Here is a 54,291-nt window from a genome sequence, read left to right as displayed (position 1 = left end):
AAAGCTAAGGGATAAACGATACTACAAATAACATTTCACTAGTTCTGCTAATGATGTTGATGAAATGCTATTTAATTAATATTAATATTCATATTTGTAATAATTACGATGCTAAGATAATAATAATGATCACGATAATACCCTAATTCTACATTGCCTTTAAAAATAAGTACTCAACCTAATCTCGAGCACTGCCCAATCAGTGACTGCATAATATGTAGTATTTACAGTTGCGCCTATCAATAGCTAATAACAACCCACTCTCGCGCCATCCCGACCATCATCGTCGCGACCATCTCAAGTTTCAGCTGTACTATTATATGCTTATGATATAATATAATACTCCCTGTGATCCCCAAGGTGTTGTTCTCCGATTTCCTCAATTACCTAGATGCCGTGTCGCTTATCAGCGGCGCCTTTTCCTGCTTTCGGCCCTATCGCTAAGTCCGACCAAAGTCCGACGTATTTCTTTCATATTGCAATTGGGCATGCACAAATCTTATTCAAGTCGAATGCGTTTGCATTTTTCATAAGTTTTCCCACGTTGTGCGTGCGGCAACAACAACAATAGCAACAAAATCGAATGAAAAATAAAGGAAAATGTGGAAAACTTAAACAGTTTTCATGTCGCTGTCGCTCTTTTCCTCAGTTAACAGCTACGAATGCGATTTGAAAGCCGCTCAACAGCAGAGATGTTGCTGATGTTGTTGTTGTTGCTGTTGCATGTCTCTTGGTTTTTTTTTTTTTTTTTTTGCATGATTTCTGGTTGAAAATGCAAAACTTACATAGTTGCAATAAATAAATATGCATGGCCATGGAGCTGCCCAAACAATGTGGCAAAGCAGCAACCGAAAAATTGACGAGCGGATGCACAAAGCGGCGGCAACAGCAACAGCAACGGCAACATCGGCCCCCAACTTGCAACTGGCAGCCAAGCCAAGTGGCAACAACAACAACAACAGCAACAACAACATCAACATTCATTGCAATTAGCTGCAACAATTTTTATTTGCTTCTCTCCAACATTTTGTTTTTTATTTTTGTGGGTTTATTGGCCAATGGCTGCAACTGCCTCGCCTGTAGCTGCCCCCGCCTCCTGCTACTCCTCCACCCACTTGCTGCCTGTCCATGCAACAAATGAGGCACTGATAAATATTATTAGCGGTTCACTGGCTTTGCTCAGGCCAGCTAGCCTAGCTAGCCGCATGCCACATTTGCAGCCATAATCGCAATTTATTTAAATGCGAGCTGTAGCATGTGGCAGGGGCAAGTTGCCCGTTGCCCGTTGCCCGTTGCAGAGTTGCCATTTACCAGTTGCAATCGTTGGCAGTCAGTCCACAATTAATATCGACATTTTAACACTTAGCGTTGACTTATTGCAGCTCTGGTGTGTCTCTCTCTCTTCTCTTCTCTCTCCTCGCTGCCTCTCTCTCTCGCTCTTAGACTGTTTTTATCAATGGAACGTTTAAGCCGAGCTAGCGATTTGGCCAAATGGCTTTTGGCCAACAGCTTTGGCCATTGGCCATGGCGGCTACTGCTGGTGGTCCACCATCTCCTGCTCTTCATATCATATCAATAAAAAAAAATTACGGCCATGTCAATTGCAGCAGCTTTTTACTTTGTCTTTCTTTCATTTCGTTTTGTTTTACTATTTTTTATATAATTTTCTTCCCAAATCTTTGGCCATTTCCTGCGCTTTTCCCAACGAGTCTAACGGAAAATGTGAGGTTAAAATTTACTTTGATGCTCTAATAAAAATAGGCAAAAAAAAAAAAAAATGAAAATTTGTCAAAATATACAAATTATTTTAAATGTAACAAAAATTTAGTTTGATTAAACGAAAAATAAAAACATTTATTTATGCTCCAAACTTAATTTTTTTTTACAGAGGAAAGGGTAAACTGTAAAAATAAAAGCCACAAAAAAAAAAAAAAAAAAAAAGGTAATTAATTTCCTATTATTATTATCTTCCATATACATATACTATATTATTATGTATTAATTTTCGCATAAAAAAAATACCAATTTAAACAAATCTACAAGTCCCATTAAAAATCTCCGTTTTAGCCTATTTCTGGTTGCTTTGAGGCAAGTCGTCTTAAATACGATATCAATTTCTGTGATCTCTCAATTGGGAGCGCTTAGTTATGAATAATTTGGTGGCATTAAGTTGCAATTACACGTGAGCCAGGCTCTCGCATTGCAAATTGCTCAATTTAAATCAATAAAGCAACGAACGATCTGTAACAGTTTCCAGGTGACCCACATTCAGCAGAGCTAACTATATAGTATATATAACTATAACTGTGTGTGCTCATACACATTTCCAATTTCCATTTCCATTTGGAGTGGTTTTTTCATATTTTCGTCTTTTTTTTTTTTTTTTTTTTTTTTTTGGTGAATGCCCTAAAGGCAAAGAGCCGAAGCCACCTACCGTTGCAATGGCCGCATACGAATGCCAGATCAATGTCGGCCTCAGCGGACTCAGCGGCGGCTGCGTACGCAGGCGAGCATATTGCTGCATGAATAGTTTCCAGATTACATAAGACATCATAAAGATCGATGCGAGAGCGGGCCAGGCCAGGCCAGTCTGGCGATATCCACATGCAAATTGTATGCGTGCCAGGAAATCGTCTGACTCTCAGCAAATCCAACAGACAGGGAAAGACAGGGACTCCCCGACTCGACTCCAGACTTCAGACTTCAGACTTTTCGCCTTAATGCGTAGTTTGTGTTGCGTTTATTGTTTTCATAAATTCAAAAAGAAATCCAGCGCGACTCGAGTCCGAAATTTGTCGGCTTACATTATTATTATTATTGCTTATTATTATTATTATTATGGCAGCAGGCGATTCACTTTACAAAAGACAGATTCACTTCATTTTTCACAAAAGCCAAGCCAACAAAGGCAGGTAGGCGCGACGAGGGGAGGAGGGGCGTGGCAGAGGGGACTTAGTGCACTTTTTACTCCCTGCCTCTTCTGCTTCTTCTTTCGTGTATTATTTTAATATTTATTTACATTTGAGCATTTTGCATAACGCGCGGGTCACGACGGAAATCGTCGGCTGGCAATTTATCAATACATAGTTGTTGCTGTTGTTGTTATTGTTGTTGTTTTTTGTTTATTTTCAGTTTGTGTGTTTCTTTTTTCTTTGTTGGCTCGTAGCCTAGGGTAAGCCACAGAAAGGTTCAGGTCCAGCTACGTGCAGCAGAAATCAGCAGTAAAAAAAATAAATAATGAAAAACGCGCCACAAAATCAAAACGCGCACAAATTTTGGCTTTTTTTTCTTCCTCGATTTTTTTTTTTTTGCGATGCGAGATCAATGGGAAAAAAATCGCGACGCAGCCACACAAATCTCTCGGGGCAGGGCTCCAATTGGCAAACGACGGCTCCAACTGGAACTGCGCTTGCGAATTGGAAAATGTTCGCGTCCGTTTGGGAAAACAAGTTCAAAGCGTTTGCGGCGCACAACTAAATTGAAATGAGCCGAGCGCCAAATGGAAAAGCCGCACACACGCCCCACACACACACACACACACATACGCCTAGGCACACCTACACCTTTACAGTCACACACGCACACACATACACACTGCAAGCTTGAATGATTTTCCATGCGTGCGAATGATTTTCAATGTGAATCCGCTGTGCGAATGAATCGTCGAGGCGCTCTTGAATTGATTGAATGCGAGTCAATCAAATTCTTTATAGAAATACACTGTGCCACAAGTTAATATACGTATTTTTGCTTAATTATGTTGATATTTATATTTGTTTTAAAATAATTTAATTATTAAATTTTATATATTTTTCTTGATTGCAAACTTTTTTCTTATTATACAAAATTATTTAAAAAAAATTTTTTTTTAAATCATTACAACTTATTTTATTTTCAATATTGTATATATATGTATATATATATTTTGATTGAAAATATATATATTTTTTTTTAGTTATAAAAAATGTCTAAATATATTTTCTTACTATATATTTATGCAACTAATATTGGAGCTCTTTTATAATTTAAATAACATAACAACATAGCATTTCTTTTTCTGCCTTATGTACTCAAACAAACATCATGTTTTGAAGGTTCGTATTTAAAATTATTTTATGTATATAAATATATATATGTTATTTATATTATAATTCACTTTATTTCAATACTTCCTTCACCCTATTCGACTGCTCTATTGATTTTGTAGCAGAGTGTTTTTTCTGATATATAGCTTTCAAAACAACACACCCACATTTGCTGCGCACAAGGGCTAGGGTATTCTTTTATTGTTCGACTGTTTTGTGTGTGCCATGCTCAGAAGGGGGCGACAGAAATTCTCTGTGTTTAATGCTCCCCATCGCATTGTTTGCTTTATTTGCCTCTCCCTTTTTGCCCCGCCCCCAACTGCCCGATAGACATTGTTAGCCATAATTGCGAAGTGGCAAGCACTCATAGAGCGGCCACAGCTGCCAGCGCCTTGAACTTGGCTAAAAACTCGAGATACTTTCCACACTTTCCATGCACCATACGCGTATAATCGTCTGTCTAGCTAGCTGACAGGCCCTTTGTTTGCGGCTATACGAATTGGTTCCATGGCACCATAGCTCCACAGCTCCATGGTTTCTGATGCGATTTCGATTATCGGAACATGCGATTTTTGTTTACTGCAAGCTGAGTTTAAGTGCTGAGAAATAAACATTTGCGCGAAGCGAATAAATATTTTGTTTTGATTTCAATCTACGAGAAATACTTTGAACGAAGGTGTCTTTAAAATTTGCTATAAATAAAACATTTGGCAGGCGAAATGAATACGTTTGCTCAACTATAGATAAAGTGTCTAGTTATACAGAATCACAATTAATCGTTTCTTTGTATGAGCTACATATGTATGAACAAAAAGTATAAATTCTATCTAATCTAATATAATCTATATACTTGTTGTTGATCCCCCTTACACGAAGAGACTATTAATCATCTGATAATTATCTCGTAATTACCCCATAAATTCTCTTAAATATATAATTCCATCTTTCAACCATTCGTGTTCTATTGTGATCTTAACTCATTAAAAGTGCATTTCCGGCAGTTGTTAGCTAATACAAATGTGACTAAACTCATGATGTCAGTAGCTTTTTTTTTTTTTCTTTTTCATTACATAAAGTATATTAATTTGAAATATATTTTTCCCTAACAATGATCTCATATGTAACTCGAAGTAGCTTAGAAACCTGATTGAAAAGTCAAAGTTATATATCAACTAACAGCTTTCAAACAAAATTAATAAACAGGGGTTGTTTAATAAAATCAAATACACTGTTTAGATGGAAGCTTTGAAACTGAAATGTATACGACTTTTTAGAATTACTTATTGGCTTAATGACTGTTAAACTGTAATTTCTTTCCAACTTCGAGTAATATCTAGATAAATTGGCATAATGTGATATGCAGTTAGGATAGAGTATCTACATGTATATCAAGTTTGGTAAATATATATAAGGTATGACTTCGAAACTAATATGCTCATTTTTACACATCTCAAACTCTGACAAATTTCGTGCAATAGAAAACTCTTTGCTATGCTCACGGCGTCTGTCATACTCTCCCTTATACGTGTTATGCCTGCAATACGCCTAGTTATAGAGTGGTTACAGCAGTACGCCCCGAAACTATTTCGAAATTGCCAAAAATTTCATTGCAAATACAACAAAGCAAAGAAACTCATCAACAACTTTCATAAAAATTCGCATAAATTTGGATTTCTAACAATGCAGCGAAAAGTGTTCGAAATTGATAACGACTCAAATGGCGAGCAGAACTGTTATACAAGCTGACAGCGATAATCGCTCAACTTGAAGACAGGCCAGACATGCAAAATAGCAACAATAACAACAACAACAACAACAGGAGCAACAGCTACGGCAACGGCAATGCGGCTCAGGGCTAGGCTGGTGGACACACCTACCGTTAGGTTAGAGTGTTTAGCAAATGGCAACGGAAACGGAACAAAGCGGCAGACAGTCGGCAACTACGTCACGGTAACGGTGAAACGGGGGTTGAGCTTTTGGGCAAACCTGATGGAGAAATTGTTGCAAGTCACGCCAATGCAAAAGTTCGAACCCTGCCCTCAAATACGCAGGAAAAACAAAATTTACCGCAAAATTAAACCACCAATTATTGGCTTTAATTGAATTCCAGAGAAATTCAACATTAGATGAAAATCAATTTGTAGAGTAAAGCTTAGCCAAAGGGGTTGAATAAATAGTTGACCCGCTTTTGAACGGCACTTAGGACGCTTACCCGTTGTCTCTGCTGCTGCTGGTGCTGCTGACGTCGACGCGGCAGCGACAAACGCTTCTTAATCCACTTGAGCGTCGTTTGACGGCTGCGCGTTAGCGACATGCTGAAGGCGTTCCAGATGTGTAGGATCAGCAAAAAGATAAACTGCAGCCAGTCGACGCACTGCTCACGCGTTGGCAGACGCAACATTAAGCACAACACTTGCTGCCGAAATGCAGCAACAACAATTTCATCACTTTCAAGTCGAGCGACAGAGATAGAAACACTTCCAGTCGCCTGCGCTTGGCGCTCTTTCAGCAAAGCTTTGACTTCTTCTTATTCTTGATTTTTGCACACAATATTATTGTTTTGTATGCCTTTAAATCACTTTTCGTTGTTTCCTTTATAGCACTAGTATTTTATAGACTCGAGGGGGGAGCGTGGTGTATTTAATATTATTGGCCGCGGACACCGTTGTTACTTCAGTTACGTTTGTTGTTTGACTGAGAATGCGGTCGCATTTGCCGCTGCGACGACGGCGTCGGCTGCGACGTTGCTAACTCCGAGAGCGGCTTAGACTGAGACCGAGAGTGTTGTTGCAGTAGGCGCAAATTGTCACCAATGCGACACCCCGTTGCTGTTGTTGTCGTCTGTCTCTGTGTGCGCGCTTTGTTTATAGGTTGCGTGTGTGTGAGCGAGAGTATGTGCGTGTGTGTGCTCGCTCAAGAAAGTAAATGCGAGCGCGTATAAATAATGCAATAAGCAACAGCTACAAATAAAAACCCCGAAACCTTAAACGGCACTTTTTTGCAGTCAGAGCACATCGCACTTCAAAGCCGGCTTCGCTGCTGACGTCGTCGTCACTGCTGCTGGTCGCTCAGCTAAGCCCTGCCCTTCTCTAGGCCGCGGCCGCTGTCGCTGCTGCTGCTGCCGAAACTGAAATTGAGCTTTGCACTCAATTTGATTGTCCGTAACGGCAACAAAAGCCATATTTAAGTACATGCAGGCTAGTCGAGCTTTTTGTTGTTGCTAAGAATTTGTTATTGTAATAGGCCGGCGCACAGTGGTTGAAGTGTAATTAAAGGAGATTTAATTAATATATATATAATTAATATTGATAAAAACTGAAACTTTGCTTTACACATAAACTGAAAGTATATTTTGTATTTATTTTACAAATTCATTTGTTTACACTTCACTTATGTGTATTATTTGTATATGTATTACATATGGCACCACAGTGTTTTGAGCACGTGTGGGTGCTTTATAGCTACTGCCGCGTGTCAAAACGTATTTAGAAAACGAGAGAGGGAGAGAGAGAGCGCCCATGGAAGAGAACGAAAACTAAAGCTTGGCGTGCATTTCCGATGGACTGTGTGAAAAAGAAGAGCCATCGAAACGCAACAGAAGCCGAAAAAGCTTTATTGCTCTTTCTTATACTAATTCTTGTTGTTGTTATTTACTTGCTCGCGTTGCCTATGCACTTTAGCGCTGACGCTGTTGTTGTCGCTGTTATTACGGTTATTTATTTATTTATGCTAATGTTGCTGTCGACGACGACGTCGACGCTGACGTTGCATTGTTTAGAATGAGAACAGCCAGACAACGAGAACAATAACAACAACTACAGTGGCACTCACGCGACAATGCCCATAAATATAAAAATTCTCTCATAGTTAGGCCATGCATCGTGTGCTACATACACAGCCATACATACATTATTTACTTATTTATGAAGAAAGTGCATCAGGCTCTTTCCCAGGGCTGTGATTTTATATTATTATATTGGTTTTGTTTTGTGGAAAATTCTCAACACGTTGCTGGCCCTCGCTCACGTACGTACACAGGTGACTCGCATTTGGTATCCAAATGCAAAAACCACCTGTGCGGATGCAACGGCGTCTGCGTCGAAGATGTCGCCGCTGGGTACGGCGGACACTGCAGCAGGTACGTGCCACTTGCAAAATGAATATTTTTTGCTGTTGTTGTTGCTTTGCGAATTTAGCTGAATGAAGTGCGGCGCCGGTTTCATTCATAAGTTGGGCCAAAGCCTGGCACGGCCCGAAGCTGTTGCATAGATCGCATGACATTTAGGCATTAGCCTTATATCATCGAATGTATATATAATCAATTGTGATTATCTTTATATATCTGAATGGTAGAGAGTATAAATTATGTAATAAATGCCATCGCGACAATAAAACCATTAGACACATGTGTTTTCGAATTTGATAAGGGAAAAGCTTTTTACACTGCTTTAGCTTTATGATATTCATCTAACTCCTGAGCATACATTTTCTTTTAGTTTTTTAATTCAAGGCTTACGTCACACGAATAATGTTACCTATAACCCAGCAACTTAACAACTGTAGTTATTTTTTTAAGCATAGCCTATCTACTAGGACATAATTTATTTAAAGTTCATTTTCAAGATCTACATATCATAGAAATTTCATTTTCGGCATCCAAATTGAATTAACGACTACAATATCATACTTCCAAACAAAGGAATTCAAGCCAGAACTCCCTCACATTTGCTGTATATTCAACTAGTCTCAACCAAAACACTGTCCAACTATATTTTATACAACATACATATATCTATATCTTGATCCATCATGGATTTGAAGATACCAGAGACTAATACAACGCAAAGCAGTTTCCGTTCGAACAAAACTGGGGACGAGCCTTCGTTGGGCGATTCGGAGCAGCGGGACTCGGCGAAAGATGAAGGAGCCGGTGAGGGAGCGGGTGAGCCGGGTAGATTTAAGCGTAAAATGGGCAACTGGGTGTTTGAGAGCGTGGGCGGCTTCTATATGCCTACCGAGGATGTTACGAAGCTATCGTTGCAACGGCAGGAGGAACTCCTCATACGCGATCTGATCTATGCCTTTTCGGGCGTGCCCTCCTCCCACATTCGCCCCGATTTACCCATCGAGCAGATCACGAAGGTGCGCGCCAATCAGGTCGAAAAGGTGCGCTTCAAGATCAACGAGAACTTCAGTAGCGCCTTTCGCACCCTGGCCACCGAGCTGCTGCCCTTGATCGGCTACTATATCACAGTGCAGAGCTTCATTGAGGATGCGAGCATGTCGACGGGATGCGGCCGTTCCCTGAGTTTGGCTCTGCAGCAGACCATGCAGCAGTACTTCGATTTGCAGTCGGGGCTGGAGACACAGCTGCAGGAGAAGAAGCTGGATCTGCACCAGCTGGTGCAGCGCCTCCGTCCCTGGCTGGTGACCATGCAATCCTTGGCCAACTTGACTAGTCGAGTGCGCTCCCTGAAGCTGAACAGCGCCCAGATGCTGACGCTGATTGACGAGCATCAGGAGCACTTCAAGTGCGAACGGCTGAAGCTGCTGCTCACAGATGTCTCTCACTACTACATGAAGATGGTGCAGCTGTGGACGCAGAAGGGCGTCCTCTACGATGTGCGCAGGGAGTTCTTCATTGAGGATACCAGTCCGGGTGATATGAGCAGCACGTCGCTGTCCCCCAAGCAATGCTGCCACTCCTACTGGATGAATCGTTATTGCATCTACATGAGCCGCCTGCCCAGCTTCCTCGAACCGGAAGCTGAGTGCATCTTCCTGGCGGGAAAGTACCTGAACGTTTTGCGGCAGTGCAACGTGCAGATGAAGCTGATGCAGGCCTCGCTCAGCTTTGTGCCCGGCAACCAGTCGCACGTGGAGCTGATCCACAGCAGCTATGAGCTGCCCGCTCATAAGCTGTACGAGGTCTTGGTGCAGGAGCAGAATCTGCTGCAGCATCTCGATAATCTGCAGGCATACTTCCTGCTGCAGCAGTTGGACTTCAATGAGGCGCTGATGGAGTACTACGGAGACCAGCTGGAGTGCAACGTGGACGACCTGAGGCCAGAGAAGCTGCACAAGATCACGCTGAGACTGCTGCAGTACAGCTCAGATCCATTCAAGCATCTGCTGCGCAGTCAGCTGATGGACTGCGATGTGACCACGCAGATAACCAGACGCATGAAGCGTCTAAAGGCGGGAAGGCAGGAAGAGAAAGAGACTGAGGCAGAGGCGAAAGCAGAGCAGGCGAAGCAGACGGCGCAGCAAGAGCAACCTAAACAGGCGGAGCTGTCGGACCCAATGGAGCTGACGGATCAAATGGAGCTGACTGAACCGGAGGAGCTGGTGGTGCAAGCAGAGCAACCGGAAGCAATGAAGCAACTGGAGGAAGTGAAGCAACCAGAACAAGAGAAGCAGAAGCATCTGGTGCATCAACCTTCAGCTGAATTCGAGTTGTCCAGCGAGGCTGACGATAGCAGTCGGATGCCAGAGCAACTCTCGCTCTATGGCTACGAAGCTCTCTCTCTGCGCTATGAGCCCCAGTGGCCCATCAGCCTGATCCTGCACGATGAGCCGCTAGAGCAGCTGCAACTGATGCATCGCGTGCTCTTCTATCTGCACTACGTGCAGCGCAAACTGAAGTCAGCCAGCAGCAAGAGCGATCGTGCCGAGGCGCTGCATAAGCGCATGCTGCAGTGCATCCTGCATCTGGAGCAGCACATGACCCATGACGTTATAAAGCCACGTTGGCAAGCCTTGCTCGATGATGTGCCGAAGGCGCAGTTTGTGGACGAGCTGATCAGCCTGTTTCAGGAGACTCTGGACAGCTGTCAGGTGATGTGCTTGCTCTCCGAGTCGGTGACCTTTGTGCGCTCCCTCTTTACGCTGGGTCAGCTCTGTCTCAACTTCAAACAGTTGCTGGAGCGCCAGGAAAACGAGCAGGACTTTGACGCCAGCCTGACCGAGTATGAGCAGGAGTTCAATGGGCTGCTCATTGGCATCTTGGAGCTGCTCATGGAACTGGCCAGGCCGACCAGCTCGTGCGGCAACGAGGAGCGCGAATCCTGCAAGCAGCTGCTGCAGCGCCTCGAAGAAATCAGCCAGGAGTTGGCTTAGTTTTCGTTTGATTTTATTTCATTTTTCGTATTTCATTCCACCCATTCCAAATTTCATGTTGCTATAGATGTTTTTAAAATTTTATGCTGGGAATGCCTTATGAGGCCTTTGCAGCAACGCGCAGCAAACGGAGAAACTTTTAGAATATATTGGACTGAACTTTGGGTAATTTTAAAATCTTCAACTTTTGAGTTTAGCTACGCAAAGTAAAAGTAAAAAAAAAAAAATTATTTTAGTTAAAATTAAAAAATATATAAAATAAAAAATGTAAAAAATTTATAATGTTAAATAAATATACGAAAAATTACAAACAAAAATCTTGAATTAAAAAAATAAATAAAAAATATAAAATTTTAAATATGAATATAAAATATTGAATATTAAAAATTAATTATATATTAAATATTCAATAATTCTTAAGCCTGAAACTGCATACAAATTTGATGGGTATTGTATTTTATAGGTTTTATGAGTAGGATCACTTTGATTTTACAGTTAAATGGGACTCGAACCCACTTAGTGGCCCCATCACAGCTTCGCCTTGCGTACAATGGGCGTGAATAATCGACTTGCGTGCTTAATTTCGGGACAGTGCGACAATTTATGCCAAGTCACGGCTAAAAATGCATCGAGCTAAGTTTTTTTCCTTCTTTTGCATAGGATCGTAAATTATTTTAAATGGCCGCAAAAGCGTTTTTAATGTGGCCAGCCACACTGTGGCACTTGCCCCAGACGAAGCCCCATCTACCCCAGCCACGTTCCCCAATTGCGAAATCCAAAGGCCAATTGTTATGTAAATCGGGAAAATTCACTCAGAGCCAGTCGAAATTTGCGAGCAGAGCCTCACGCAACGCTGAGCAAAAATCTCTTTATGAATAAATATTGAATAAGAAAAAAGTTTGCAGGGAGGTAGCCGATGAGCAGACTGTGTAATACCCTGTAAAAAGAAAGACAGATTTTTATCGCAGTAAGAGAACAAATGTAGATGACTTCTATCTATATGACATATAGTCTAGGAAGAATGCAATATTTTTTAATAAATTTTATATTAGGGGTATTCCTTAAGAAATTCTGTTGGCTTGTATTATTATACATATTATATTATTATTATATTATTTATACAGTAATTACAATATAATATCTCTAAACGGAACATCTCTAACGGAAACACATTAAAAATGAAACAGACTTTTACACACTAGAGAGTCACTGAAAGCAAATAAACTAATATACCCTTACACCCACTTTGCAGGGTATTTTAAAGGCAACTGTAAGATAAAAAGTGCATCAAAAAAGCCAAGTTGAATTCACTTTATATTTATCGCTTTGCGCTTTAAGGACAACAGGTGGTCACTGAATGACGACGATGATGACGTTGATGCCGGTGATGATGATGATGTTGCTGATGCTGATGATGATGATGCAACAATAAAGTGCGGCCGGCGGCAAAGCAGCCAACCATCGACCACGAGTCGTAGCCAATAATAATGGTCGCAAAATTATGGTAAAGTTCAGATGCATTGCTTCCGAAATGTATATCATTATGTGCTTGCGAAAATGATGGACTGTCGGCTGTCCAATCCCATTTACCTGATCAATGGGCTGCACTCACCTGAGTGAGCTGTGTCCAGTGATATGTGCATTATGGCCCAGCCAGGCAGTCGGACAGTCGTGGGAAAGCGACTGCGGTTGCGGTGGCTATCGCGCGCCGTGCGCGACTGTGGTTGCCCCTGTCTGCTGCGGTCGGTGGCTCAGTTCATTAAACCTATGACACGCCTCGGTCCCGAGATGACTTCATTTGTGCGTCGCCTAGAAATGTCGTATACTTGAACTCTGGCAGCGCTGGAGCGGAAGTGCGACGTCAAGGTTCAATGCACGTTTAATTAACGCATGTTTTCTATTTGTCTATTTTGGCAATGGCATTGGCAATGGCCATAGGTAAACAAAGCAAAGCGATCGAATTGTTTTTAATGAGCATTTGGCAGGTAATTCATAATATTTAAATAATCATTCAACAGCCATACACAAACATTTAGTTAGGGTTTCATTTACCAAAGGATTGTCAGTGAATGGATTAAAGCATAAGACATTAAATAAAGCCATACGAATCTAATGCATCAGTCACGCATTTCTAATTATTGATTATAGATTTATAAATGGTAATGTGATGGAATAGGTCTATGAATCATTGTATTTACATATATATAGTTTACCATTCACTCAGACGGTGTCATTGTCATTGTCATTGTAATTGTCATTGTTATTATCATTGTTTCACTATTATCATTGTCTCGTCATTATCATTGTCTTTGTAATTGTCATTGTCATCATCATTGTCATTATTATAATTATTATCATTATCATTATCATTATCATTGACATTGTCGTAATCATTATCATTATTAATGTTATTGTTATTGTCATTGTCATTATCAGTGTCATTGTCATTGTCATATAGCCTTTAATATATTAGTGATATACATTATATATTATTAATAATATCTCTTGGTTCTTTTTTATAGCCTTTTATTGAGACAAAATATACTTAGTCTTGTTCTTCTTGTTCTTCCTCTCCTTTGTCCACTTCCTCAGACTGTGGTTCTACCTCGATTACAGGCTCTGCCTTTGGCTTTGGACCCAATTTGCGTCTGTTGTAGAGCAGATCCGTGCCAAAATCACATTCAAAAATCTGATTGTCGCGCAGCTTCTCCTGGTACCAGAGCAGACGCTCGGTATTCCCGCCCAGCGATTGATCCAACAGCTTGCGCCGATGCATTCCGCGCTCGAGCAGCTCAATATAGTCAATGGACTTCAGTTCTGGGAACTTTTTCAGTTTCTTGTGTGCTTGCTCACAGATGGTCTCATAGGACTCGGCGGCGGCCATTTCGTTCTTAACACGCTCCGCTATCATCTCGCTGCGCTGCATGTCCTGCACCTCGGCGGGCAGGATGCGAGAGCGTATGGTGGCCACATCGTCCTCGACAGTCTGCAGCAGCTTGGCATAGGACTCCTTCTTGGCCGTTTCGTACATCTGGCGCTCCTTCTCCAGTGCTGTCTCACGCGCAAGCTTCTCGGGGTCCATTTGCTTGCGGGACATTAGTATGGTCATCATGCGATGCAAATTGAGCTCATCAAACTTTTTGGCCATCTTTTCGCTGTAGGTAGCTCCGCCCTTCAACTTACTGCAAGAGCAAGAGCAAGAGCCTTTACCATTGCTCTAATTCCAATTGAAATGCACTCAAACTTACGTTGGTTCCTCATCTGCGTCGGAGCCACGTTTGCGTGGATTCAACATTTCGCGCTCCTGTTTCTCCATTTCCTTGCGTTGCTCTTCCTCGGCCTCACGCTTCGCCTCGATGATGTCCTTGTTCAGCTCGTAATACTTTTGCTCCCAGGCTACTATGCTTGTCTTACGCGTGATCTGCCGCAGCACATATTTCATCAGTTTCTGGTGGGTTAAAGGAAAGCTTAGATGATTTTTGAGCGAGGGAGTTTAGTTAGACCTACGGCCAATTCATTGTCCAGTGGCACGTCGAAGCTGTGAGGCAGCTTGACCATGCGTATGCTGCTGTTGTAGTCGCCTATGCCCAGAATCTTGTTGGGTAGCAAAGGACGGTGCTCGGTGACGGCTGTGATGATGCCACCGCCCAGGACCTCGCTTAAAACGGCGTCATCGTCACGGGCTGAAGTCAAGGAAGGAATGAAGGGAATAATGAAAATTCTCTAAAAAAAAACGAATGTCCTCACTCACCCAATATATCCCAGGCCTCTAAAATGCCATCCAGGCGTGTGATATACAGGACAGCAGGACGTGTCTCACTCCATGCCACCGCAGTGAGATCACAGGGACGCTTACGCCATATTATGGGCGAATCGTGATAGTCCTCCTTCCACAGGGCGAACACGGTGCGCCCTATCGAAGCGAAGAGCTCCGGGTAGAAGGGATTCTTGCTCATGGCAACGACGGGTCCATCGTGGACCATAGCAAAATTAGCGGAGGCATTCACCTGCTCCTTGGCCCCCGCCTCGCTGTACATGCCCTGCCAGTCCACGCGCACTATGTGGCCGTAGTAGGTGGACAGGATGAGGGATTGGCGCAGCTCGGGCGGATTCTTGGCCAGAACCGAAATGGGATAGTTGTTTGGAGACTTGTTAATAACCTTCGGGGATGGCGTAAGAATTGAGAAGACCGAAGTATCGCCTATAAGACCGGTGACTGGCTCGCTGTAGGAGATGCTATAGGTGGGCTTGATGGTTTTGGTCCTGAGCGGCGATTCGTTCTGGGTGAGTTCCTTGGGCAGATTCTTGTTGCGCTGCTGGGCCTCCTTCTCCTTCTTGGAGCTCTCGCCATCCAGATTCCAGAAGCTCACCGTTCCATCAAAGGCGCAAGTGACGAAGAAATTATGATTGGCGCGCTTATCGAGGTCATTGCACACCTTGCCAAAGTTATTCAAATAGAAGTGCCTGCTCAGCCAGTAGATGCCAGTGATGGCGCCCGTGGGCGAGTGTTCCAGTGGCGAAATGGTGGCCGGTGCCACCACCACATCCTCGTTTATGTCCAACGTCCAGTTGAGATACTCACCGATCATCGTGCGGTACTTGGCCTGGGCGGGCGTCAGATACTCCTCGTCCTCCAAGTGCTCGCAGCGCCCCTGCAGATCCCAGATCACGACCTGACCATTCTGGCAGCCGCCCAGCAGGATGTCGCCATTGAAGGGGCAGAACGAGAGCTTGGTGATCTCGTACGGTGCCTCAAACTCCAGCTTGTAGTTGAGGTTGTCGGCAAAGCTCCAGAGCAGCACAGGATTCGGCTCGAGCACCTGGCGCTGCACAAAGTTCACCTGATGCGTGGCCAGCTCAATGGTGACGGGAGTGCTAAAGGCATAGGAGACGGCGACCAGGCCGGACAGCTTGGGATACCAATCACAGCTGGCCACGAAACGTTTGTCGCTCTTCGAGATGTTGGCGAAGCAGATGAACTCCTCCAGAAACGGATTGGTGTAGTGCACCACCTGTCTGTTTGTGATCAGCTGATAGTCATAGCTGATGAAAGAGAAAGATGAATGAAAATGAAAAAGAGAAAGAGGGAAATTGGAGCTACGCCCACCGATAGCAGTCGATCTGATTGAAGTCGAGTGTCTCCAGCAGCAGTTGCACATTGCTGGACATCTCTGGAATTTGTTTGGGCTTTGGCTCCGTTGTACCTGGCTTGCCGCCCTCCTCCTCCTCCACATCCGATTCGTCCAGCTCCAGATCTGAATAAGAGAGGCATTACGAAACATCCATTGAATATATTTCATCCACCCACCATTATCATCGATTTCATAGAGATACTGCGACCAGGCGTTCGAAGGAAACGTCGGATTGGTCTGCTGCTCCACGCTCTTTGTGGCCGGCGCCACCTGGACGGCCACGGGCAAGCGACGCTTGGTCACCGTCTCGTACTTGATTTCCTCCTTGGGCAGCAGCTCGACAACGCCGTCGCGCACATCGCGCGTCATGCGATAGGAGAAGGCGACGTGGCGGGGCTGCTTGATGGGGTAAACGCTCTGGATCTCCACATCGACGGGCTGCTCGCTGAAGCGCTCGACCACGATGCTCATCTCGTCCTCGGTGCCGTGGCTGACCCAGCGGCGGGGCTTCTTGCGCAGGCGTCGCTGCATGCGCCAACGCTCGAAGGCCTCCATGTTCTGGATGATGCTCATGGCGCTCTTAGTATCCTTGCTGTTCACATAGAAGATGAACGGATCGCCCTCGGGCGGCTCCTCTTCGGACTCGGTGAGTGTGGGGCAGTAGCCAATCAAAATGAAATGCTCCGGATTGAAGCCCTTGAACAGCTTGTGCAACTCGGCGGAGTTCTCCAGCTCCTCGAAGAGCGTGTCCCGCAAGTCCTTAAATTTGACCTGCTTCCATGGGAACTCCTGGGTGACATTCAACCCGACCTGGATTTTCAGCGCCTTTTGCACATGCTCGCTGCAAAATGGACGTGTAAGGACAGCAGGTGAGATGTCCAACAACCCGCTCTATTCGGAATACCTACGTGACCATCACCTTCTGGCAGGTGGGCAGTGAGAGCAGCGACCGCCACGCCTCCTGCACATTGTAGATTTTCGTCACATCGCCAATTTCCTCGTCCGAGTCGGGCTTGTCGAATCGCTTGGCATAGGGCCGTTTCCTTGGTATGCCGGAAGCATCGATAAAAGTGTCGCCTTCCCCCTCAAAATCATCCATTTTGTATTTGATTTTCGGTTTTCTATTCCTAGATCAAATACAAATTTCTGAACTATTTACTATTCGCCCTCTATTGCTAGATTGTTTATTTTGTGTCAGGCCTGAGCCTTCTGTGTGTGTCATGGCAATAATAATGGAGCATGCGCCTAGGCTAAAAATGGCGGCTGACAGTGGGGCAAATGGCATAATTATCGACATTTTCTCGTTTCGTTTTGTTGATACTGAATCTGAATCTGATCATATTATACTTTACTCTCAACTAGTTGATCCACTTAGTCCACTTAGTTCTCATTAGTACTGTAACTTTGCCCACATTTTACCCACTGTACAGCTGTGGCCACATCTATTGCTGAGCTCCACTTCAAATGAAATTCTGTTGCAACAGATATTTTCACTCATTTACATGCATGTCCAAAAACCAAAAAATATATAAAGATGCCAACTGCCAATTTTTGAGTGGGTGATTGTTGTCGATGCTCCTGTTGCAGTTGTTGATGTGTTGTTGCTGCATTTCACATCATTATCTTTGACCAAATACGGAACTATGAGCCGCAGACGACCAAGAGAGACACAGAGCGAGACAGAGAGAGAGGGAGATAGAGGCAGATGCAATGGAAGAAAAGGCAAACGCAATTGTGTGTCACTCACAGAGGCCTCAAAAAAAGCTGCGCACTGGCAGAAATATGTGTGTTTTTCTTGTGACCATGCCCCCTTCGCTGGCCCGTCCGCTGGCAGTCGGCGAGCTGGACATGATCTGTGGCATGTTCGTTGGTTCAACAAACGGCAAATGTGGAAAGCGTACGGCACAAGCTACGCAATCGAAATCGAAAGTTCTCTGATGGACAGCTGCAGTTGGATGTCAATGCACCAAGAGCAGCAGCAGCAGCACCACCACCACCACCATCACCAAATGTGGTGCTTGCAGCTGACACATATTTAATGGATGCACGTCGCTCACTTTCATTTTCAGGCGCATTCTGAGCAGCGGCCTGGGCTCAACTTTCGATTTCAGCTGAACTGAACTGAACTGCACAATTCATGCACCTGTCAGTCGATAGCTGGCACCTCGCGATTAGCCTGTGGCATGCTCGAACACACACACACACACACACAAGACCATATTTCTATATAAATCACTCGACAAATTGTTGACAAAACATTTTGTAATTTAAATAAATAAAAAAGCAACAACAACAACAACAGTAACAACGCGACAAGCTGCCGATAGTCAGCGGCCGATAGTCGCTGCGGCAGCCTGCAAACACCGAATGCAGCTCAAATCCCCAAACAAACAAAACAAAACAAAACAACACAACTTCCTCATCCGCAAACCCAAGAGCCTGTCCAGGCACAACAATGACGTCGACGTCGTCAACGTGGCCCAGGCTGATAATTTTTTTGATTGTGCCCCGCTCGAGCCGTTCGAGCTGCTCATATGCAAAGTGGGCCCGAAAGCCGAATCGCAGCGCGCCCCACAGCCACTGCGAACAATAGCCGCCTGTCTAGGCTAGCCGTAGCTACTAGCGCTATGTAGCCCAGCTGCCCCTCTCGCCCCCTGCTGCCACCCTTGCCCCAGCTAGCTGCTACCTATTGACAGTAGTCGAGCGAGCAGCAGGATTTAGTCAAAGCACTTTCACATAGCTGCACAACGAATACGTGATACGCTTCCTAAGCGAGGGCTATGCGTTGAAGGTGGTTTAAACAGGACAGCTGGAAGAGAATTTATATATACACAGAGTAGAGTAATTTACACATGTAGAGTAATTTATTTATTTACTATTTATTTTATTTTTGTAAAGTGGGTAAGAGTTTTTGCAACATATTCACAACATTCTTCTAAAAATAATAATATTTTACAAAAATATTTAAGACTTTACTACTGCAATGCTGTTAATAAAACTTAAAGATTTTACTCTGTTAATCAATATTAACTTATCTTAAAATCTACAGCTTATTATTGCATTTCATATTTATGTTGCATCATTTTATAAATTTGTAAAGTTTGTTATAGCTGTCAATACTTTTGAAAACGAATGAAGACAGAGAACATTAAAGAAGAAACCTTTAGATTTCTTAGATACAATATTTGAGCTGCATTATTTACATCTTAAATATATATATATACCAAATATTACTTATGCTAGTACTTCTAGTCATGGGATAGTTGTTTAAGATTTAGGATTCTTACTATTGTTATCGTAGTGCTCATACTGAAACAGTTTGAAACTAAAACGGAATAAACATTTAAATTAAATTAAATTCAAATTCCAATTTTAAAAATAAATAAACTTAAGCAAACCTAAAGCCTTCCAAAAAAAAGATGATTTTCTTTGAAGAACACATTTCCAAAGAAATGCCTTAGGCTCGCTCTCTTGACTTGAACAAAAACCTTGAATCTTAAACCCTTGCTTGAAAATAAGCAATCAAGCATAATTTTTTAGAAACTTCTAAAGCTGCCTATAATATATGCCTTCATATTTAAGATTCCTTCGAAATTTTGGTTGATTGGAGAACGATCTGCACCTACTTGGCGCTGATTCAGACAAGAACTGTCTGCAGTCAAGGACACAATTTGAGCAAAACATTGAATAGTTCATTAGAGGCCTCTTCTTATAATTAATGTGTGCAAATTAATCACAGAATTTGACGGATATCACAAAAAAATATACATATTATATATATATGCATTCACATATACACATATATAAACTCCCAATTATAATAAAGATAAAGAAAGATCAATCTAACATAATCAAGCCATTTGTTTATATAACTTAATTTGAAAACGCAAAATCCAGTTCACCATGAATTCCCCCAATGAATATATATATAAATAAATTGTTGTTGTAATTAATATGAAGATATCTGCAATTTTATTTGAGCTGCTCGCATGTTAAAAACCCAACAGATACAACTCTATATATAAATCTGTTAGATTACGATATGCTCCTGTCACAAACATCATATGAAATTATGGGATACTTGCGCTAAGACAACAACAGCAATAGCAATTGTTGTTGTTGTTATTGTTGTTGTTGGGGCTGGGTTCGACTCGATGGCTGAGCTGGCTGAATGCCTGGCTGAATGGTTGAGTGGGGCAGAGCCAATGGGAGTCGGAGTCGAGTGAGCGAGGAGGCAGTCGTACAACTGGCGACAAAATGTTGCATGTTTGCGGCTGTCACCAGCCGCCCGTTGCATGCCGCCTGCCACACGTTGCCCGTTGCCAGCAATATATGCAAAAAGGTGCTAAAAAGATCAGAGGCAGCGATTTATCTTCATTTGCATTTGACGTCGTTGGCTGTGTGTCAAAAAGGTGTTAAGTGCCACAGCCACAGCCACAGTCAGAGTCAGAGTCAGACTCAGAGTCACAGTTGCAGTCGGAGCTAGAGTTGCCACGTTTGACTCTGCGGCGCCGCTTTTGATGACAACCGACAGCAACGGTAGTCGAAGCGCATAATTTTCGATATTTTATAACTTGGCGGTAGCCGAAAATAAAAAAAAAAGGACAAAAGAAAAGAAAAACAAAAACAGAAATCAAAAACAAAAAATTGGCTTTAGCCTGGCACATCAATCCAATGGACCGACCGCCCAATAAGGCAAGCCGCCCCAAGCACCGTTATTAGCCGCTGCCAAATTGGCCAAATGCAGCAGCAACAACAACAACAACAACAACAACCAGAGCCAACCAGGCCAAAACAATGCCCACTTCTAGGCAGAGAGCTTAGATAGTCGCACCGATAAAAGGGACATGAAATTCAAATTTCAGCGCCAAATTTACTTTGCGACTTTTTTATCAGCGAGTGAAATTTGCTGCAATTGGCTTCCGTATTACGACGTTTTGTGAATTATGTGAGAAATTTGTTAGTGAGCTAAATGCTTTACTGATTTTCCCAATCCCGCTGACTGGGCCAACGCTGCGGCATATGCAAGGCAACCGGAGGCTGAGAGGGGGCCGTGGATTATGGCTTTTATAGCGCGGAAATTGGGCCACCCACTGTGTTCCCGAAGACCGCTACAAATGGCAATCAATTAAGATTAGGTCAGATTGCGGCACACTTATCTAAGCGAAGTTACTCAGCGTGAAAGTCTTGCAAATTGGTGTTAGTCGGTAAGTAATAATAAGAGAAGGAACAAACTTAAACTTATTGACTACTGATGAAGGAAAGTCGCAAGAATGAAAAGAAAATATGGGCGATTTGAATAATGAAAAGATAGTAAGTAAAGAAGATGGGCTTCAAGAAATTGATTCTATTGCAATTATGATGCTATTTCTAATGAAAATAATGATCAAATTAATGCATGACAATGGCAATGGCAATGACAATGACAATGACAATGACAATGACAATGACAATGACAATGACAATGACAATGACAATGACAATGACAATGACAATGATAATGACAATGACAATGACAATGACAATGACAATGACAATGACAATGACAATGACAATGACAATGACAATGACAATGACAATGACAATGACAATGACAATGACATTCACAATCACAATTACAATGATTATAATGATAAGGATTATGACAAACATATTGCTTATGGCAACGATTAGTTGCGAGCTCGATAAGCTTACTATCATCGCATACACTACAAAAATATAATCAATTTACATATTCAATATTCAATAAATGAAAATATTTGCAATGGATATTAGCCGAAGATAATTCCATATTAACCCCAACACCATTGAAGACTTTCCCCGTTTCTGTGCTCGCGTTGAAAATTTGCGTAAATCTGTTAGGGAAAATCTGTAAATTAGAATTCGCATGTGGCAAAGAGTAGCAGCCGCATCGAATCGCCGTGTGGCAATGTGTCTGGCTGTGACAATGATAATCCCTGCAAAAATATGCGCACAAATTAAGTATCCCAAGTGCGGCGATCCAAAACGGATTTGGTGGCGGTGCTTAGTGGCCGTTCGGCCCCCGTCCATTGTTGGCATATTTAAAGTTGTAAAATAGCGAAAAACACGTTTGACCGACATTCGTGACCAAAGTGCGGCTGCTGTGGCTAAAAGCTGAGACGCCGAGACTCTGAGACTCTGAGACTCTCAGACTCTGAGACCAGGATTTCAATTTCGATTTCGATTTCGCTGCGGCAACGGCGACAAATGTGCCACGTCCCACCCGTCCCAGGCAATTGACCGTGCGACTACTTTAGCAAATGAAAATGGTTAACAGAAGGCAACAGAAAAAACACCAAACACCAAATGGTAGAAGAAAAAAAATCGGATATAAAGGTTTACAAAGCCAAACATAATTTATGATGCACTTATGTGGGGCTTGGGCCCCGGCGACAGCCTGTGTGACTCATGTTCGCTGGCTTGTCGCCAGGTGTCGCTGCAGCGTTTAAGCAAAAGTGAAAATGAAAACGAAAACGAAAACGAAAACAAAAACGAATACGAAATTGAAAATGAAAATCAAGAAAATGTCCACACGGTCCACACACATAGCTGGCCCTAAATTGTGGCGCATTTTGATATTTATGATGGTCTTGCATTTTAGCTTTTAATCACATGTGAACGCGACCACGAGTCGAGTCCCTGGGTGCACTGACCTCAACCTCAACCTACGTACGTAGTGCAGTGCAGTGCAGCGGCTACTGTATTGCGGTGAAAATCCCAGAAAAACCTAACTATGTTAAACAGCGAAATCTGACTTGGGCTCGAGCTTGAGCTGGGGCTGGAGCTCCGCTAGAGCTCAGGCGCTGGCACTGTGGCGCATGACTCCCGACGACAGCGGCATCAAGATAAAGCCGCATGACATACGGCGACAAGAAGCTACCAGAGCTTGCGCCAACGCCAAGCCACGAGCAGGAGCTCAAGCAGCAGCTGGGCAGGAGGCGGGGTAGCTGTAGCTGTAGCCGAAGCTGGAGGAGCCCAGCAGCAGTCAGCGTCAGCGTCATCGTCATCGTCATCACCATTTGGCCACAGCGATCGCCCCAAACATTTTGTGAGCCCAAATTTGGTCAAACGTGCAAAATTGTAGCCGCACGCTGTCAAATCTTTTGGCATAGAAAGCGAAATTCAGCTTTGTGGCCAAGTCAATGGAGCTTTGGCCAGCTGCCAGGGCGGTGCGGTAGAGACGCGGCGAGGTTAACCTTCTCCTGTCTTCACTGCTGCCTGCTGTTACTCGTCGCCGCTGAGGTAATCTTTGTGGCAGCCAGACAAACGGCCAAGTGGCAGCAAAAACGAGAATCGCATAGAATTATGATACTGAAATCGAAAGTGCTTGAAATACCCTGTAGAGTGGAGAGCATGGGGTGTTTCTAGTATGGAAAGGTTTATATTATATTCTCAAGTTTAGATTTAAGTTTTCATTATCTATTCCTATTTGTCTTGCTCTCTCTCTCTCTTCTCTCTATAACTCACTCATACTCTCACTCTCTCTCTCTCTCTCAAATTCGCTTATTAACACTGCCGCTTCCTCTCTCTCTCTCTCTCTTTCTCACTCTTTCCGTCTCTTGCCCACACCATCCATCAAATAACCATTGGCTTTCCAATTCATTTGTTGAAAATGCGAACAATAAATATTTTCAATTAAGTTTTTTATGTTTACGAGCACATAGACATGAGTTAAAATATTATCGGACAAAGGCGTTGCACCCAAATCCCCACAAGTTCATAAAAAGCTAATTTGATTGTAAATGCTGTACAATAACATTAATGTGATCCATTAGCAATTAAAGTCCCTAACTTCAGATCGACTAGCATATATAATATTTTATAGCTGTTGCTGCTGCTGTTGTTGTTGTTGTTGTTGCTGTCATTTGTCGCATGACGTCATGCCGGCGATTCGTGTTGCATACAGCTGTGGCAATGTGGCAATGTGGCAATGCTGGCATTAGCGCCAGCCCACGCGGCGTATGTGTAATCAATCAACATGGCCAACGGATCGACAGAGGCCAAGGCAGAAGCCACAGGGCGTTGCAAATTGTTGTTGCTGCTGTTGTTGTTGTTGTTGTTGTTGTTGCTGCTGTTGATAGTTGCTTGCCACAGTGTCAGGGGCAGAGGCCGCAGTTGCCACTTGTTGCTGTATGGTGTGTGGCATTCGAGGGCGTAATTACATTTTTATTGCCAGCCGAGGCAGGTGCGGTTGCTGCCGCCTGCCACAAGCTGCATGCTGCATGCTGCATGCTGCATCTTGCCATGAAAAGGCTCCCATGAAAAGAAAACACAAATTAATGTCAGATTTCCGTAAAGAGCGAAAACTCGCATTGATTGCCAGCCGGCGGCCAGTTTAATGATTAATTTTCCCAGCCAATTGAGCCGAGCGCAATGTAAATGACAATCAACTAAAATTTATGTAGAGCCAGCCCCTGCCGCCAGTAGTGGGCCGAGAATGTTGCACACACAAATCGAATCGCATTGAATCGAATCGAATTCGAATTTTTTTGCTTGATTTTGTATTTACAATTTAATGTGGCACTCGCATGAAAATGAATCGGCAATTGGGGCGATAAACATCGGCATGGCACGACTCCCAGAGCCCAGAATCGATCTTGGCCAGGCCCAAGCACAGTGTTGGCCAACAGCGAATCAAGCGAAACTAAACCAAACCAGCCAGGCACACTCGAGACATTTAGCTGGGTGTGTACAAGAATCAACAGCAGCAGCAGCACCTACAACAACAACAACAACAATGCGAAAAAGGTCAACGGGCTGCAATCAAAATAACTCAAAATAACTCAATTTTCGGGAGCAATTAAAACGCTGGCGCTGATCTGCCCCGAGCCGATAAAAGCCCACACATCGTTTGGCGGCAACATGTAACATTTGTCTTTGACGCCAAGCCAGAAAAAAACCAAGTAAAATACACAAAAATGCAAGCAAAAAGATATATCGATGAGGTAAATAATCAACACAGAGCTTGAGAGCTATGGCTGGACGAATTTTAGATACCCTAACTGGCATTTGGAAGCAGAGCAGCACAGCTCTATAACTGTTTAACTGTAGCTTAGTTAAACAAGATTTTAATAAATGATTTTTAGTATAGAATATGTTAAAATAATCACAGATAAATCACTTTGGCTTGATCTATTACAGGTAGTTAAACAGACCTTAAGAAATGATATTCAGTAGAGAATAATGCTTAATCTGTTTGAGGGTTGGCAATGGTTTAGGAATGAATCACAGCTACTCGAATCTCAATTTCTGTTATCTGAACAGCATTCTGTTAACTATGCTATGTTAACTGTTCGCTGTTATGGAAGTACATTAATCTTTGAATCCTATAATTGTTTACTATAAAATATACTTTATTAATGTCTTATAATCGCTTATAAGATGATTTCTTCTTATCATTCTATCTATTAGTCAATTGATTGCTAATTACTAGAGAGATAATTCTATATGATATAAGACTAAACTCTTATATATAGAAGCTTATACTTATTATCTTTGTTATCTTAAGAGAATCTAGAATCTTGAACTCCACTTGTCTTTTTATATGCCGTAAGTGGAATCATCTGGACGAATTTTATGACTTGAAATAGCAATAATTAACATTTTAATAAAGCAGCTCCAACTTGAGCTTACTCGATTGCATTTAACTAAGGATTTTTATGTCCATATAAACCTATACAAATGGACTATAATATGCTGCTATGATATAGCTCTCTTCAGCTATTATTATACACATGCCTCATGTTAGGGTATGTGCATGTAATTAGCAGTCAATAATCAAAAATTACGTATACGCATACGTGAATTTTTGGCCCGGCAGTCGAAGCAATTAATATGCTCATCGATTTTGTCTGGCCACGCAATGAATGGCCTCTGTACGTTCGGCGGAGGCAGCCAAAGGAGAGAGAGATGAAGACAGATAGATGACGCGAGAGGAAGAGAGGGAGTGAGGAAGCGAGAGAGTTGGAAGGGGAAGTATGCAGTGTGCAGCTTCACCCGCAACGAAAGTTTTAGCGAATTCTTGGCTCGTTTTTGAGTGAAATGAAAAGTGAAATTACTTATTATTAATGAAATTAATATATAAGCATGTTTGGGTGCGTGTACTCGTATGTGTGACAGCAACACGTACATATGTTAAATCATAAAAAAACGCAACGATAAATAAAGAGAGGCCCCAGCTCCGGGCCGGGCTCGGGCTCGGTCTCTGTCTCGGTCTCTGTCTCGGGGCCAGGCCACGGCGAGTCGCGTCGAGCCATTCCATGGAACACGTTTCGCAGGCAGCATCACAGATAAAAATGCTTTGGCTTTGGCCCCGCCATTAAAAAGTTCACTTTCGTTTGTGTCCAAAATACATACATATGTATATGTGTATGTTTATATGTGGCATGCTGCATGCTGCATGTGGATTGGGCATGTTGATGTCGTTTTGTTGGCTATGCATCTGCTCAGTACTCTCCATTTATATGATAATGAACACGTAAAAATTGCGCAAAACCAGTCGCCAATCGAACCCAAAAAACGTTGCAAATTGTTGCGGATGCTCCAGCAACAGCAGCAACAGTCGCAGCAGCAGCAACAGTCGCAGCAACAGCAGCAGCTGTCCCACTGCCTGATAGCCTGTCCCAATTCGAATCTGTGCGGCAGTGAACCCAATTTAAGGTTTATTTTCATTGTATCTGGACATCTCTCAGCCAGTTGACAAAGTGACTGCACATGAAGGTCGCCCTGTCAGCCAAAATGTGTTATGATGAAACATGATATTGTAAGATTAACGCATTCAACTGCATGCGAGCTGCGATGACTTCCATAGATAAAGCTCGAACTAATTAGTCAGCGAGAAACCGAAACATATGCGCAGATGCAGCAGACATCAGACATCGGACATGCGACATATTACATATTGTATGTCGCATACTATGACATATAAGCTGTTATGCAAGCTCAACTGTTTTTCTAGTTTCTGGGAATATCTACAGCAAAACCTTTGGATTAATTACATTTGTTTACGAACCTGACATAAAATGCAATTTAAGATGCTCAAAGCTGTAAGATAAATGGGCGAGAATGGGGTGTATTATGAAAGCCATTTTGATGGGTGTGAGGTTTTTCACAAGTTGTTTATATAATTTAATAGGAAATAATCGAAATCATGTGAAAATAATATTGAAAATAAATACACTGCAAAAGTAGCAGATGCTGGTTTCATTTAACTTTGCTTGAAAAATGGCAAAAATCTGGCATTTCTCAACAATATTTCCCTGTTACGACACATTATATTGGATAGCTAGGGGCTTGAGCAGTTTGAAGGCAGTATTCGACTACTATAGAGAAATTTAGGCAGTGTTGGATTATTGGGAAATGATCTATATATGATCTATAATATAGAATGATCTATATATGATCTATAATATAGAAATAAGTATCTAACATATCAGCTATATTGTTGACAACATAGTTCCATCATCTTTAAGAATGACTCAGATTACTTCTTGAATCTTCTCCGTTCACATCTTCATTATTTACGAGAAGTTATCTTATTGAAGATTAATAGGATCAGTTGACAAATAAAAGAAAGCTTTACAGACCATTTATATGACAATTTAATTATAAATATATATATATATATATATATCTAAAGATTAATAAGTTCGATAAGCGTTGTTCCATCTCTAGAATGCTTTAAAAGACCTTTGAGCTGAAGACATCTAAAAATGTCTATATATACATATCACTAAATAATCGAAGAATACTTTTATCTTTGAGAAAACCTTATGAGCAAATGAGCTTCCCATTAACATCGCTAGTAGCCCGATCAGCCTTAACTAAAGGTAATAATTATTAAACCATTAAACCAGCAGCCAATTTGCCTGGCCAGACTTCACGACAAACTCAAAGTCTCTATCAACATTTTTTACAACGTCATTAAATTAAGTCTTCCATTAGCTCTGGCTACTAAAATAAAATAATTTGATATCCTGTCTTTCACTTACTGTGCTGTTGGTGACGCCCCCTCCCTGCCGCCCTGGCCTCGCAGGATCTGTCCAATTGTCGTCGTAATCAAGCGAAATTGGTGTGTAAACAAATTTGTGTGCGTCTAAAAGAAAAAAAAGGTAACGCATCGAGCCTGTAAATATCGGGGCAATTACACAACTTAATTTGGATTAATGGCCAGGCATAAATTGCACCCTATAAAAGCGAAATAAATGCCACGATTTGTCTGCCGGGCAGCGGGAAAATGCGTTGCGAAAATTTATGTAATTTTCAATTTCCTTGTGGCCTTTTTAATTAAAACATAAATATTTATATGGAATATTTCACATAGCGATGTGCGCGCCAAGCACTCGAAATTAATTCGCCAAATAAATAATAAAATCATTTACAATATAATTGCGGCGCCGACGCTGGCAAACACTTTCACCTTCGCCACGACTCGCTCGCTCGCTCGCTCGATCTCTGGCTGGGTGGGTGGAACGGTGTGGGGCAGGTGGTGCAGTTGCTGCAGTTGCTGCAGTTGCAGTTGGTTCAGTTTGGAGGCTGGGTCGCCGTTTGTTGCCGTTGTTATTTATGCTTTGTGGGTGTTCAACATGCAGCATTTTAAAGTCTTTACCACAGATTTTTTATTGTTGCAACAACAACACACACATACACACACACACGTACATACACATATTTATATTTTGATCAGTAAAAAAATTTTATGACATGCGAGTGTCTGCAATTAGCCAGGTAAAAATCAAAAGCCAAAGAAAAACCACATTTAATATAATTTCAAATTGTTGGGTCCCTCTCTCTCTCTCTTTCACTGTCTTTTCTCTTAACGTGTCAATTGATAAGCCAAACACACACACACACACTCGCACACCCAATCAGCAACGCCCAGCAAACATTTATTGCATAACTCAGCGAGTGTTTGATCCATCGTCACATAGAATCTCAAATATTTTCACCTGCCCATTTGACAGTTGGCGATAAATCGCTGTTGGCAATCAATAAATGTTTGATTAGCCCAAAGCACATACATAAAACATGACCAAGATGATCATAATGGTTACGATTATGAGCCCAGCACACAATTGCCAGCTGCTGCTGCTGATGCTGATTGCCCAAAATAAACCTAAACAGTTCGGCACAGTGGGGCCGAATAGAGGAGAAAAATTGGTAATCTATTCAATAGATATTTATTTACTTTTTAGAAATTATAATTAATGGAAAATAAAATACTGACAACTGTTAAGATATTTGTATGAAGGTATATGTTGAAGCCTGCCTAAACTGACCAAAAAATAAAAAATAAAATAAAAATAAATAAATAAAAAATAAAAACATATAAAAAGAATTTTTTTTAAGAAAATAAATAGAAAATATAGTTGAATAAATAAATCTCTATATTTATAACTACATATATTTATATTTATAACTACACTTATGAAACATTTTATAAAAATATATAACAACATGTAAGGTATAAAATATTGTACATAAAACTAAAGTTATTAAATCCTGAAGAAATCTCTAAAAAATTTGTTTAAAAATCCTGGAATAAAAAAGAATGGAAAAATTAGTTTAAAAATTCTGTCAACAATCCTGAATTATATATTCATTCTCAATAGTTTGAGAGTCAGTGTACTATGGCTAAGGCTAAGTTGTCTTTCTGTCTGTCTGTCTGGTTAACAGCGGCTTAACTGGCTGGGGCATAACTCATAAGCGTGCTGCAAGCAGCAGGCATTTGTTAAGTGGCACAAAATGCCAATGAACTCTGCCATGCGGCACCAATTGCCAATTGTTGTTGTTGCTGTTGCTGCTGCTGCTGCTGTGTGGGTTAGAAGCAACGTGTTGCACAGTAAAACGGAAGCGACCTCGAGTGCCATCCAAGTTGGGCGATAATTTGCGAGCACTTGACATGCATATCAGAACAGTACAAGAGGAGCAGGAGGCAGAGGAGCAGGAGGCAGAGCAGGAGGAGGCCGTAACAGTCAGCTTCACAGTCAGCAGTAACAACAAAGAGGCTGCAAGGCCATCGCTGTGCCCAGGCATGTTGCAGTTGCGCGCTTTTTGGGCTTTGCTGTGCATGCTTGAAGCGCGTTAAACGATGATTTAATGCCAATAAATAAGTGTAAACGTTCATTACAGATAATTAATGTATCTGCGCCATGAGTTCAACGGGGTCTCGAACCGTAGCTGCCCCAGACTTCAGACTTCAGACTCCAGACTCCAGGCTGCAGCACAACAACAACAACAAAAGTGAAACTTCAATTAGACGCTTAACAACATTATGGCGTGGACGATTAAGACTTAAATTACGAGCATGGTTCATGCAGACGATTTGACATTTCACCTGTAAGCTGAAACGAAACAAGAGGAAGGTGAGTTGGGCAGGGAGAGAGGGGGGTAGCCTGAGCCGGTAGAGTGCAGCGCTCTACCTGCCATTGATCGCTTTATCAGTCTCACACAGCAAATTTCCATTGAGCTCGCCCTGACAATGTCGCCCAATTCGTCTTGCTGTTTTCATGCCTGCCGGCCTGGAAATTGTGTGGCTCGATTTTCGGTTTCAGTTTTCAATTTAAAATGTAAATCAAGTGTGAAAAGCGCCAAAAAGAAACGAGCCAAAAAATAAAACGCTTGTGCAGCGAAAGTGTTGCAATCGCAATTTGCTTGTTGCAAGTTTTTGACACATTTTTCCTCTCGGGCTGTGTATTGATTTATTTTGATTGTTAATCAATTTGGCGCGCCTGCTCCTGCTGCGGCTGCTGCTGCTGCTGGTGCTCCTGCTGCTGCTGCATTTGTTGTTTCCCTCTCAGCTCTGGTAATAGTTCAATGAAATTATAAATCAGTCGCTGCGAGTCGAGGGCGTCTGAGCCAAGAATGCAGGTGACACACTTTTCGCTTGGCTCATTTGTCAGGCGAGCGCAGGGACAATGCAAAAAGGTTGTGCCACAATTTGCGCATGCGCACGCAAATTATGCGCCATAAATCATGCAGCAGACGCGCTGCAACGGGCGGTGGCAAGTAGGTGTAGCCGCAACTGTCGCCTGCTGCTGATTGCCAGCTCGCAGATAAACTTACACACACACACACACACAGACAGACAGACACACACACTCACAGCATGTAAAGAAAGTGAATATGCATGTTTATATGCACACATATGTACATGTGCACCACGATTATGTTCGATCGCGTGCCTCGGCAATTGGCTGCAACTGTTGATGCCACGTGTTGCATGTGTTAGTTTGACATTTGTCTGCCTGACCCTGACCCACAAAAGTCAGCCAGCCAAATTGCAATTGCAATTGCAACTGCAGCTTGCCAGCTTGCCAGCTTGACACCGCCTGTTGCAAGTCCAATTTGATGCGATCGGCCAATTGAAAAGGAAAATAAGAAATGAGAAAAGTCAGCGTTAGCGCAAGACGTCAATCACTTTGCCACCGACTGCAGACTGCACAAAGCGTCAAGCGCGGCATGCAAAAAACACGGTAGGTGAAGCAGAAGGGGCAGAAGTAGTGCAAGAGCTGGAAGCAACAGCAGAACCTCTGCCCCAGACCCCCCAAGGTTAAAGTGGCGCAAACACAGCCAAACGGTGGCCAAGTGGAATGAAGTCAAATGAAGCGCAGGCATCACTCCACATTCCGCCAACAGCCCGAGGCTAGAGCTGGACATGGCCATCTCTGGGTAGCCCAATTTCTATGTGGAACTAGTGTCTGTCGGGCGGTTTGCGAACTAGTTTAAAATTCTTACCTAGCATAAGAATATAAGAACAAGCAGTTTATTTATTTTATTTTATTTTATAAAGTTAGATATAATTAAAAATTAAGATCTAACTTAATTTTAACAGCACTGGCTACTATGGCCTTCGGCTCTAACTTATAAGCAGTTTATATAAACTTCGATTGAACTACTACAAATGAGATTGTACAATCAATTTTATCGTTCATGAACAACAACAAACTAGATCATGAGAGCTAGATTTGGAACTAGAGCCGGTTCAAAGAAATGTTAAGCTAGATGAAAATTCTTCCACTGATTGTCAATTTATATTTGTATGCAGGTTTAAAGAGTTCTTATGTATTTATGTTTTGATATTTGTAAAATAAATATGTAGGCTTAACCAAAACTAGTTCCGAACGACTAATGCTTGTGAACGACCTGAAATTCGAAGGCCTTAAGCCAAGATCCATTTCAGAATATTATGTGGCTCTGCTCATATCAAAGACATAGCTTTTTCTCTATACAGAATCAATTTGAAAGAGCAAAATAAAATTTCTAGAAAAAACTAGTTCGAAAGTAACTGTACAATGTCTTCACTGGACACAACCACAAGAATATCCCAACAAACTAGCTCATAGCTACTTCAATTCAACTAATTCATCAATTCACGACAAGCCTTTGAGACTCTTCAGAGATATTACTACAATCCGTGACTCTAGCATCTATACATTGACAGCATATGAACTAGTTTAAATATAGTTCACTTAAAGTTCAACGACAAAACTAGAACAATCTGATGCTTCAACTTAAACTAGTTCACATTACAGTTCAGACTCAAGTTGAACTTGCTCCAAATGCATCCAGCGATGATGCCCGATTCTTAACCTGCCATAGCTGAGGCCAACACTCGATCCACTTACATATGGCACTCACGATCCGTCACGCGGCCTTCTCTAGAGCTCGCGGGCACAGCACAGCCTCCCAATCACATCGGCACTCGTTGCTTTGTTCTTTTGAAACGCCAAGCCCGAAACGTCACTCCAAAAAGACTAAAGAAAGAAAGAACCGGGCAAGCGCACACACTCTTAACTTATTTATTTTTTCTTCTTCTTATATTCTCATCATCTATATATGTATAAATATTTTTTAGTTTTTTAAGGTTTTTTTTTAAGTTTTTTGAGTAGCCGTCTCATGAAGAGCGCCGTTGCCTTTTTGACAGCCGCCTGGCATGTTCATTTTTATGGCCATCAGCGTGGTCTAAACTGCCACTCTCCCACTCCCCCACTCCCCCTCTCTAACCATCTATCTCTTTCGCTCTTGCCTTTGTAGTGCATTCTTAGAAGCTGCTGCTCCTCCATAGAGCTCTACCTATGCGCTGATTTGTTCTAAGACTTGCGGTATTTTTTGAGATTCAGCTTCAGCTTCGTCTTCTTTTTCTTCTTCTTCTATAGGGCGTATGTTTTTTTGAGTTTTGATTACAAATTGAATTTTATACGTTCGCCTTCGCACTGCATTGATTTATGATATTTTATTCTACCCGCTCAGCTACAGTTCGTTTTTTTTTTTTCTTTTAATTAAGTCCGAGTCCAAGTGTTAGCCAGCAGCATTTGATTTATGCTCTGCTCAGACTCACCCACCCTACCTCTCCCTCTATCACATTTAAAAAAAAAAAAAATATATATATATATAATTAAAGTTGAAAGTAAAGAAACTCTGGCGATCGGTGCTTGGTTAGAAACGTCGCGCCAAGCTTTCCCTTGAGTTTGTCTTGATCTTGTCTTTGGGCCTTGGACATTGCGTGCGATTGCATTACGAGTGAAATTTTCTGCCTTTTCTCGCTTGGCGATCTTGAGGCATCGATAACCTTTTTGCTTAGGTTTTTTTTTTTTTTATTTTTTTTTTTTTTTGGCCATCTAAAACTGACATCATCAGAGCGCAAGCAGTTCGCAATTTAATGCCGTGCCATGAAGTATCTTTTGAATACCCTGGCAACCAAAGGAAAATGGGTATTGGGGGTATGATCGATTTGGTTCAAGAGTATGTACTATGACGGAGGAGGTGGGGAGCATTTTATAAAGTAGATTCTGAAGTGGAGAAACCTCTAAGTGAAGATAGTCCTGTCTCCACGTCCGTACTTATGTAAGCCTAGATTCAAGAATCCGTTATAGACTTGGCTCTTTTGACAGTCTCTCTGCGCCAAAGATCAAGTTTGATCTAGACATAATTAATTACCTTTTAATATACCCGAAAATCAATTAGAATCGAAAGAATACGATCTTCAACTTGAGTTACCCAATATCCAAAAAATACTAAAAACACCGTTAAGCTCTATACAAATATACTTCACTACAATCCCCAACCATCTCCTCAATTTAGCAAATATTGGAAATACCTAATTGCCAAAGTATATGTCAGCACTTAGATATGTATGTTCTAGTCGAATATTCCCGATTACAGCACTCGTGCTTGATTTTCCTTTAGCTTTGGTTTCTGATTACATAAATTTGGCGCCTGGCCGCGAATCAAAGAAGCAGAGGGGATCGGCCTGAGAGGGGGGCGCAGCGAGAGCTCCACATTTGCATCTGCGAAGCGCGGTCGAATGTGTGTCAGGCATTGGGGCGCGGCATATGTAATTACAATAACTGCAACTTGCAACTTGCCAACTTGCAACTTGCATCAATGCAAATAACGCAGAATGTGTGTGTTTGATGCAGCCGAGCGGGAAGCGGGGGCTGAAGAGCGAAGAGATCGAGAAGGAGAGAAACCTGTCGCTTTTAATTAAAGGCCGCCCGACTCTAAGTAACTTTTCATGTATCAACTTATGCGCACAATTTTAAGCGACAGCAGCAACAGCAACCACAACAACAACAACAACAACAACAATCAGAAATAACTTTTGCATTTAGTCATAACTGCATTTAAAATATTTTCGATTGTTGACTGGCCCCGCGCACAACAAAACTCGTATTTTGATTTTATTTGGATTGTTCGTAACTCCCCCATATGCAAAAAAGAAAAAACAACAAAAAATATCAAAATAAATAAAGAGAAATATATACATAAATGGGATAGACGCTGAATGCAATTGTATCCCAGCCCAGGTACGACCCACTTCTGTCATGTTGCACGATAAATACTTGGAGATTTATTGTTCGCCACGGTGGCAGGCATAATTACAATTTATGCCCCATTCGGGGGCAGCACAAACAGCCAACAAACAACCAGCAACCAGCAACCAGCTAACAACAACTTGTGCAATCTACGAGCCAAGTTCAAAGCGTGTTTTGAGGAAGCTGTCGCCAAAGACAAAGACCGTACAAATTGCAAAAGGAAGCTGTCCATCGTCTTTTGTCTCTCAGTCAGAGTTTGTCTACCTGCCACACAATTGCCATTATTCTTGCGACCATTGAAAGTGAATATTTATAAATAACGGCAACGGGGAGAATGAAACGTATGTCGAAATATAAATACTCTAGCATTCCATGGTACATAGAGTTAATTTTTGAATAGTTAAGATGCTGCTTGATTGAAGAAAAAATAAAACTTTCATTACTTTCAGCAGCTTTTCGTGTATGCTTTATGGAACTTTGAGAGCTTTATACATTCTGCAATATCAATGAGCTTCTTAGCTCTTGCAACATAAGCTGCGTGAGCTTTTAGTAAGACAATAAGCAAGTTGATTGTTAATACTCAACGGGTCTAAAAAGCAGGAGCTTAAATAGAATTTAGAATTAAATTAATATGGTTTTTAGATCTTAAGGAAACATATTTTCTAAGCTTCTACTCACATAATTAGAAAAATATATTGTTTCATATTTGATACAAAAAAATACTTATACTACACTAAAACTAGAAATTACATACATAAGAGGTTAAAATATATTAGGGATCTCTCCAGAGCATGATTGCATGAGCTTTTACTAACACAAAAGCTTTTGAACAATACCTACTTCAGACTTTGCGATATTGGAGGTTAGTTAAAATCTGCTGAGACATAAAAAACCTTTCTAATATACACTAACTTTCAACTTTAGCCTTATTTTTCCATTTCTGGAACTCCTCTAAGTCACTCTAGCAACCCTACACAGCCAGCTGAATGTCCCTTCGGTTAGGGTACAATTGACTTTCGCATACCTATTTCAGGGGGGGCCATTACATCATGTGAAGTTGAAGCACTTGGCTGCTATTGTTGAGCACATAATTAAGCGCCGCTTAGCTTATGTAATTAACGTCAGGTAAATAAGAGAGACAAGAGCGACAAGCGGGAGGACCCGAATAAGACGAAGTCTAATGAATCGTTGGCCAGCTGCGTGCGCTGATTTATATGCGAGTTTTTCAAAAGTTTTGTTGCTGTTGTTGTTGTTGTTGTTGCTGCTGTGTGAATTGTGTTTTGTCACCGCGTGCACAAGTCCACAGTTCGATCTTGCGCACTTAAGAGCCTCGTTTACGCAGACTCTCCACTGGAGCACTCATATTCGCCAGCCAGTCAAAGTCAGTCGGCGCTCAAATCGAACTCCAAGTTGAAGTCGCAGCGGCAGCCGCAGCTGAAGCTGAAGCTAGAGCCAGAGCCAGAGCGGAACATGTGACATAAGTCGCCGGGTGTATGGCAATGATATATGAATATGACAAAGCGACATGGACAACTTTATTGGCTCATGAAAAGCGCTGTCACTGCCGCTGACTGACATAAATCACGAGCAAAAACAACAAACAAAAACAAAGCGCAAACCATTCGACGAACCCAACGAGCTGCAAACGCAGCCAACTTCAATCGGGCGATCGCAGCTAAAGATCTCAGCTCAGAGTAAAAACTAAACCAAAAGCAAGCAACTTAAAAATAAATCAAAAATCAATTTTCGCAAAAGACAAAAAGAACAACAAGACGCGACGAGACGTCACAATCTTAACGTTCAGCCAGCGTGAAGATCGCGATCTTAGTTCGAGTGTATCTGCATCTGTGTGTGGGTTTATCTAGCTTCACTAACTAACAATGAGAAAAAAATATTTATTTTTAAAATACCAATATATCTGTTTAAATCGAGGACAAGTTCTTAGCATTTAAAATTATATAAATGATATTTATATATATATTTTTTTTACATTCATATATTTATATTTGTGTCATGGAACTCTTTTGATGATGATCGATTTGCAGTTGTTATGAGCAGCTGACTTATAACAGACTCAAACAGTTAGTGGCACAATTTGATCAAGGTTAAAGTCACGAATTACGATAATTGCTCTAGTTTATTTTAGCCAGCAGATGGCACAATGACCTGAGATAAGCTTGAACATAAACTAGTTTATTCGTAGTGCAATTGCCAGCATAAATCATAGAAAGATAGTTTATTTTTATGGAAACAGTTTAGCTGTAATTTGCTGAGGTAAGCTGACAATTTCTATACAATATGAGTTAACCTTGAGATGTTTAATTGATTTGTAGAGGATATAATAATATTATAAATATACAAATTATGTTTACAGACGTTGCTAGACTTAAGGCTAAACTTGTGAATACGTAAGAGCTTTTTCTACAGCTAGCTCTGGCAGAGACAAAGCTACATAATGGCCAGATTCTAGCGTAAAGTTTAATGGCTAAGGGGCATTCAATAAATGCTTAATTATAGCTTATGTAGAATCAAATGGACAGAAGAGAGTATTTTCCTTCCAGCCCTCCCTCAATAAGTTCAACTGTTTTTATTTTTATTGGCAATAATAATAATACTCTGCACATTCCATGAAGTACATTCTTCAAAATATATAATATATAATAAACAAATCAAATACTCCTTATATTCCAAAATCAGTCCATCTACTTTTAGTTATGATTGTTTTTGCTCTTACTTATACAAATATTACGTCTCATATATTAAAAGTATCTGGTATATTTCTTCCTATTCTATTTTCATTTCATACATAATTGCTGCAACTCATGTTTCCCCGTCTCCCCACATATAACTGTATATACCCAGCGACCTACCCTATAACCATAACTGTTCCCGTTTTTCTTTTCATTTGTCATAGAACCCCAACAAACTAGACCAACAAGTGAACAACTACGTCATATGTGGCAGCCACAACACACACACACACACATACAGAGCACACTGACACGCCACCTATCGGCTGGCGGAAAGCGCAGTCAGACACGCCATCTAGACACGCTAGAAGTGGTCAGAGTACACACACGGAACACTCCTATTTAGCCCATTTAAGTATGTTTTTTTTTTTTTTAGCCATTGCAGCGAACAGCGAAACGAAAACCCTTTAGCCCTATAAAATGTGCGCCCAACGCGCATGACCTCAACAATTTGGTTCACTTCAATTGCCAAACGCACACACGAATGGCCAAAAGGTCCTGTTGCGTGCTTCACTACGACGACAACGAGTGCTCATTGTAAGTAAGTAGTTGTTGTTGTAGTTGTTGCTGATATTGTTAGTACTGTTGCCATTGCTAAATGACCAAAGCCTGACTGACCGTACTTTCGGGTCAGTTCGTCAGTTGCGTTAAGTTCGTGAGCAAAGGCGGGCGCGTTGTGTTCTAATATTGAGATTGGCAACTTTTGCTTTTACATATAGCACGCTTGACGCTACAATATGAATTTCAAATAACTACAAAACAAAGGTGTAAAGTTCTATATATACTCCTGGATATATATATACATATATATATAGAGAGAGAGAGAGAGCAGCCATGGGCTGCGCCAGCAGCACTCCGATGGTTGCAACGGCTGGCAGCGAAATGCTAAAAGCTGCCACACATGTGGCAGGCGATGTTCAAAAGCAAGGCGAAGCGGCAGTTGCAGGTGTGTGTGTGTGTGTGTGTGTGTGTGTGTGTGTGTGTGTGTTTGGTTGACATTTAAAATTGCACTTCTCAATATTTACACACAGTTGTAGTCGAGCCTGTGCGTATACTTAATATTTGCATTGGGCGCAACAGCAAATCAATTGAAGCACATCATTCATTAGCGTAATGAAAGTAACGTAGTTGACCTTTGAACTCGCGCCTTATATTGTGTTAGGCCATCACATAAACAGTTGACATAATGAGCCAATGCCTAAAATAATAAAATAATAATGCCCAACTAATCAAGGGCAATTGACCAGGCGACGTTGCTCTACAAGGACTAACAATATATAAGCAAATATATACATATATATACATTCTCTCACATAAATATATTCGCATACACACACATATTTATATGAATAGCATATGAAGAAAAACGAGTTTATTGCGTGACCAGCAAATTGGAGCACTCGACTTCTATTTTAAATAATAAAAAAAAAAACGCGAAATTTGCATATTGAGTTTGAGGAGCGTACGTGTTGCTGGGCATTTTGCTAGGGCAAATGGCACATTGATTGATTGAATCAATTTGCCGTTGAAAAGAAAAACTAGAGAACAAAAAAAAAAAAGACTGTTGAGCAACTAGCAAACATATCTAATTAGATGGTAAAATTAACTAATTACGGGTTGGGCTACGAAGAGAGTCAGAGCAAGATTTATGAAAGTTGTGTCGAGAATCCTGTTGGGATTTGCTATTTGCCTAAAGTTATTAGTCAAGAGTGAAATATTTGCATTGTGTACTTCACAGATCGAATAAGGAATACTTGGGAACAAAATATAAAATAATATGATATATGTAAAGTCTGCAGCCGATATGAAGTATGAATAAATATCCTGTATTAACTTTATATATTTTATATTTAACAACAAATATTGTTATTGTATATTTCATAGAATGAGTAAGGAATGCATGGAGAGTAGAGCATATAAATATAAAATCCAATTGATTTCCGACAATTCGAAATGGCAAGGGGTTCAGTTTTTTTCGACTTACACAGAAATTCAAATTATCGATAATTATCGAGAATACATTTTTGTAAAGAAAATTTTGTCGATTTATACCGGTTTTCTATTTAGCTCGGTATACATTATCGAGACTCTACTGTATTATGATATATGTAAATTCTACAGCATGCCTATATATAAGTTTTCATAAAGTTCTTCACCCTGTTATGTCATACCCTACCTATAAACTAACTGTGCAGCTGTGCTCATGAAAATCTCATATAGTGCGTCTGAAAACTAGATCTAAATAAATATCATTAAGCAATTGCTGCTTAATTATCATACTATCAAATCGATCTACATGCAACTTGCACACAGGGTATCTCCTCGTCCTCACAGTGCTCACATATCAGAAATAAATCGATTGTAGTCTAATTGATAGCTGCGGGTCAATGGCCTGGCCTGCTGACAATTACGCCAACGGCCCACTCAATTATGGCCACATAAATAGATTTGAACAATTTGTCAATCATTTTGTGCCTTTGCAGACGCCACACAGGCCATTAGCTCGACCATGGACACGGCCAAGGAGACAGTCAGCACAGCCGTGGCGGGCATTACCAACGAGCTGGGCAGTGCGTTCAAGGAGGGCAGCGAAGCACTGGAGGAGGCCAAGCACAAGGTAATGGAGGGCTTGCACCTGGAGAGCAAGACGAACGCTGAGAATACGGAGACGAGCTCATCGAGAGCGCCGACACCTGCTCTGGAGCCGGATGGCGATAGCTTGAAGACCTCAACGCCCGAGCCAGAGATCGAGAGGGCGCTGGCCAATGAGGAGGAGGCGCCGCCCACGCCCAAGCCCTCGCTCGAGGAGCTGGCCGGACTGAGCGCCCAGGCGAGCGAGGCGAGTGTCGTTACAGTGGTGGCCGCTACAGTGGTGGCCGAAACGACAGGCAATGCGGAGACGAAGGCAACCGTGGAGTAAGTACGCATCGAGTGCACCCCGTTGCCTACGTAGAGACCGTAGTTGAGACCACTGCATCAAATGTAGAAACTGCAATAAGTCGCGTAGTTTGTACCTTTTGGCTTTTGTATTTTGAAAGTAAACCGTAGCTCAAACTAAACCTATAAATATCTCATATATAATATACTTATTTTATCTATATCTATATATATACTGCTCTCTTTTTCTCTCTCTCGTCAACAATATGTAAATTGTAAATAAATAACCTTTATCTCCATGTACATATCATATACTCTGCATTTCTTATTACTGCCAGCTAGCAGCTATTCAGCTAGCGGCTAACAAGAGCAACAGCAGCAAGTCTTGTGCGTAGTATTGGTAAATCATAAAGATATCTAGACATATATACTAAATACTATATACACTGCTATATCTTTATACAACTTTGGCATGCCAAAGTTCATTGTGGTAAACTCTTGCTCAATGGATTGTGAGAGAGGAACTGTAGAAGTATTTAAACTGTATCAGTCTGACTCTGTCTGAAATCGATTTTCTATATAGTATTAAATTATTATTAAAAAAATAAAATAAAATAAACACGCAATGAGACATAAGATTTGTTGAATGTATATAAAAAATTATATATATTTTGTTTTTAATATAAAAAATTATTTTTTGTTTTTAATATAAAAAAATTATATATTCTTTGTTTTTAATATAAAAAAATTTTTTTTATATTGTAAAAACAATATATACATATTTGGGTATTTATTTTAAATATAAAAATAAATATTCGTTTTTTATAGATAATAAATATTTTTTAGGACTATTTTATTATTATTATTTTTTATTTATTTATTTTATTTTAATTTTTTTCATAATTTATTCATTATATAAATGCATATATTAATTTATCTATAATTTAAAATTTTCTTACTATATATAAAAGTTAATTGTTACCAGAAACTTAGTTAAACGGTTGTTAAGGCTTGACCTTCCTTTATTCCCAGCTGAAGTAGAGGTCTCAAAGCACATTTAAAGACCTGTTAATGCCGATTTCACGTATGCTCCACCTAGCCATAAATCAATCCCTAACAAGAGTTTCAGCAAATCAAAACTCACACACATAACATCTAATACAAAGCAAAATACTTAAAGAAAAAAACCAAAATGAATCCTTATTAACACACACACACACACATACACACACCGACAACACACTCCCCTGCAATAGTCATTGGCAGCGTAAGGGAGAATCCGAGCAGGAGGAACAGCGTCGCCCCAACACCACCGAATGGGAAAAGCTGGCCGATCTGCTGGCCAAGGGCCATAGGTTTAGGCCCTACGAGAGCTTTGCCCGCAATCAAAATCAGTTTTCCGTCTACAAGGACTACACGAGCCTGAGGGATAAGCCCGGCCATTACGATGGACACTTTAGTGACGGCACCTCGCTATCGAGCACCCAGTCAGACCTCTCCAGCGGCCACTTGACACCAGCCCCGCCCAAGGGTCAGCGTGACTATGCCAAGTTCGTGGGCGCTGAGCAACCGACGAGCGTGTCGCGTGCCAGTTCCAGGCTCTCGAATGTGGGCGGGGCTGGCACAACCCCTCGAGCCTTCGACTATAATCCACAGCGTGAGCGCATCAATCTGGGCACGCGAGGTGCCAGTCGCGTGGAGTCGGCACGTCGCTCCCTGTGGGCCAGGAGCCAGCCCGACGTGCTGCCCGAGGAGCCAAGCTATAATCCGGTGAGGCGCAGCAGCTTGGTCGCAGCACTGCGCCCAGTCGTCGATGCACCACAGCGGCCAATGAGCAGATCCACCTCAAATCTGCAGATGACGAGGAAGCAGAGGGAAGAGCAACGGGACGCCATGCCAGGCAGTCGAAGACACTCCGAGGTGAACGCAGTGAGACCCAAGCAGAAGGAGAACAAAGCAGCGCCACAGAAACCCGCGAGATCGAAGCCTGCTAAAGAGACCAAACCACTTGCCAAACCGCCAACTGAGTCCAGGCCTCAGCTGGGTGCGACCTACAAGTCCGCGTTGGACTCATCGCGCGACATCAGCTCGGCGCTGCTGTTGACCACGCCCTTAACTGCCACCTCACTGCTGCACAGCCCTAAAGCCGACAGCGGCAGTAAACCGCCAACGCCCACTGTGGCACGTGCCGGCACTTTTGTGGTGGAGCCGAAGCAAACGCCAGCTGTCACGCATGCCACGCCCCTGCGACAGGCAACTAGGACAAGTGCTGCCCTTATCGCAGATGCCATTGAATCCGAGGAAGAGCGTGCACGCATCCTGCCCGAGTCAAGCACGGCTATGACTCAACAGACACTCGCCTCACCTGAGCGAACATCGCCAAATGCTGCCTCAGCCGTGACCAAATCTCTTCCATCCCCGTCCGCATCGCGTGCCCCGTCGCGCATCTCCTCCAGCAGCAGCGACACGGATGTGGTCATACAGCCGCTGAGTCATCTGAACACGCCCAGCGCCGTTTCGCTGTCGCCCGATGTCGTTGTTACGGAATACGATGACAGCGACTTGGAGGCGGCCTTGGCACAGCTCGCCGGTAGGCGTGGCTCGGCAGCAGCCTCCCTGCACTCCCAGCGCTCGGCCACACGCAACTCGAACACCTCCACCGTGCGCGACTCGCGACGCACTTCACCCTGGCTCCGGCGCAACATGGACAACTATGGCAGCCAGGAGCTGAAAACTCATACAAGCTGTGGCGCTCTGGGCGTCTGCTCGTCCGCCCAGGGCCAAGGTGCCGGGCACCTGCTCGAGCGCTGTGAAATCTGTTGTAATGAATTTGTGATGAGTTAATTTAGTGAACTAATGAAACTACCAGCTAGCAGAAGGAAAAGCGAAGTACACAATTCAGGCAAAGAGCTAGTGACCGGTGGGCGTGGCTCGGCTGCAGCTAGTTCTCCATTCCCAAAAACTTTATTCTATATATTCTTATATACATAGTATGCAGAGTACTTACTACCTCATAATTGCTTTCAAGATCTTTATTGATTTGAGAGCATAATTTTATTTATTATTATTATTATTATTATTATTATTATCCCAAAGTCGATGTAAATTATATGTTAGATTTTACCCAATTAAATTGATCTTCATTTGGCATCAAAATAAAATCTGCCATAAATTAATTTTTTTTTTTTTTCTATTTAAAAATAAAAATGAGACATTAAAAATTTCAAAGCAAATGTTACTCAAGAAAAAAAAAACAATTTTATAAAAAAAACCTATAAACAAAAAAGAAACTTTTAATATCGATGCCACAAAAAAAAATTGCTTATGCTTATTACAAGTATTTTCTAGTCGAGCATTTTCATTTGTTTATAAAATTGCAAATTTCAAAAATTATTTCCAAATTTATATTCCAAAATTTTAATAGGTATAAAATTAAATTTGTAGTTAAGAATACATATTAGCTAAAAAAAATGTTTTTATATACATATTATATGCCTATTATTAATAATATATCTAAAAAATAATTATATTTTATTGATTTAAAAATTCTTTAATTATCATAATATGCCCACTAAAATCTATCCTCCAAAAACTTCCAAAATATATTTTTTTTAATTCTTTTATAAAATAGCTTTATAGACCTAGTACAAATATAATTAATAATAATAAGTAACCCAACGATTTTATAAAGCCATAAACAAAACACATTTCATGACCACAAATCAAATATTCAAACTACAAAAATAAAACAAATTCCAAGAAATTAGAGTGAATAATTATTTTATACAAATATTTTAACTTTTTTATTAAAAATTTGCACGTAACTCAAATAACTTGAATCGAAAACTGGGCTATAAAATAATAAAACTCAAAGTATAAAATTAAAATGTAGAATTGTGTCTAATTGGAATCCAATACCAACAGATCTCTGTTAAGCATATACATATTCCCACTGCTAATCGTAGCACAACATTTTAATGTCGAATGGAGACTAATTGGCATATAATGCCAACAAATTACTGTTATGCTCGTAGAGGCTCTGCTGTAAGTGCCTAACATTTAACTAGCATACTATTAACTGTATTATTAACCTGCTTTTCCACTTCAGTTCCCCAAAAGTCATATACCCATAGTAAGTAAGTAAACAAACCAAAGACAACAGCTCCATGGTTAAAAGTTCAATTATTGAATTATGAGCGCTTTACAGCCTCCGACTGTGTACTTAAATTTGTTAAACATTAGATCTGTTTTGTGTGTTGTCTAATTGATGACTTAATATAACAACAACAAAATTGAATTGTTAATCTTTGCCGTTCACTCAATTATTCTGCAACTTTGGTGTATGTGTGTGTCTGTGTGTGTGTGTGGGAGGGAGAGAGACATAGGAGGGGAGCTGTGGCAGTTAGGTCTTTATGTTCGTTTTATGTTTCATGTTTCACGTACCACATGCGCCACGTCTACCGTCCGTGACTTAATGAACTATTAACAGCAATGATAGTAATTTGTTGTAGCAGCCGCAGCCGCAGCCGCAGCCGCAGCCGCAGCCCCGGCCACAATCGCAGCAGCAACAAATGAAATTGCTTTCAGGCAACAGCAACAACAACAACAACAAACAAACAAGCAACAACAAGTTGTCTTCATGGCACTTTTTGGCAAACAAATAGACAATTCAACAAAGCGACATGCAGACAAATGACTACAGCAACAAAACGAAAATAAAAAGGAAAAAAGGAAAAAGAAAAAAAGCAAGGCAAACTAAACGAATACTCATACTCGTACTCAGCGATATTCATATACTCGAATAGTCAAGCACTTTGCGGGGGTGTCAGATCGTTAGACCCCGTCGCACCTGTAGCCTATAGCAGCAGCAGCAGCAGCAGTCGCCGTAGCAGCAGCCGTCGCAATTGGCTTTGCAACTATTTTGGCACGATTTTCAAATTACGTACATTGACTCGCAAAATGTTTGGTTTATGCCGCAATTAATTTCCAGCCGGAAGAAGCAGAAGCAGCAGCGGCAGCGGCAACAGCAGCGGCAGCGGCACAAGTGGCCCCCAGTTCAGTTGGAGGTGGAAAAGTTGAAGGTCTTCTGTTACTGTTGAAGTCTCTTAACATGTTGTTGCTGGTGCTGTTGTTGTTGTTGTTGTTGTTGCTCTGGCGTGACATTGAAAGTGAAAGAACAAGTTTTATACGTTGGCAGCGGGGCATTTCTATTTTTTAATGACGCTGACTTTTACATGGCAGCTGACTAGCTGCCTAGCTGCCTCGCAGCTGAGCTGACTGACTGTCTCAGCTGTTGCTGCTGCTGCTGCTGCTGCTGCTGCTGCTGCTGCTGCTGGTGTGGTTCATTGAACGCATGCGTGGCAGCCACAAGTGGCAGCGGCGTCCACAAGTAACGCTAATGATCTATGAAGTGTAAGTGCTTTGTACTTTTACTTTCATTTATCATAAATGGAGGCGTCATTTGTGCTCGACACTGTTGAAATTAGCAATGCGCCCAAAAAATACATTTTAGCACTTCATTCAAAGCTGTTGCGGTTGCTGTTGTTGCTGTTGTTGCCGTTGTGGTAAAACTAGCTTTTAATCAAATTTACATGCGGCAACAATGTTTTTTGTGGCCATACGCACTGTGGGCTGTGCCACAAAAGCAACAAACACCAACAACAGCAGCAGCAACAAGTCTTTTTCTTTAGTGTAAAATTGATTTATGCAATTGTTTGTTAGCCACCAGCTGATTTGTTTATATGTGCAACGACAGCAACACGGCAACCAGTAACAACAGCAGCAACAGCACCAGTAACAACAGCAACAACTGCAACCAGGCAAATCAATAAGTTTATGCAACATGTGGCTGATTGTAGATTTTTGAGTAGATAAAATCAAAAAGACAGCCAGAAGACAATGGCGGTAACCGCGTTCACAGGCTTCCGCTACAAGTTGTTACCATTTCAGCAACAACAGCGCTGAGTTAATAGCAACAGGTAAAGATGAGAAGTAGCAGCAGCAGATAACATTGGAGGTAGTGTTAAATAATATACTACAGCTAGGAGCAACATCTATAGTTAACAGCAAAGGATATCAGTTACAGTTAACAACAACATCTAAGAGCAACAGCTAACAGCAGCAGCAGCTAGGAGCAATATCAACAGCTAACAGCAACAGCTAACAGCAAGAGCAACAGTTAACAGCAACAACTAGGAGCAACAGCTAACAGCAACAACAGCTAACAGCAGCAGCAGCTAGCAGCAGCAACAGCTAGGAGCAATTTCAACAGCTAACACCACCTAACAGCAATAGTAACAGCAACAGCAGCAGCTAACAGCAACAGTAAAGAACAACAACACCTAAAAAGGCTAGCACTTAACAGAAAAATCTAGTAACATCTGCACCACATAACAGTAACAGTTAACAGCATCTAACAAAGCTACAAGCAACAGCAAAAACTTGCAGCAACAGCTTGGAGCAACAGCAACAGCTAGCAAGGGCCAGCACTTAACAGAACAATTTAACAGCATCTGCACCACTTAACAGTAACAGTTCACAGCATCAATAGCTAACACCACTGTTAACTCTAAAAGATCAGCTGCACTCTTCCCTACTTGCTTTAACATTTTTAGACCAAAAGAAAAAATATTTGGAAAAAAAAAAAAATTGGAATTCAGCAAAACTGAAAATACGAAAAATTGAAAAATAAAAGGCGCATGCGAATTTTCAATTAATATTGCAACTGCAACTGCAACTGGGATGTTGCAACAGCAGCTAGGAAAACGCACTGCGTCTGTCTGACTTGGCAGACCTGGCCAAATAGCAATCATTTGTTAGCCAAAAATAAAAAGCAAACGAAAAAAAAAAAAAAAAAAAACAAACTTAAAATGCATTTCTACAATTGGCGGCTGCTTTCGTTCGTGGCCTTTTGGCTAACATTTTGCATAACTGCGGGTCAAGACGGAAATGGAAGACGTTCGCCAGCCATTAATAATTTTTATTATACGCTTTGGCTTTGGCTCGTTGGGTCTCTTTGGCGACGTGGACATCTTCAATGCGTTTCGAGTGCCTTTTGTTTTTAATGGAAACGTGCCACACAAGCCAACAACTCGCAACCAAATGCCACATGCCACATGCCACATGCCACATGCAACACATAAACATCTGCTTTTTAACTGCGCCTTCTGCCTTTCGCAGCTATTTGGGAGTCTGGCTGGCCTTTTTTTTTTATTACCAGTAGCCGCCGCATAATCCAAATTAAATTGTCAAAAGAAATGACAATTCAATATGCGAGACAACGGCAAATCTTGTTAAGCGAATGCTCAAGAAAATTGGAAAGAAACCCAAAGCACTCCGTCATCTTGTCTCACTCCTCTCTGTCGGTCAAACTCTCTCGCCGTGGTCGAAATGTCAAATTAAACTGTCAGGGCGACTTTTAGACCATTTTTTTTTTTTTTTTTTTCTCTCTGTTTGTCGTTTTCGGCTATTACATAAGCTACTTATCAGCTGTGATAACTGCGGGGAAAAACTCCAACAGAAATTACTATGTAAACATGTGAAATATTAATGGGCAGCTCCATCAACGAGGGCAGTATGAGAAGGATGACAGGCAAACATAAATAATTATATATCTTCCTCTCTTTATCAATCTCTTCTTATCTCTACATTCAATCAGGGCAACTTCAGTGACCACCCTCGCATGGCTGTTTGCGTTGGTGTCGCTGTGTGTGTGCTGGCCGCGTAGGTGTCGTGTGCGGTCAAGCGCATAAATCAGCGCGACAGTTAAGCAGACATTCGTCCATTCGGGCACTCGCTCATGCGTCAGCCAAACAAAAGACTTAGGCAACGAACGCGACACTGTTGCAACAAAATGCGTTTTATGGCCAAAGCATAACATGTGGCAACAGCTGCATCGCTGAAACGAAGCATATTCTTAGCCATATGTCTGCAACTATAACTATGCGAATGAGAGATGGAGATGGAGCAGGAGTGGGAGACGGGGAGTCAGGAGAGGCGGACAGACCCAGCCCCAATCCCTGTCTCAATCCCTGTTTCAAACTGAACTGCGCTAATTCGTGACTACTTTGTTGTACATTGTTGTTGTTGCTATTGTTGTTGTTGTTATTTTTATTGTGCTGCCGTCAAGCAAAAGCCCTAAATTTAACAATAATAGCGAGAAAAACAGAATTTCGCATGTGTTTAACGAATTTCGCATGCGCTTTAGGGAAATGAAAGGCGATTATATGAATTATATAAACATGTTAGGATTACATAAAATGAAAATAAATTATAAAAAAAATAAATTTACAATTTTTTTTCCACTATAAAATAAAGCTTTTTAAATAATTTATATTAGTAGAATTGTTTCTTGTTTCCCTGAGATAGATGATAGACATGATAGAAATTAAGATTACCTTCTGTTTTTAATATTTGTAAATTAAATAATTTATTTATATTTATTTATTATATTTATATGTATTATATTTTTGAACACCTTTTTCTCTCCCTTATCTAGCTGTCCTCTCCTTCTGTCCTTCTCTCTCTTATCTAGCTGTCCAGTGTGAGATTGGCAACAAAGCTAATGAAATAGTCTTGACACCCCGAAACTGAAGCATATTGAAACGCAAATTGAGGGAGTCGGATGCTAAGCTGTGCTGCCAGACGCTGTCAGAGGACTGGCAGGCCCAGGCCGCAAAACGTTTGCGACTTGCTGCTACCGCGACGTGTGAGTCATGTGCTAGATCATTTCAGGCCATATACACAAACATATATATACATATAATGTATGTATGTATATAGACATATGTGTGCACTTTACTTTTGTTTTCAAAGAGCCAGAGCCAGAGCCAGACCCTGTTCCAGTCACAGTTTGAAAAGTCCCAGCTATATTCCCAGTTGTCAGTTTATGGGGCTTGTTTCGATTTCAGTCTCTTTTTTTGTTGTTGTTGTATTTTGTTTTCGTTAAGAGTTTTTCTTCTTCAGCAATTCGACAGCATTTGGTTGTCGCCGACGACAAAGATAGAAATCGCATGACACGATCTTGTAGCCCGAAACAGGCGCCAGTAACCCAGTTTTCAGGTTTTAGCCAACAACAACAACAACAGCCGCAGCAGCACCAGCGAGCGACTCCCTTGGCCAAATGAAAATGAAACGTTTTGGGCATAAATAAATAATGACAATACTCGTATTCGTATTCGTATTCGTACTCGTACAACAGCCACCAAAACAGGCAAAAACAAATGAGCGCCAACTATCTATCTCTCTCTCTCTCTCTCACTGCTGTATCTCTCTCCCGCTCCTTCACCATGTTGCATTTGCATTTGGTTCGCTGCATTTGCGGCATTTGCTTGTTTGTTTTTCAAGTTGTTGCGGCCTAACAACGGCCGCACCAACCGTCTGCCCATTGTCTGCTTTATTTCATTTACTTGGTTTTTACTTAGCCTTTTTCTTAGCCTTTTTATACCCTGAACCCATTGAAAATGGGAAATCAGGGTATAATGGTTTTGTGAAAAGTATGTAACAGGCAGAAGGAATCATCGCAGACCCCATAAAGTATATATATTCTTAATCAGGACGACGAGCTGAGTCGATATAGCCCTGTCCGTCTGTCCGTCCGTCCGTCCGTCCGTCCGTCCGTCCGTCCGTCCGTCCGTCCGTCCGTCCGTCCGTCCGTCCGTCCGTATGAGCAAAAGGATCTCAGAAGTTATAAGAGCTAGTGAGCTGAAATTTGGCATGCATACTCGTGTATACCATAGGCAGTACGAGTTTGCTTTATTTTTTCGATAACTCATCCGATAACTTTTTTATCGAGAATAATCGAAAAATCGACATTGTTTTTTCAGCCTAATTTGAACACTTTTCAACCAGGAGACTTCAAATTTGCGTTAAATATAGAGTTAATAGACACAAAGATTTTGCAATTTACAGATTTTGGATACCACGCCCCCTTCGCCCCCAATTTGTAAAAAACGCATTTCAAGTACTAGAGACTTGTGCTTTAGAATGTACACACTTTCAACTATATGAACACATTCTGAAAGTTTCATAAAGATACTCTTACTACAAGAGAAATTATTCAACTAATAAATTCTCATAATATTGCCCACATTGCAGCGCAGCCCAAGCGCAGCCGCTGCTTACTGCGCAGTTAGCAGAGCGCGTGCTTATAAGCGCATGTGTATGTATGTGTGCATAGAAGAAGTGCAGAATGATTAGAATATCAGCTTGGAGGGTTCAGGGTATCTCCCAGTCGAGCAGTCTCGACTGGAGCCTTCTTACTTGTTTATGCTGTGTGGCTGGCATTTTTCTAGATTTGCCAACCACCCCCAAAAAACATGCGCTGAACTCTGACATCGTCCGAGCAACAAACAAACAAACACACACAACAAACAGCGAGCTGAGCTGCTCCTGTTGCTCATACAACTGGGCGCCTACACTGCGCGAAAATTGGCCCGCCTTGGGCCATTCATGCACAGACTGTGTGTATGTGTTGTTGTTGGTGCATTGAACTTCGTTAGACAAGCCCATAAATTGATTGATTTTTCGCTAACAATGAACGCTTGATTTATTGCCATCGCCTTTTCGCTCAATTCTAAGTTTCACTTTCAGTTTCGACAGTCCGTCACCCACACGACGTGAGCCAATCGCCGATCTGGGAAAGCTCGACGAGTGTGCGGTGGATGCACCCTATGCGTCGGTAGCCGGGTCGTCTCTGCCTGTCCGTCTGCCCGTCCGCCCGTCTATTCGTCTGTTTGTCTGTCTGTCTCTCTGCCAGTCATCTCGGTCTGTAGCCGTGCGATGCCAAGAGTTGCATTTTCTACAACAAATCAAGGTGACTGGACATCAAGATAAAAACATAACAAACGATTTGACTAAGCCAGCCAGTAATAGGCAACAGAAACAACAACAACAGCAACAACAACCGCTAACCGTTATTGTTATTGCTATTGGCCTGGCTCTGAGTCGCACTGAGGCCTGGCTCCTACTCCTTCTCCTTGAGCCGGGCGCACCAAATTTGGTGCGAAACTGAAGCTGCGTTGTCGCAGTCTCCTATTTTTTCTTTTTCGCTTTTTTCTCTGCTTGCAGGCTGTCATGGACATCGCACAGTGGTTAAAGCGGCTAAGGTATTTATCTAAGAGACAGAATTTCAGTAGTCTAAAATAATGTAACCTGAAAAGTTTGTAGAGTAGAAAAAACAGCCTTGATTTGATAGCTCAGACTCGAATATTTATATAGTAAATCAAGTTAGCTATATCTCTGAAGACTATCAGGTATATCGCATCATGACTAATCTACTGCTTCGCTAGCATGAGATATGCAAAGATATAAAGATAAAATATAATAAATATAAGAAGATCTTCTGATCATTCAGAATATCTCCATATACAAGAATATATTGTCTCTTAAGCTGAACCAAATTAAATACTTATTGTATCCGACATAGCATATATATCATCTTTCCATAGTATATATAATCTCTTTCAAGTCTCAGTCAGAGTTGAATTATTTTCAACAGTTCAAAGCTTATCAAGGCTTAGAGGTTCTTATTTTCTAAACAATATCTGGTATATTATACAAATATCTATTATATACCCATCCGTTCTATTCTATATATCTAGCCTATAACTTTTTCCCATTTCATATATATATGCATTACATACCTCTCTCACGCCTTCTTCATAACACCCCCACTCCAGCATTTCTATGCTGTTTGTACCACTGTGCTAAAGTCGTGGCTGTCGTCGTCATATTGAAATTGAAAATAAGAATCGTATTTGGTAATTGTAATGAAAGCGAAAGGAGTGAAAACTTTTTCCTTCAGTGTGTGTGTGTGTGAGCGCTAAGTACGAGTGCGAGTGCGACATGGACTATGTGTATAGAGTTTTTGTTTTGCTAGTTTTGGTCACAAAGATAGATCACCAAGGATTGTCGCAGCCACTTTCTATACACACACACACACACACACACGCACACATAGAGACAGACAAAAATACGCACAAACTCTGTGCAGTTCAATGACACAGCAGAGCAGCGCGGATCAAAGCTGGCAATCTGAAGTGGACTTGTGCCTGGAGGCCCAACACTTATCGCCAGCTAAGCCACTAAATAGCAATAACAACAACAACTGAAAAATACCAATCGAAACCTTTTGACATTTTTATCACGCACAGCCAAGCCGAATGCTAATTGACCTTGACATGCGGAAGATTTTTCGAATGCGTGCGGCTGATGCACTTCACGGAATGAACAGAAAAAAAAATAAAATAAAGAAACGAAAGACTCAGGCAACGAACTTGAGACAAGTGAGAGAGAAGGCCCTCGCTGCAGCTGCCAAGTGTTTGCCTGTGTTGTGTTGCAACACCATCTACACCAAGTGTTAATTGCAATTGAATTAAGTGTGACCAGATTGCGCAAAGCTTTTCTAATTAACACAAACCAAAACAAAATTTATCGATCCATAAGTAGCTGTAAATTTGTTGTTAGGCTGTTAATGAAACTGAATTGGTTTTCCATTTCATTTTTGTTTTTCTTCGACTTAATTATGGTTTTACGCCCAGCTTGTTTCCCACACCATTTTGTTTTGTTATACGGTCATACTAATTAACAACATGCAGCTCGGACAAGTGCATATTAAATATATGATAAACACAATAAAAATGTAAAAGTGCAGTGCGCGACAGGGAGTGTGAAGCGAGGGAGGCGTGGCCATAAAAATGACACCAGCCGAGACGGAGGCGACACTTCACCTTGAGCCGCGTGGCAACTTGTTCACGTTGTTATTTTTAAAACTTTATCGCCTCACGGCTACAACTTTATTTTGTTTGCCTTAATGTCCGGCGCGATAAAATGAAATTTTACACACTGCGCGCGGCATTCAAAAGGAAAACAGCAAATTGAAAATTCGAAAAGTGAAGCCAAGGTTGCAGCCAGCAGCCTCCATCACCCAGCTTCCAATCCCCATCCCCACCAACTCCTGCCCAGCTTGGCGACACTTTGTGACGCATTGGCACTAAAATTGATAACTCTATTGGCCATTCAGCTAGCGGCCATCAATTGCTCACCTGTTGATTGATTTCGCTGATTACCAACACGTTTTCCATTTGCATTTCAAACACACACACACTTGCACACATGCACACATGCACACTCTCACACACACATGCACACATTTATGGCGGCCAATTATAATTAATTTCCATGCCTCAACGCCCGGGCAACTGCAACTGCAACTCTGCTCTCACCTGTCCACCTGTTCACCTGTCCGCCCGTCCATCCGTCTGCCCGTCTGTCGCATCATCGCAGAATGCGCTGCATTTTGTCAATATGCAAAATGGGAAAGAGAAAAAAAAAGAAAAAACACGAACGAAACGAAATGAAATGAAAAAGAGGAAAACGAAAGTCAATTGCTGAACTGAGTTGTTGACTAACTGACCAACTGACTGACAGCAGCAGCTCTCACAAAATGCCAAACAGCGCGCGGTCCGCTTAACTGTTTGCCGTTCAATAAACG

The 54,291-nt window shown here is 41.6% G+C and overlaps 4 protein-coding genes across 5 annotated transcripts in view; 2 read left to right on the top strand and 2 right to left on the bottom strand.

The window, feature by feature from the left end:
- The window catches only part of LOC6581589 (triple functional domain protein), a 54,336-nt gene extending 47,454 nt beyond the window's left edge, over positions 1-6,882 (bottom strand). The window contains exon 1 of one of the 2 annotated variants that reach the window (XM_032731618.2): positions 6,298-6,882. In XM_032731618.2, coding sequence (XP_032587509.1) covers positions 6,298-6,486 — 189 coding nt within the window. In that variant the 5' untranslated portion in view covers positions 6,487-6,882. Of the gene's footprint in view, positions 1-2,434; positions 2,540-6,297 lie in introns of those variants that run through there. The other variant, XM_032731619.2, reaches the window with a different exon arrangement.
- A 1,789-nt stretch (positions 6,883-8,671) lies between these two features.
- Positions 8,672-11,451, top strand: LOC6581588 (gamma-tubulin complex component 2 homolog). The gene has a single exon (XM_002007279.3). The coding sequence runs from the start codon at positions 8,895-8,897 to the stop codon at positions 11,202-11,204; it is 2,310 nt and encodes a 769-aa protein (XP_002007315.1). The 5' UTR covers positions 8,672-8,894; the 3' UTR covers positions 11,205-11,451.
- A 2,262-nt stretch (positions 11,452-13,713) lies between these two features.
- LOC6581586 (dynein axonemal intermediate chain 3) lies at positions 13,714-17,558 on the bottom strand. Its single transcript, XM_002007277.4, has 7 exons — positions 17,245-17,558; positions 16,513-17,177; positions 16,312-16,459; positions 14,956-16,247; positions 14,712-14,887; positions 14,453-14,652; positions 13,714-14,386 (listed from the first exon to the last, which is right to left on the bottom strand). The coding sequence occupies exons 1-7, from the start codon at positions 17,433-17,435 to the stop codon at positions 13,750-13,752; spliced, it is 3,309 nt and encodes a 1,102-aa protein (XP_002007313.2). The 5' UTR covers positions 17,436-17,558; the 3' UTR covers positions 13,714-13,749.
- A 21,016-nt stretch (positions 17,559-38,574) lies between these two features.
- Positions 38,575-43,967, top strand: LOC6581585 (immunoglobulin A1 protease autotransporter). The gene is made up of 3 exons (XM_044010214.1): positions 38,575-38,868; positions 40,406-40,838; positions 42,029-43,967. Exons 1-3 carry the CDS (start codon positions 38,757-38,759, stop codon positions 43,641-43,643), a joined length of 2,160 nt encoding a protein of 719 aa, XP_043866149.1. The 5' UTR covers positions 38,575-38,756; the 3' UTR covers positions 43,644-43,967.
- Positions 43,968-54,291: the final 10,324 nt, after the last annotated feature.

The sequence above is a fragment of the Drosophila mojavensis genome, unplaced genomic scaffold, assembly GCF_018153725.1.
Source record: "Drosophila mojavensis isolate 15081-1352.22 unplaced genomic scaffold, ASM1815372v1 contig_74, whole genome shotgun sequence".
Classification (NCBI taxonomy): Eukaryota; Metazoa; Arthropoda; class Insecta; order Diptera; family Drosophilidae; genus Drosophila; species Drosophila mojavensis.
The sequence above is the reverse complement of the archived record's forward strand: the minus strand, read 5'-3'. Positions and strand labels throughout refer to the sequence as shown.

Excerpts from the sequence above, each read along its gene's own strand:
- LOC6581588 (XM_002007279.3), top strand. The coding sequence starts at position 8,895 with ATGGATTTGAAGATACCAGAGACTAATACAACGCAAAGCAGTTTCCGT.
- LOC6581586 (XM_002007277.4), bottom strand. The coding sequence starts at position 17,435 with ATGGATGATTTTGAGGGGGAAGGCGACACTTTTATCGATGCTTCCGGC. Across the intron at positions 16,460-16,512 it reads CTATGAAATCGATGATAATG|ATCTGGAGCTGGACGAATCG; the intron begins GTGGGTGGATGA and ends TCTCTTATTCAG. Across the intron at positions 14,653-14,711 it reads CACTGGACAATGAATTGGCC|AAACTGATGAAATATGTGCT; the intron begins GTAGGTCTAACT and ends TTAACCCACCAG.
- LOC6581585 (XM_044010214.1), top strand. The coding sequence starts at position 38,757 with ATGGGCTGCGCCAGCAGCACTCCGATGGTTGCAACGGCTGGCAGCGAA. Across the intron at positions 38,869-40,405 it reads AGGCGAAGCGGCAGTTGCAG|ACGCCACACAGGCCATTAGC; the intron begins GTGTGTGTGTGT and ends GTGCCTTTGCAG. Across the intron at positions 40,839-42,028 it reads GAGACGAAGGCAACCGTGGA|CACCGACAACACACTCCCCT; the intron begins GTAAGTACGCAT and ends CACACATACACA.